General features: G+C 42.6%; 1 long non-coding RNA gene across 3 annotated transcripts; it reads right to left on the bottom strand.

Annotated features, from left to right (window-relative positions):
- Positions 1-31,149: 31,149 nt before the first annotated feature.
- LOC110341686 lies at positions 31,150-69,145 on the bottom strand. 3 transcript variants are annotated; one of them, XR_002383665.2, is made up of 4 exons: positions 69,060-69,145; positions 49,737-50,661; positions 46,015-46,110; positions 31,150-33,470 (listed from the first exon to the last, which is right to left on the bottom strand). It is a non-coding gene; the product is annotated as an uncharacterized LOC110341686 (long non-coding RNA). The 3 variants fall into 3 exon arrangements; XR_002383663.1 differs by lacking the exon at positions 31,150-33,470 and adding an exon at positions 40,933-41,166; XR_002383664.1 differs by lacking the exon at positions 31,150-33,470 and adding an exon at positions 44,908-45,066.
- Positions 69,146-72,089: the final 2,944 nt, after the last annotated feature.

Raw genomic sequence — 72,089 nt, 5'->3', positions numbered from 1 at the left:
TTGTCCACACTGGTCTATTCTTACTCTGGAAACTGCACCGCAAGGACCAGCATTCATTTCCAACACCCTTGGCTCCCGTGTGCCAATTCGTTTCATGATCATCCATGGGCTTTGGCCTGCCTATCTCCCTTGTCCATCTGTTTGGCCAGCAACGTGCCTGTTTGCGGGTGGTTAGATTCTTGGCACAGGAGAGAATTTCCAAACAATGCAAGAGGTTTCAGTGGACACCGCATCTGTGCTGTGGTGAGGCCTTCCCTATGAAAGCCAGGCAACATGTGCCCTTGTGCACCCCCCGTGGAATCATAGACACGGATGCCCAAATCAATAGAAGGTCAAAGAAAAATAAAAAATAGTCCTTGACAGACATGCTGGGTTGGGTAGAGGTAAGTTCCAGGGGAACATGACCTATGACACCACAGAAGAACATGGGACTTAGAGGAAGCTATGGGAATATGGGGGTGGATGAACATGCCTAATCAGCCTGAGTCTCACTGGGAAATTGAATGTATATACCTAGAAAACAAGTTTTCTGCACACTTTTATTTCAGACAACAGAAGGGACAATGAACCACAATGGAGAGAATGCAGCTAAGCCCAGAACGCAAGAGACAGGCATGCCAATCAATGGCAAGCAGGCAAATGGGCAGGATGTGGTAAGGGCCATGCCAAGGAAATGCAGCCTCTTTCATCTAAGATAAATGTAAACATTTTCTTTCCACTTATTTAGGAAAAAAGAAATGCTGGTAATGTGGGCACTGGAAAGGGGAACTGTGTCCTGGGGGGCACAGCTCCTTCCAAGAATAGTGCCAATACCTACACACACCACATTCTCACATGAGTGTGTGCACACACAACACACTGAAGGCTACATTGTTTGTAGTGGACAATGCACATACAATTCTAAGGAGGGAATGAGCCAAAAAATTGGTATTTCAATAGTTTTTTGCTGTGGTTTTTTGTTTGTTTGTTTGCTTTTTGAATAAGCCAGGGAACTTTCCTGTGAAATCCAGTCCTCTGTCTGAAAACACACTGTCCTTTAGGATGTCTCACAAATCCTCGAATTAATTCAGCCTTCCCAAGTAAGTATTGTGGGAGTCAGAAGAAGATGGGTGGAAAAGACGGTAAGTGAAAATCATAGAATTCTTTTAAAATAAAGACAGGAAAATGGAAACAGGAATAAAATAACCAGCACTCAGATGTTGTGACATGTGTCATCTCCCATTCAGGAGGCAGAAGCAGGAGCAATAGAAATTGGGGGTCCAGCTGAGTGACATGGCTCAGCGGGGAAAGACACTTGTTGCCAAGCCTGACAGGCGACCTGAGCTCAAACCTTGGGACCCATGTGGTAGAAATGATCAACTCTCATGAGTGGGCCATCTGATCTCTCCTGGTGTGCATCACACACGCGCATGGGTGCACACACACACGCACACACACACACACACACAGAGAAAGAGCGAGAGAGACGGGGGAACTCTCATGAGTGGGCCATCTGATCTCTACTGGTGTGCCATCACACACACATGCACAGAGAGGGGGGAGAGGGAGGGGAGAGGGAGAGGGAGAGAGAATAAATAAATAAACTGTTTTTTAAAAATGAAACTTAAGGTAGCTCTCAGCTATATAGCAAGTTTGAGACTAGCCTGAGCTGCATGAGAACCTGTCTCAAAGAAAGAAAGGGGCAGGGAAGAGAGAGAGAGGGAGAGGGGGAGAGGGAGAGGGAGGAGGAAGAGGAGAGAGGGGAGGGGAGGGGAAGGGTAGGGAGTGCAGGGGAAGGGAAGGGAGAGTTGATATTTTCACAGTGCTTTATTCTTTAAAGGGACACAGGCCAATAATTATACTAAGTAAGTTCACAAATGAATTGTATAATTTTAAGAAGTGGAAAGTCAGGACACAGGAGGCCATCTTAAGCAGCCTGCCAATGGAAGACAGGTGGAAAGTCTTTCAGGGAAGAGCTGGCAGTGTGGCCGGGGAGCTCAGTGGGCAGCCCAGGAGCGGATGCAGCAAGCTGTAGGGATCAGGACAGCGCTCAGTCGGCCACAGTGGCAGGCTTGGACTTTCATTACCAGCTTGCATAGGAAGCCACTGGAGGGTGTTCTCGAAGTGCACAGCTTTGAAAGATGATGCTATCTGTTCTGTAAAAAATAAATTGTGGGTGGGCAAAAGTGGATACAAAGAGACTTGTTAGAAATTATTGCCACAGCCCAGGGAAAGTCGGTCATGCACAGACAGAAATAGTCACTTAGAATATATTTTTAAAGAAATATGCTTTGTATCCTTAACCATCATGCCAAATTTTTCACCTATCACACATTATTTTATACTCTTCTTCATGCTTTTCTTTTTGCCTTCCTATCTGAGATCATGATCACCATAACTTATTTATAGAATTCCATATGGAATTCTTAACTCCTTGGTTGACATTTATGTCTCTGTTATTTCTGGGTGCTACAGGTTGTTCTTAGGCAGACAAGAACTACTAAGTGCTTTTATTCTCAGAATGTAGCCACGGGAGACGACAATCTTGCCAAGTAGCTCATGAGGACATTATTTCTTCCTTTAAAATGTGAGCAAAGAGAGGCTGGGTGGGTTAAGTGGCTTGCCCAAGGTCATTGTCAAAGAACAAGGCTGGAGCACAGACACGGTGTCCTAAATTAATCTGCCCTTATCCCCTAAATCCATGTGCAGTGTGTCCTGGACAGCAGGTGCTCCTGTGAAATGGGTGACCAACACTTCCTGGAGCTAACTGTCTCCCACATTGAATATACTGAGTCAGCTATCTGCACAGTTAATGTGCTTTTTGCCAAGCCAAAATGAACTTTAGGTTTATTATCCTATGTAAATTTCACCAAGAAACAAGGATTAGTTAAAAAAAAAGGAAGGTTTAGTTTTTTTGTTTGTTTGTTTTATTTATTTGTTTTGTTTTGTTTTTTTGCATTTGGATGAGTTGATCATGATTCAATTTAGGAAATACTTTAGGAGCTAGAGAAACGGCTCATTGGTTAAGAGTGACTACTGCTCTTGCAGGGGACCTCAAGTCAGTTCCCAACACCCACTTTAAACAGCTCAAAACTACCTGTAACTCCAGCTCCAGAGGTACCCAGTGCTCTCCTCTGGCCTCTGCAGGCACTTGCATTCATTCATGTGCACATACCCATACCCATGCATGTATAATTAAAACACACAAGCAAATAAAAACTTTAGGGCCTGGAGAGATGGTTTAGTGTTTAAAAAACACTGGATGATCTTCCGCAGGACCCAGGTTCAATTCTCAGCACCGAAACTGTGGCTCACAACCATCTGTAACCTTAGTCCCAGAGGATCCAACATGGCCTCTTCTGACTTCTTTGGGCATTGGCTGCACATCACAATGAAGCTGCAGAGATGAGACAAACAAAACAAAAGTATAAGAGCATAAAACGCGTGTTCCATTGGAGTGGTCAGGAGGACACTAGGCATTCTCAACTTTAAAGTTCTGGGATTGAGGAGGTAAGCAAGGTGAACTGTCTGTGTTCTCACATGGCTTCTACCTAGCCTTCTATCAAAACTGCCTTTATATAACAGCTGGATGCTTCCTGTACTTCTCAGTGATTAGTGATACATTCTCATACCTCCTGGACACTGAGCATGCGTGCAGGAATATATTGCTGTCTGTTCTTGCCTGGGCATGCCGTGTGACCACATCCCCCAACTCCTGGGATTTACCTACCAAAATGGACTGTAATCTGAAATTGTGGGCCAAACAAACAAGAACAACAAAATAAAAACCCCACTCGTTGGATATTTACTGTGGTAGTTTGAATAAGAATGACCCCTGCCCTCATAGGCTCATTTATTTAAATGCTTGGCCACTAGGGAGTGGTACTACTTGGCAGGGATTAGGAGGTGTGGCCTTGTTGGAGACAGTGTCACTAGGGGTGGGTTTGGGGGTATCAAACGTTCAAGCAGGGACCAGTCTCTCCTCTTTCTACTGCCTGAGGGTCCAGATGTAGAACCCTTGGCTACCATGCCTGCTTGCCTGCAGGCCACCATGCTCCCGCCATGATGACAATGAACTAAACCTCTGAAACTATAAGGCAGCCCCAATTAAATGTTTTCCTTTATTAGAGTTGCTGTGGTCATGGTGTCTTTTCACAGAAATAACACACTGGCTGAGACACTAAGATTAGCATATTTTATCCTCTCAATAACCCTGTGGAAAAGGTGGCATTTCTATCAGCTCCATTTTCCAAATAAGAAACCATAGGTATAAGAAGAATCCTCTGTGGCTGAGTGGCTGTTAGTTTGGGGCCTGCAGTCTGGCCACTGAGATCACATGCTCAGTCATTATGCAAGGGATAGGCCCAGGTTTTTCTTTTCTTTTATTTATTATGAATACATCCTGTCTCCATGTATGTCTGCATGCCAGAAGAGGGCACCGGATCTCATTATGGATGGTTGTGAGCCACCATGTGGTTGCTGGGAATTGAACTCAGGACCTCTGGAAGAGCAGTCAGTACTCTTAACCTTTGAGCCATCTCTCCAGCCCAGGCCCAGGTTTTTCAAATGAGGTTGTTACAATTCTAGGAATTTGTCTGGGAGCAGGGGAGACTAGAACATTACAGGTACAAAGGCAGACCTGAAGCTCGAAGACCTGAGTTTTATCAGCATCACAGTAGATCTGCTTTTGGCTTCAAGGTAATCCCACACGTATTCAGTACTGCAAATGTGAGCCTGTCTGTGTAAACAAAGACTGTCCCCACTGAAAGACAGGAAGGAAGCTGAGGGCAAGGAAGAGGAAAAGAACCACTCCCATCTCTCACTGTGGAACTGTGGGTGGATTTTCTGCTGTTCCATGTCAAGTCAGTGAGTGATCGTAGGCTCTTCCTGTGGTAACCTGCATGGTATGCAAGTGTGTGTGTGTGTGTGTGTGTGTGTGTGTGTGTGTGTGTGTGTGTGGTGTGTATGCGCATTCATGTGTGACTCTTAGGGACAGGCATCCAGCACTATATAAATGCAAAAGGATATTAATAAGACATTAACAAGCAGGGACCAGAGAGGGTAAAGGCACTTGCTGTCAAGCCTGACGGCATGAGTTTGATCCACAGGACCTAAATGCTGGAAAAAGCAAACAGTCTTGCTCAACTTGTCTTCTGGCCTCCACACGTTCACAGCTGCCCACAAGCACACTCATTCACAGGTGCGGGTGCACGCACGCATGTGTGCTCGCACACACATTTGCCTGCACACACACATGAACACACACACACTTCTGAATGGCTGGCATTGCTGTAAGTGAGCATCATCCCTATTTCACAGATAAGAAACAGAGTTACTAAAGCTTGGATCTGAATTCACATGTGTTTATTATTTTCCCAGAGCTAGGAACTAAACATCAAACTCTGCCTGTGTTTCGCTTGTGGCAGGCAATGCTCTACTAAGCTTCATCCAACCCTCTGCCATCCTTTTTTTAAACTATTTTATTTTGAGACAAGGTCTCACTAGGTTGTTTGGTAGCCTAGGCAGGCCTTGTACTTGTGGGTCCTAGGGCAACTTGGTACACAGCATGGCTGTGCTTCATTCATTCGATGCATTGGACACACGGAGAGTCTAAACTTAAACTTGAATAAAGGCTCTTTGCTTTTACATATGGGATTCGGTCTCATTGTTGTTCTTTGGGGGACTCTGTGATCTGAGCATAGCAGTACTTACTGTCCATCTGCCTCAGCTTCCCCAGTTGCTGGAACTACAAGTCTGGGTCAGTGAGCCTGGCTCAGATGTACTCATTTATGGCTGGTACAGAATTCATTTTGTAGACCTGGCTGGCCTCAGATGCGGAGATCTGCCCGCCTCTGCTTCCACAGTGCTCGGATCAGCAGTGTACGCTTCCATGCCTGGCCTCATCTCACCAGCCATACTCTTAACTGCTCTACTATTCAGCTGCTTTTGGAAGGCTAAAGTTGGAAATAAGAACTGAGAGGAGAGACGAAGTGTCCAAGTGCCTCCAAGTGCCATTTCTTCCATTCCACCTGGGTTCCTTAGCATACAGCTTCCCACAGTTTTCCAACTCACCCCTCTGGCAGGAATGAGTCACCCATCTCTTTGTTTAGATCATGGGTTTCTTGACAAGAGCCTTAAAAATATTTGAGGACTCAATAACTGATAAGTAAATGTAAATACACATAGGATCTGGTCAAGTGGTCTGTTGACTCTATGGCAAGCAATTCATCCACTGTAGGTTTGAGATACAACTTAATCACGAAAATGGGATTTCAAAAGTGGAGGGAGAAAGAGGAGGACATGTCAAGTAAGGGTGATTGAGAATAATCGTGGCGTAATTGTATTTGATTCCTGTTGCCACAGACATGATTTAAGACAACACAAATTTGTTCTGTCCAATCTGTGCTATCAAGATGCCAGCAAGGCCATGTTCATCCCAAAGGGTTCCAGACAGGATCTGTTCTTTTGTCTTTCGAAGCTTTTCAGGCTGTCTGCATTCTTTGGCTTGGGGCTCCTTCTTGTTTTCGCTGTTTTATCTCCTTCTCTAACACTCCAGACCCTCTATCACTGTTGTTATTATCATCACTCTTATTACTTTACTGAACACACCCAAAGACTCTGTGATGGTTTTCCCACCTCAGTATCTTTAACTGTACCTGCAAAGTGTCTTTTTTATGTAAGATATCACATTCATAGACTCCCCAGGTTCCGAGGGACACCACGTCTTTGGAAAGCCCCTCTCCCACCTACACCAAGGGGAATTAGGAAAGAGACAGTCAAGACTATGGAGCTTCTGGCCCATGAGGGTGAAGGTTGAGTGGACAGAGGGTACAGGGCTCTTCCCAGGCCAAGGTATCTGGGCTTGTTTAGTAGACAAAAGGACAATTGTACAGTGTGGAGAGTGGAAAGGCCATTAAGAAAAGCTTGTATCTGATGACTGCCATTTAGTTCAGTGGAGGACAACCTTTTTCAACTGGACAACAGCAGCTTGACGGTGTGTAGAGCTTTGTTTTCATATGCTGTCAGCCTCCCACACATGAACACATGTATCACTAACTGGGGTAGAGCAGAAGCCCAGTCACCAGCAGGGGCAGTACAGCACAGTGGTCGAGCATCGGAGACCTTGGACAGTGATTGAGGTCACAATTCCATTCGGCTGTTTACTACATGACTCTGACCACTACCCCTACCCTCTAAATTTCATTTCCCTTTTCTCTAAAATGATGCTGGTAATGTTTGTACCTCAAAGACTTTGGTGAGTGTTAAAAGAAAGTTCTTGTCCAGCAATCACCCGAAAAGAATTATTTTCCTTAGAAAGCCCTTTTGGGTGACATGGACACCATACTTGAAACCATCTTACAAAAGGACTGACACACCATCTGAGGCTAAAAGATTAGTCTAGAACATGCACTTTATCCCTGCTTCCCAACCAGAAAACAGTAAATGTCTGTGTTAAAGCTATGCTGGCAAATCCCAACTCTCTGTTGTCCTTCATGTAATTTCCTATCAACCTTCGTTATCCCCCAAAGTCTGATTTTGTTCGATGGTTTGTATTGTACACGAAAACCAAACGCAATCAATGTGCTCTTTCGGTCAGTCTGCGTGGACAGGTTGGTGGACTTCCGTGACTAAGGGAGCCCTGGCCAAGAGGTCTGAATTAACCTTCACTTTGTGCCCATTTCCAGGAAGAGTGAGCAAACGGCAGCGGCCGGATGACCCCAGAGCCCGGCTGCCCAGTGTCTGGCATCCAGAGACTTCCCGGCTCGACCTTGTGGAGAGAAGGCCAACATTGAGAAAGCCGCAGCCAAAGGAACACACAGAACCTGGCTCCACCGCGGCAGCCATTGGCGACGATCGGTGCGTGCAGGTCCAGCAGCCCTGTGCTCCGTCACGCACACGACAATGAAATTCAAGGAGAAGGCTGTGAAGCAATCCTTCCCGCTCCTGAAAATCACCGTGCGCCGCTGGAAGCGATGCTAAGCCCTTTCTTTGCAGCACACCCGGGCGCATTCATCAGACAGGCAGCTGAGCCAATTGAGGCCGTATTCACAGGTGACTGTGCTGTCCGCCTGCCTTCCCAGAGATGCACAAAACCAAACCGAACTGGCAGCGAGCTGGCGTCGCAGGTCCACGCGGGACAGCGCCAGGCCAGGCGTTCTGTGACAGAGCAGGTTGGCCGCCCAGCCTCCCAATTCACCGGCTCCTCTGGCGGCGCAAAGCACTGTTAGGAGGGATAAAAGGAGACCTCAAGCAGAAAAGGAGATTACAAATCGGGATGATTCAACAACAATAACCGAAAAAATAAACCCTGGCAGGCAGGGCGCTAGGGCCTGGTGAATGCCAGGCTCGCCCCATTCTGCTCCTGCTCCCACCAGCAGCAAAGCGAATTACCTAGTTCCCGAAATTCTATGGACTCTGACCGCAGCAGACTCAGGATAGCAAGTTGCATTTCAATGTGAAAAGCTGTTGCTGGCTGAGCCAGACTGGCAGGCCTGAAAACACCCTTTACTTACAAAAAAAAAAAAAAAAAAAAAAAAAAGCACGTTTGGAAAATGCAGCTGTTTCACTGTTAGGTTATACCACATTGTAATGGGCAGGAAGGGAAAAAAAACCAATAAATTTGATCCATCTACCCCATTCAACATGTCCATCTGTCTCTTCATAATCTTTCAGCTCTTTTTAAATATCAGAAAGATTAAAGGAAAAAATTTATCTGTTACTCTTCTATTAACCTTAAAGGTAGCTTTAAAAATAATAATACTAAAAAATATTTTTAAAAGTCAAAATCAGAACTAATGGATGGGCTCAGATCGTATGTCGAGTAACGTGAGTTATTTCCCATCTCTAGACAGTTACCTTTTTCCCCCCATTTAGCCTGTTTTTTACAGTTCAATAAATATTTTTCCAAGCCCCACTTGCCAAACAAAAGAGTTTAGCTTCAGTGTTTCTCCTCTGACAAATACCCTTATGGTCTCAGCACATGTGAGAGCCATTGATAAACAAATTAAAATTCTGTCCCAGCACAGAGCTCAGCTGGCCCATTTTATCTTGCAGTATGGGTTTGTAAAGGTCTGGGTGTCTGTCATCCTCCCCTAACCTTGTCTTTGTCAAAGGGGTACAAAAGCCTGCCCGCTCGGGGCCCTTACGATACTGATTAGCGTGAGTGACAAAGTGAGGCTGCGAGTCCACTCGGCCTTTCATAATAAATCTATCAAAGAGTAATAGAATTCCATCAATCCTGCATCATCCCCGAGGGTCGCCGGGCTGGGATGGAAAGTGTGTTCCGTTGGGATTGTACAACTGTTATTATTCAATTACGCTCTTTTCTTCCTAGTTAAAGACCATGATATCATTATCACTTAATGAATACATATAATTGGATCTGGACTCTGTTTGGCTGATGAATACCACTCACTATTCATTCAGTCTCAGCTCATCTTCTGACCATTTATTATAGACTTTTGGCTGAAAACCATGATGACAAAGGGAATTTGAAATTAGCTGCGATTTTATTCAATGCTCAGTTAGGCACAAAGACAAAATAAAATCTTGATGCTTAAATGAGTTGCGAATGGATTAAGAAGTTTTGCCTAACTCAGCAGTATCTGATTTACACATACTGAGTACACACACACCCTATACACAGCACACACACACACACACACACACACACACACACACACACACAGAGTCACAAAACTATCCTAACAATCAAACAACTCCTAGAAGTAGGCTTTATTTTCAACAACCCTGTGGTGCCTTTAAGGGGAGACTTACTATTTTAGCCTCATTAAAGAGACATATTATCTGTGAAGGTGTCCCTCACCCCCTGCACACACTCACACACACGCTAAAATCTTCACTTTCAACCTTATCCACCAAACACAATTTTACGATTAAATAACATTTAAATTTGACAAAGCAAAAGTGCTTCCACCATAGTCTATTTATTATACCCAATATAGAGTCCATCATTAAGTTTCATCATACAATGTGCCCCCAAAGGAAACTAGCCCTCCTATTCATATTGTTGGGAGTAAATGTAGCATACCTCCTTTGGATCACTGGTGAACAGGCTACCTCATTAATCCTAGTTAGTACATGCTGCCGGGCATGTGGAGCCGCCAAATCCAGATGCTCCCCACAGAGGCTCTCCAGGCAGTTAGGGAATCGCGGAGTACCACCTCAAGCCTTCCATACATCACTTCAAATTAAATTTACATTAAGTGCTACTCCATCAGAGCTGAGAGAAGCTGACATCTTTGGAAAATGCAGATGATAATCCATTAAATCCTATTATATACATGTCTTCTAATTTTACTTAAGTCCATGCATACCAAAGTATGAGTTTGTGTTAAAAATTAAAGACCCTTTTACTAGAACCAAAGACTTTATGAACTGTTGACTTTGGGAGGTTTTATTACAGGGGCAGGCTAGTCTATCAAGGCAAGTAGGCTCTTTCTGTACAAATTCTACTTAAATATTTCTTGTAAGGACTTGTATTGGGGCTTGTTTTTAAGCCATCACTTTCCCCCTGCCCCACATCCCTAGGGCTCTCCAAATAACGTGATCTTTTTCATCCTCTACGCATGGCCTTAGGAACGTCTGCATTAAATGTTATGAATGAGATGGTGGAACGTGCATTGTCTCTTTTTGCAATTAAGAAAATATTTGCTGGCAGCTTCCAAACTGGCAGCCAGAAGAAGAGGCTGTAAAATCACCACGGTGAAAAGCTAAGGTTTAATTAGCCCATTATCGCATATGTTAATCCCTTTATATTTTCATAGTCCTTAGTCACAGCTACTGTTACTTTGATGAGTCTCTGCTAATTTCAAAGCAGTGTTCTTACTGGGTTTGATCCTAAGCACGGCAGTTTTTATATAAAGTGGCAGCATCCAGTGCTGACGTTTCTGTGTGATTTGCTTTTGTGCTGCTAAAACTGGAAACAATTTGAAATTGGAAAATAATTCAGAAGAACATGAAAATAGATGACTGTTTGAATGGATCTATCACAAAGCCAGAAAACTTTTACCCAGAAATAACACATAGCACACACATATACACCATACAACAACATATGCATTACACACGTACACACGAAAAATACACATATGTATACATACATAATTAATTTTAATACTACTTATCAGGCCCTTTAAATTTTCATCAAAGTTGGGTTTTGCTATACTGAGTTCTTATACATTAAAGCAATGTCTGGACTGTGCCATTGTCTGTGTCTGTATTTCAGGAAAAGCGTTCTCTCTGAATAACAATCAGACCCTTTCACTCCAGCCCGAATCTTTTTACCTGTCACTTTCCTCAGATAATATTCATTTCTTTGTTGGCTTCTCCTTGTGACATTAAATCATTCTACACTTACTGGCTTAACAAAAATTTATTTGTTGCATAAACTCTTCAACATATATATTATTTTAATACTTATTTTATCATAACAAATGAAGTCCCCAAAAGATTAAGCACCATGGAATAAGAAGTGCTTACATCAGATTTTTTTTGACCACAGGAAGCCCTCTGTAAGTGGTTGCATTTGCTTGTGTGTTTTACAAAGAACTTTCCTGAAAGAGGTCAGATTAATTTAGTGATATTTTTACTTTAAAATCTTTAGACATTTGCTCGCAATTTTTACCACCATGTTTGTTAACTACCACAACCTTTACCCTTTGAACTTAGGGTACCAGCTAACCGAACTTGTGTTTAGGCCAACAGAATGATGCCCCAGATGCCCATATGAAAACCTAAATGCCAGTGGTGTCATTACTATCAGTCACTGGTCAGTAAACCAAGCCCATTTGAAAACCAGTATGGAAAGTCTCACAGAGCATTATTCCAACTCCACCACAATCTACTGCCCTTGCCTCAACCATTCCCTTTTACAGTTTCCAAATCCCTGTTATGAATGGTTGAATGGCAGATCACTGGTAACATGCACACATCTGCATTTGGAGGACAGTTTTCAGGAATCAGTTCTTCCCTTATGCCATGTGGGTCCTGGGATTGAACCCAACTGGTCAGGCTTGGCAACAAGTGTTGCAACCCACAGAGCCATCTCCCCAGCCTCCTGACTTCCTTTCCTTCCCATTAACTCCATCATGAAATCCTATGGGCTATACTCCCAACTATATGCCAGATACATCTTCTTTTTTTTTCATAATCTAATTTAAGCCCTCACTATCTGTCACCTGTGTTGCTATGCTATCCAAACCTTCCATCTTAATGCTCCCCTCTTTCTTCAAAAGCAGACCTTTAAAAGAAACTCACATATATAGAAAAGTAAAAGACAGCTGGGTATGGTGACACATGCTTATAGTCCAGATAATTGGGAGTCTGTGGCAGGAGGATTGTGAGTTGGAGTCTCTCCTGGGCTATATGGTGAGTTCCAAGCCAGTAGAGGCTACACAACACTGAAAGCCAACCATGAACAACAACAAAGACAATGCCCACCATCTAGCTTTTAGAAATACCAAAGCATTGTATTTGCTTCAGCCTTTTCTGTCTTTTGGGTACTAGGCTCAAACTCAGGACCTCACATTTGCTGTATACATAGTTACCCTTGAGCTCTCCCCCCATGGCGATGTGGGAAGTCCTGTTATTTGTCAATAAAGCACTGTTGAGCCAATAGAAATTTAGATAGGTGGGACTAGGAGTCCAGGAGGACTCTGGGAAGGAGAAACACGAGAGAGTCAACATGTAACGCCATGGGGTAGGAAGCCCTGAACTATTCTCCGGTAAGAAACATACTTAGATTAACAATTATGGGGTAATTACTTAAGTCAGAGCTAGCCAGTAAGAAACAAGCAAGGCCAACAGCTTCATAATGAATATAGCCTTCTGTGAGCTTATTTGGGACTGATGCGGCTCTGGAACCAAGCTGGCGGGAAGGCTTCTCTCAAAGAAAAAGCTCCTCTTTACACCATGGAAAAAAAAAAAGACAGTGGAAAGCACCATGGCACATAACTATAATATCAATGCTCGGGAGGCTAAAACAGAAAGATCTCAAACTAAGGCCATCCTGGGCTATATAGCAAGACCTTGTCTGGGAAAAAAATAAATAACATTTAAAAATGCAGATATTTATTTGGCTCACAGTTTTGGAGGACAAAACTTTAAGATTGGGCTATTCCAGCTCATGGTCTTCTTAGAAGACCCCCATCCTAGTGAGAATGTACATCAAAGAAGAAAGCACATGAGGCAAGAAGCCAGAGAGAAAGGCAGCCTTACCCTCTAACAACCCTTTCCTGAGATTTACACTGGATGACTAGCATTGATGCTTAAGGGCATTATCCTCCTCAGCTAAGAGCCCTGAATGGAGTTGAGCATCTTAAAGTTTCCACCACCCTTTTCACAAGCAGTGCTGGGTGAATAAAGAAAGCAAAGGAAAACTGAGCATGGTGACACATGACTAAAACCTAAAACTTCAGTATGGGAAGACTGAAGCAGGAAGATCTCCAGCTGAAGGACAGCCTGGGCTACACAGTATCAATAAAAGGGGGAGGGGGAGAGGGAGAGAGATATCAAAACAGAAGGATGCTTGGCTCTAGACAATTTGGTGTAGAACTACCAAAAGTCTTGGTGAGGAAAAAAAAAAAAGCAAACTGATATCCATCATGCTTCATGCCTCTGTTGTCACTTAGTGTCTCTCACATTCAGTCACAATCAGCTTCAGTTCAGCTGTTACTTCTTCACCACACCTTCCCCAACTAGCCTGCTAAAGAGGCTCTACCCACACAGATTTAATTGGTTCTCTAGCATGCCAATCTATTTTGTTAATTGCATGAAATTATCATCTAGGTTTATTCTGTCTGCCACTGAAAAACAAACATCATGGAGGCAGAGATGTGTCGACCTATTCAATTTCTACATCTTCAGGGCCTACAACCTACCTGTTATGTATTAGTACACAGTAATCATTGGTTGGCTGAATGAGTGTATCAACAGAAGGGGGAAACTACTAATTAATTTCCATCATTTTTAAGCTGTTGGTAGACAAGGACAATCTGTCTGTTGTCATATCACCAACATCTAAGCAAACTGGCCAGTGTATTGTGTGTGTGTGTGTGTGTGTGTGTGTGTGTGTGTGTGTGTGTGTGTGTATAGGCAAGTGTGTATATGTGTGTGAGTATGTGTATGCGTGTATGCATGTGTACATGTATGTGAGTGTGCCTGTGATGGTCAGAGGAAAATTCAGAACTTGGCCTTCACCTTCTATCTTGTTTGAGAGAGTATCTCTGCTTGTTCTCCCCCAAGTATGCCAGGCTATCTAGCCCAAGAGCTTCTCTTGCCCCAGCTTCCCATCTCACCATAAGAGCAATGGGACAATTGCAGAAATTATAGACACATGCACTGAGTCTAACTTTATATGGGTTCTAGGGATCTGAACGCAGGTCCTCAGACTTTCATGGTAAGTACTTTACTTGAGCCATCTCTTCGGTTGGAGTAAGAGGTCATTGATGGTGTAGTGTTGGAATAGAGGTCATTGATGGTGTAGTGTTGGAGTAGAGGTCATTGATGGTGTAGTGTTGGAGTAGAGGTCATTGATGGTATAGTGGTTGGCATTGCTGCCTTCCAAATGAGTAAGAGAGAACACATTCTCAAAGACTTTTTTTTTGTTTTGTTTTTGTTTTTTTTCGAGACAGGGTTTCTCTGTGGCTTTGGAGGCTGTCCTGGAACTAGCTCTTGTAGACCAGGCTGGTCTCAAACTCACAGAGATCCTCCTGCCTCTGCCTCCCGAGTGCTGGGATTAAAGGCATGCACCACCAACGCCCGGCTCAAAGACTCTTTTGAAGTAAAAGTCAATGATAAAAGTTCATAACAGATATAGTAGCAAACCCAACATGCAAGAGACTGAGGCAGGAGTTTGGGACCAGCTTGAGCTACATATTGAGACACTTCTAAAAAAACACCTCCCCAGAAGTTCAATAATGTATAATTTCATTTAAAAATATATTTTAAAGTTTAGGGATTGGACACTTCTAAAAAAAAAACCTCCCCAGAAGTTCAATAATGTTTAATTTCATTTAAAAATATATTTTAAAGTTTAGGGATTGGAAATATAGTTGAGTTGGCAGAGTACTTATCTAACAGGTAGGAAGCTTTGGGTTCTATCAGCAAGAACCAGATGTGGTAGACAGACCTGTGACCACAGCATTCAGGAAGATCAGAGTCATCCTCAGCTACACAAATTCAAGACCAACATAGGATACAAGCAACAGTGTTTTAAAAAGCAAACAAACACACTAAACGATTTCAAAGTCTAGAATCCTGGGAAAATAATTTGTATATTAGAGAAAAAAAAGCAAAAGCAAAAACTCAGCAATACTTTTAAAGATACTAGATGTAAAATGATGAAAGGAAGAACTTTAATTTTTATTTGTTTTTGTTTTAGGGGTTTTTAATTTGGGGTGTTATTTGGTGTTGAGGTTAGTTGTTTATTTGTTTAAAGATTTATTATGTATGTATTTATTATGTACGTTGGGTTTTTGTCTACACGTATGTCTGTGTGAGGATGCCAGATCCCCTGGAACTGGAGTTACAGACAGTTATGAACTACCATGTGGGTGTTGGAAATTGAACCCAGGTCCTTTGGAAGAGTGCTCTTAACCACCATCGCTCCAGCCTCTGGTTTTTGTTTTTGATGTTTGCTTTCACTTTTTCTCAGGGAATTCTTTACATGTACATGTGTGCGGGTGTATATGGAGGCCCGTTTTCCGAGGCAGGGTCTCTTTCTGGCTGGAACCTCAGAGGTCCTCCTGTCTGCCTGTGTGCTGCTGGGGTTGCAAGCACATACTACCATGCCAAGAGAGCATCATATCCCTTGAGGTTAGAGTCACAAGCAATTGTAATTGACCGCAAAGTGCCCTTAACTCTTCAGCCCCTTGTCCCAGGTTTCTGAGCCACAAAAAAGCTCAGTCAGGCAGAGAACTATGCCCTGATAGGGGATTCACTGATTGGGGGAGGGGCTGTATGAACTAAGTGGGACTGAGACTGCATTTTCCTCTGAAACATTGGACCATTTATAAATGACTGATAGCACAGTGCTGGCAACTAACATTTGCTTCACTTGTCCAGCTAACAGATGAGGTTTCAGCATTCCCCATATGCTAAGCCAGGTAAGGACATGAGAGGACTGCTCAGGCATAGTCTGTGATCTCCAAAGACGTCCATTGCAGCTGAAGAAACATGACATAGAAACAGAAGAGGTCAAATAGCCTTGCAAACTGGGCTGGCCACAGAGTCTGAGAGGGAAAACCAAAGTGCCGAGACAGAGAGCAGCTTAGAGGTCAGAGAAGAGAAGAGCCTATGGTCAGAGGACAGTCTATGGAGAGGCTGATGCAATCTTGGTACGCAGGGCCTCAGAAAAAGGGAAGGAGTCCTATAGATACAAAAAAGAAGAATGTGCCTTTACCTGGTTTAAATTTCTGGGAGGCAAAGGCAGAGAGAGCTCTGAGTTCAAAACCAGCCTGGTCTGCACAGCAGAGCTCCTGGCCAGCCAGGGCTATACAGTGAGAGCTGTCTCAAACAGAACAAACAAATAAAACAGAGGAGACTGTCCTGAAGAGAGCTTGTGACCCGTCCAACCACACATCCTGCAGAAAAAGCTTGTGTTTACAGTTTTCAAGTGTAAATACTTTGCACTCCCTCATCTTCGGTGGATGCACATAAATGACAAATTTAGGCACTCTCCAAACGAGACTTGCAGTAGACACCCACAGTAAAGGAGGAACACGGCAGGTTTATGCCCCTGGAGAAAAGGCACTTTGACCAGTTTTGAGCAGGTAGCACTCCAAATGCCTCTGCAGTGAAAGAAGAGCCCTAAAATCAGGCAGGTACCTAAGAAACACAAGCTGCCTCTAGGACAGAAGGAGAGCGAGTGAGCTCTCTGAATAGACTCCCTCCGCTAGCAGCAAGTCTTCCAGCACAGGACTGATTTACACTTCAGTGTCACTTTAGGGCATCCACATAAATACGTCTTGTGACAAACACATACTGCTGTATAATGTAACTGACAACATCATACGCATTCCTAAGTAGGCTGAGAAGGCTAATATTTGCATATGAAAATAAAGGAGATTGAAGTATCACACTCTATTTAAAAGTGAATTGCCATTTCTCAGTGGGGTCCCTAAAACAAGCTCCCAAACCATGACATTGTTCCTTTTGAACAGAATATTGCTAGATTAAATCTATGCCCAGAAGTTATTTTTCATCTCACCTGCCTACAAAAGGAGTTGAATAAATAGCACATGTGTTCTGAAATTATGATGTTGAGTCACACCACTGTGGTACATACCTACCTAAAGATCAGCAGAACCAAGAGGCAATTACTAAATTTCCTTCAGAATATCTAGAAAGTAGAGTGACTGTTTTTAGTTTTTTTGTTTTTGATGGAAGAGGACCCAAATTAGCATGTGGTAAGGAACCAGGCCATTTCTTAATAAATTTGGGGGATGAAAAACTATTGCCTTCATATTTATTATTTCATAGAGCAGTGGGGATCTTGCATGTCAGTGTGGTTCACAAAAACCAAACACGCTTCCTTCCATCCTACATCTCATGGAATTTATCCATGAGTTTGTGTCCTTTAAAAAAAATCAAGATATATACTTATTTTTATTCTATGTGTACAGTGTTTTGCCTGCATGTATGTCCATGTAACACACAGATGCTCTGGGCTTGAAGTTACAGATGGTTGTCAGCTACTATGTGGGTGTTAGGTACAGAACCTGGGTCCTCTACAAGAACAGTAAGTGCTCTTAATTTCTGAGCTATCTCTTTCATCCAATTTTTTAAAATTTTTATGTGTATTAGTATTTTGCTTACATGCACATAAGTGTACCATGTGCGTGCCTAATACACTCACTGAAGTTATATATGGTTGTGAGATGCCATTTGAGAGTTGGGAACTGAACTTGGGTCATTGACAAGATCAGGAAGTGGTCTTAACCACTTAGCTGTTTTTCCATTTGAGTCCTCTGTGAACACATTATAACCATTTTTTTAAATTCTCTGTCTTAAAACTTATTTAAGCCTTTCTTACTAAGAGTCATTCCTGTAGTACTGGTAATGTTTGGAGGATACATGTTGCCTTGGTTTGTCATGTATCTTTTGTTCTTACACTGGGATATGAGTATGTAGACTTAGATCATTCTAAAGGATTTTTTCTTCTGTCCCCCTGTTTCTAATGTTCAGGAGGACTAGGTTGCAGTAGGCATTGAGGTGTCTTCTTCCTTTGTTAGGTTTGTGTTTAGGGTACCAGACTCTGTCCCCAGTCTTCCCCTGAGAGTAGAATACTTTTTTTCATTTTCCAGGTGTAGACCCACTATAAAAATACAGTAACAATTAATTATAAAACAATCACTTCTTAAGTACTCATTTTAGGGAGTAAGGGGACACCGACAGTACTGTGTATACTAAAATATCAGTAGTCCTGGGCATGAATAGGAATACAAAGAAGAAAAAGATAGTAAGACTGTGATTAGTATTAGGTTGATAATAAGAAAGTAAAAGACACACATAGTAGAAGGAAGTGTAGGGTGTGTGAGTAGAGGGAGCTTGATAGGCTGGAGAGGAGCTGTGATGTCAGATAACGTACAGAAACCCTCAAGAGGCTGAGGCAGAGAAACCCTGCACACCAGGGCCGTCTAAATGCTTTGTGTGGGAGGTAAGGAGAGAGAGGCAATACGGGGCAAAGATGGACAGAGAGGACAATGATGACCTGAAAGATTGACATTGGGTAGTAAAGAAGGGACTGATGTAGCAGGTTAGGAGATCTGGGAAGTACTAACAAATGAAAACTGACTACTCTGTCTGCTGAGTTTCATCTGGAGTCCATCTATGTTCCTTTCTCTGCTGCCCCACAACTTACCCCACCCCAGCCCAGCCCATCCAAACTGTACTTTTTAGAGTGTGGATGCTTTAGTTTGCTTTCTGTTACTGTGATCAAACACTCTGACCAAATGAAACTTGAGGGGGAAAGAGTTACTTCCATCTTACAAGTTAGAGTCCATTATTGAGGGGAGTCAGTCTAGGAACATAAACAGAGCAGGAGGTTGGAAGCGAGACTGGTTGGTTCCCATCAGCTACCTTCTCACATAGTCCAATGGTACCGCCCACAGTGGGCTGGGCCCTCTCCACCAATCGACAGTCAGGAAAATGCTCTACTGACATGCCCACAGGCCTGTGGATGGAGAAAATTCCTCAACTGAAGCTCCCTCTTCTCAGGTGTGTCAAGTAGACAGCCAAGATTAGACATTACAGTGTAGTGTGTTGAATATTAATTATATCACATTATTTCATTAAGGCTTCTAGAAAAAAAAATCCTCAAAAATTCTTTTAGGAAACAGGGTTTCAATGTAGTCCAGGCTGACAGTCTTTACGGCTAAGGATGATGTGAGATTATCAGTGTCTACCACTATGCCACACCACTTACTTTTGGGATTTATTTATTTATTTTTGTTTTGTTTTTGAGTCAGGGTTTTTCTGTGTAGCTCTGTAGACCAGGCTGACCTCAAACTCACAGAGATCCACCTGCCTCTGTTGGGAATAAAGGCGTGCACCACCGCCCAGCTCTGTTTTTGTTTTTGATTGGTTGGTTTGTTGGTTTAGTCTGAGACAGCATCTCACACACCCAAGGCTGCTCACAAATTAGGATTACCTCAAATATTTGCTCTTCCTGCTCCATCTCCCAAGTACTGAGATTACAGGCATACATCCCCAGGCCTACTTTATGTAGTTGTAAGGACTGATCCTAGAATTCCATACTTGCCAGCAAGCATTATAGTGTATCTGAACAAATTCCCAGCCCCTAAATCCTTGCCTTGACTAAGAGGCTATTCCCAATATGGCCTCCTCTCCTGTTCTCTCTATGCCTGCCTAGTAGCTTCTTACCACTCTCAGAACCCCTATGCTTTTCTCTTTTGTCTGGAGTCTCCCCCACACACACACACACTACAGCTCTGTGCTGTAGAATTCTTCCACAGAAGCCCTTCTGATCCGTTCAATAAACTCATTTGCTCGGGTTCATTGTCTCAAGACTACTTTTCATTGCTTGATTTCTTATTTTTTTTAATCTGCTTATAATCTATCTCATAATGGGAACTCCACTTGGACAGAAGTTGTTTATCTGGGCCAGCAAAGCAGCTCAGGAGGTAAAGCACTTTCCATCAAGCCTGACAACCAGCGCTCAGTCCCAGGAACCCAGGTAATGGAAAGCAAGAACCAGTTCCTGAAAGTTGTCATTTGACCCCAACATCCTCCAACCCAAAATAAGTAAATGTAATTTTTTTTAGAGAGAGAGAGGGTTTCTCTGTGTAACAAGCTCTGGCTGTCCTGGGACTCGCTTTGTAGATCAGGCTGGCCTTGAACTCACACAGATCCATCTGCCTCTGCTCCCAGGTGCTGGTATTAAAGACGTGGGCTACCACCACCTAGCTAAATGTAATTTTTTAAAGCAAGTTTTTCCAGCTTATTGGCATTGATTGCTATCTCTGGCACCTTCAGTTGTATCTAGTTTGTGCTCAAGTTTACACAGACCAAGAATGTTTCATATGAAATTCAGTCTCTCAGGGAAAGACTGCTAAGAACATTCTACTGATATGAAGCCTCTCCCACTCCCTCCAGGTAATCTGACTCTCCCTGTGTATCCAGAACTCTGTATCCTTATCTTTTATACCCTTATGTTATAAAGCCTGTTTGGTTTTTGGCATTGTCTTCCCAATCAAGCGTTGTCCCTTAATATGCCTGGAAGAACAACACTAGTCTCAGTTTAGTAAATGTTATTTCAGTGCATAAATTGAAGCACATTTGGTGATGATTAATAGCTTTAATATATTTTATAATGTTCTTAAAATAGTTTTTAATAATAGAGCAATTAGTTCTAATAAAGTGTTTGGAAAAAAGTCTCATGAAATAATCATATAAATATTCTATGCATATTCTGAAAACCATGTTTAGAAAACAGGCATAAGAAAATGATTTTGTGCTGTTCTTAAGACTCATCCATGATTGATGCTCAAAAAATCTGCCAAAGGAATTCTGAAGATAAAACAAAAGCTAGGCATGGTGGTGCACACCTTTAATACCAGCACTTAAGAGGCAGAGAGTTCAAGGCCAGCCTGGTCTACAGAGTGAGTTCCAGGATAGCCAGGGCTACACAAAGAAATTCTGTCTCAAAAAGAAAAAACAAAACAAAACAAAAAAGTTCTGAAGATCTCCTAGTAAGAAGTTAGAAAGGAGCCTAGCTCACTCCCCTAGGAGACTAAAGGGTACAAGCCCCAAAATAAATGTATAGTGGATTGTTTAGTGCATTGTATATTCAGCTTCTATTAATGCCAATAAGGACTGAACACAGACAAGTGAAGATGAGAACATGTCCATAAATGTGGAAGCCAGGAGTACCCACAGATAGAATAATTCTAAAGTCAGAGAAACAAGTGGATTTTTGTAGCAGCAAGTTGAGTTGCTAACAGACTAACTGGCCCAGTTCATCACAGTATGTCTGCAGCTTTCCAATCACCAAAGCACGTCTGTGACTTTCCAACCACACAGTATGTCTACAGCTTTCCAACCACCACAGTATGTCTACAGCTTTCCAACCACCACAGTATGTCTACAGCTTTCCAACCACACAGTATGTCTCCTTCAGTTCTGGGAGGCAGCAGATGCTGGTGAACCACAGTCACCCTTGTCAAGCACAGGAAGCCACAGAGAGGTCAAGAGGCGGGGAGGAGCCCTTTCTGGTGACACTGAAAACTTGTGGAGGACCCCCTTGTCTCCTGTTCCTCTGCCTTGGTCCTTTCAATTGGTAGTTTCTTCTGCTTGGGATAGGACTTCTGAATCTAAGAATTTTGAATGAAAGTGAAATCATTTGTTCTTCAAGAACCTGCCTGGAAAGCCAGTTGACTGACAACATGAAACAAATGAAAATAACCAGCCTGGGAGAATCATCTAGTATTTCTGAAAACCCAAATCCCCCCTGCAGGGAATATAATGTATAATTTCAAGAATATGGGGCCATAATCACTGCCTTTTCATTTGTTTTTAAACTTAGACAGTTGCAGACACATTGAGGTAGATGAGTGGCACATGTGTTGGCATGTGACTGTAGAGGACAAAGGCGTCTTCTTTAATTGTTCTCCACCATTCTTTGTTTATGTGTGCTTAAATTTCACTGAAGTACGTGTGTGAACAGCGTCCTTGGAGTAGCCATTTATGACAGCTCTCCTAGGCAGGTCTACCTCTTTTAAAAATAGTTTTACTATAGTTATATATGTATATAATGCATTTTTATCATACTCATCCCCAATGGGTGAATACGCTATCATTTCCCCCCTTCTATTTCCCCTCTGAACTCTGGCTTCTTCCTAGAACATCCCCCTCTTGCTTTCATGTCTTTCTTTGAAATGACCCACTGAATTTAATTAGGCTCACCTGCCTAGGTGTGGGGTTACTTATTGAACCATGGACAACTTACCAGTGACTACACTAATGGAAAAAAAAAATACCCTTTCCTTAGCAAACACTACCTGGAAATAGTTCTTCAACTGTGGTGAGGCCTCATGAGATGCTCCTGCATTCATAATGGAGTATTGACTGGTTCAATCTTGTGCAGGTCATGTGCACGTGACCACAGCTGCTGTACGCTCCTCAGTGCAACGTCCACGCCACGGCTCTCCTCCCCATTCTCTGGCCCTCGTGCTTTTCTCCAGTCTCTCTTCTGAAATGTTCCCTGAGCCTTGGAGGGGTTGAAGTAGGTGTCCCACTTACGGCTGGGTTTTCAGTGGTCACTTATTCTCAGGACTCAACCAATTATGAGTGTGTGCATTAACAACCATTCATTGAGAAGGGAAGCTTCCTTGACCAAGGCAGAGAGCAGTAATAATCTACGGTCAAAAACATAAATATCTAGAAGACATTTGACAGCATGTTCATTTAGCAAAACAGCAGTAAGAGGTTTCTCACCAGGACCTGTGACCTCCCCAGCCATGGATTTTTGATTGGGTTTACAGTGTGAATTTCCTTCTGTGGAAAGGACCTCAAATGCAGTCAGGTTAGCCCCGTAACAGTAATGCTACAATTGCACACTGAGCACCTCTAACGTAGCAGATGTGTATTCCAGCAGGCAGTGTCCACCCCTGGGAAAGACTGAAGACGACTTTGCTTCCCCAGCAGCCTGCATAGCACCTTCTGGCACTACGGGAGCTAGCCCCTGGGAAGAATGTTTCCAGGGAAAAGACAGCTTGATTCACATCTGCAAGCAAGTTCCACTTTATTTTTGAAACAGGGTCTCTCATTAAACCTGAAGCTCAACAATTTGGCTGTTCAGTAATCCTCCTGCCTCTGTCTTCCCAGTGCTAAATTTGCATGTATACACAGCACTCCAATGTCTTTTCATGGGTACTGGGATCCAAACATTATTGTTATTATTATTATTATTATTATTATCATTATTATTTGCAGAAATCTCTTTAATGAGTGAGCCATCTCCTTAGACCCCATCATCACCAATTCTCTTTAGACCCATACCGATTTTAACAAGGTAGTCTTAATATTCCTGCAGTAAGTTTGCCTCACGTTTAATCCCAGGAAAAACAGTACTGTTCTGTACTTAATATAACCTACAGAAAGTTACCAAGGCTAGAATTCAACAATGTGGAGTCAGGTTTCACATGGCCACAATTTTCTCTACTGGAAAATGAGAAGTGATAATCTTTGCCTTACTTATCTCTGAGAATCACTAAGACACTCAAGTTGGAAGTTAAATGAAACAATTTGAAGCTGGGCATGGTGGCTCGTGCCTGTACAACCAGCACTCGGAAAGCTGGGAGGCTTAGGAAGAAAAATCACTATGAGTTTCAGGCCAGTCTCTGTTAAAGAGTGAAAAAACTCTTTCTCAGATGAACAAAACCATTTGAAACACAAACTTCAGTTCCTGTGCTCAATAACTAAGTACTTTTGTTTGTTTGTTTGTTGTTTTTTGAGACAGGGCTTCTCTGTGTAGCCTTAGCTCTCCTGGAACTGGTTTTGTAGACCAAACTGGCCTCAAACTCACAGAGATTTGTCTACCTCTGTCCCCACCCCCACCCTGGGATTAAAGGCATGTGCTGGCTATTGTAATGATTACTTTTTAGAATTACATATGTGTTATCCCCTAAAATCTTCAAAATAGACTCTTTTATTAAAACAAAACAAAAAACCAACTTAATCTCCAAGGTCACGTTCATAATTCACTTTCCTTTGACCAGTGAAGTAGCTCAGTAGGTACTTGTCACCAAACCTGAGGGCCTGAGTTCTATCCCAAGATTCCACATGATGGAGAAGAGTTGTCCTCTGACCTCTGTACTAGTTAGTGGCACACACAATAGCACACAAACAAATAGGAAGCATTCTCTTTCCTTTTTCCACCAACCCCCGGCTCATTCATATACTAACATTAGGAGTCATACGATCTCATTTTCATCTCGTTCTGACTCTGTTAACTGCTGCGTGCCAGCGGCACTGGGAGCTGGAGACTGAACCAGGCCCCTGGCACATCCTCACTGTAACAACCCAGGCAAAGGCCCAGAGCGCTGTCATTCCTGACTTCAATCAACACGTGTCTGCTGTCATTCCTAACTTCACTCCACGCACTGCCTCTGTCTCCACTGCTCCTCCCCTGGTCCAAGGTGGCAGCAGCAGCAGCAGCACCGCTTGTGTAGATTTACTACTGCCTGCTAATTGGATTTCTCTCATTCCCCTCCAGGCCCTTGAAGTAATCTTCCCAAAGCCCGCATCTCCTCTTGCCACCCGTGATGCTGAAAATCCATTAGTGACTTCCAGCTGTTCTAAAGACAAAGGCCCTGCTCTTCAATGCGGCCTGCAGGAGCCTGCGCTTCAGGACCCTGTCTCAAGCTTCCTAGGTCCCTTTTTTCTCTGTGCCACATCCCCTCCGTGAAGTTCTTTGTAAGTAGCATGTCCTCCCTGCCACAGGATCTTTGAACATGCTTCTCCTCGCCTCTTCACCTAATTACCTCCTACTCGTTTTAGGACAAATATCACCTCTCTGGCTTCCTTACTTGGTATTTCAAAAATTCCTTCTGAGGGGAGACATAATAAACAGCAAACCAAGGCACAAACCCACCAAACTTTGTTCCGGGGAACCAGTGACTTTAGTTTAGCTGGCTTACTTACAGAGCACAGGTAAGGGGTTACTTACTGGAGAGTGGGTACTCCCCCCAAGAAGGCCTCACTAGAAAGTCTGTACCCAACAGGGATATGGCTTTTCCACAGCCTCATAGATGGAGCCCCCAGCATCCCATGGTCCAGTCTTCCTTTCCCTAGATACTTTAGCTCCGCCCCCAGGCTACATACAATTAGGACAGGGTTTACAACAGGTGGTATGATGCTAGACACTCAGGTGAGGGTCTCATTACCCTCCCTGCCCCACAAAAGGATGGAAGCAGTCAACAAGCCAGGGATGTTGGCTCTGATCATTTGCAAGTGAGAACAGCTGAACTCCTAAAATTAGCAATTATTTGGCTTGAAGGAGAGTCCTGTAGAACACTTGGTCAGATGGCCTTTGAAATGGCCATGAATATCTCATAATGCCCATCATTTGACTGTCATCTGTTTCTCACAATGAACCATAAATAGGTTTTTGCCTGGTTTTGCTGTTCACTATTCTCAGCACCTAACCAACCTAATACCAAGCACATAGTAGCTGCTCAATTAATATTATTGACCAAGTTACTTCATAAATTAAATCATCCTAATAACAGGAAAGCAAGTCAGTAGGCAAACTCATCTCAATAAACAATAATGTCAAGTCTGAGAGACTTTTTCCTTCCTTATTCACAGATGTGCTTGCCATGCCAATAATAGGGCTTGGTACATAATAATCACCCAAGAAACATTTCTTAGATCAATGAATAAATGAAGAGATAAAATATGAATACATGAAGAAATAATGATAAGACATAGCAAAGCTCAATATACTTTTTTAATTTAGTTTGTGCTTTTGTTGCCTGTTTTATTAACAAAATCTGGCATCAGTGACACAGCTACCTTCTCACTTAGTTGAGTACTCTTGGGAACTTAGATAAACTCTGAAATTCTGTTTTCTCTTCCTCAAAGTGAAAATGATCCCAGATCCCACTGGTTCCAGCACCCTCACAGGGCTGGCATAAAAATCAAAGGAGATCGCGTAAGCCTCAAACAGCTCTGGCATCTTCACAAGGCTAGTATAAGAACCAAGGAAAGCCACGTAAACTGCAGATGGCCATACAGATGGGGAGCCTGGAGAGAGCATTTCTGTTATATTGGTGGGTTTGTTTCTGTTTTGGGTCTTTTTTGTTATTTTGTCTTTTTTTCAGAGCTGAGGACCAAACCCAGGGCCCTATGCTTCCTAGGTAAGAGCTCTACCACTGAGCTAATTTCCCAACCCCAGGAGAGAACATTTCTGAATGTCTGCCATCCCACACGAGATTCAGTATGGTACTCAATAAGTGATCGAATGGCTTGTCACCACAGAAAACCCCACTCCTCTTTGTTCCGTTCCACAACTCTATGTTTGTAAAATGTGACAGTTACCATATTTTCAGTAACACTGACAGACGAGGTACATTGAGGAGCACCCAATGCTGCATGAAATAGGACTTAGGCCCTGAGCAAGAGATCTGGCAGACATCCAGAGTGTGGAGGAAGGATTGCAGTTTAATATCTGAGACCACACCAAACAGAAGATGTGCTTGCAAAAAGGGTTGGGAGGAGTGCCTATGGTATCTGGGGATCAGACATAGGCATCACTGTTTTGGAAATCTCTTTGCTGGATGCAGTTGCCTAGGAGATGTTATGTGGTGGGCGTAAAGAGCACAGGACAGGGTGGTAGCATGGAATGCTACAACTGCCTTCTCTGTTGTGTGTAGGGGTGGGGTGGGAGGGCGTGTGTGCTTCTGAGCACACACGTGTATGTAGAAACCAGAGATCACATGGTCACATCAAGTGGCTTCCTCCCCCCACCTCTCTCTCTCTCTCTCTCTCTCTCTCTCTCTCTCTCTCTCTCTCTCTCTCTCTCTCTCTCTCTCTCTCTCTCTCTCTCTCTCTCTCTCTCTCTCTCTCTCTCTCTCTCTCTCTCTCTCTCTCTCTCTCTCTCTCTCTCTCTCTCTCTCTCTCTCTCTCTCTCTCTCTCTCTCTCGGAACCTAGGACTCACCGATTTGCCCAGGCTGACTGGCCAGCAAGTCTGGAATTCCTCCCATCTCCACTTCCCCAGTACTGGGATCTTAAGCGCATCCCACCACCTTGGTTTATATGACTAAAAACGGTCTGTAACTCCAGTTCCAGAAGATCCAATGCTGTCTTCTGGTCTCTGCAGTCAAGGTACTCATATGGTACACAGGCATATGTGCAGAAAAAAAACCACCCATACAACAATAAATCTTTTTTAAAAGATTTTTTTTAATATTTAAGGATGTGAACTTTTTTATTTCTACACAAATCCCTTTGGGATTTTGCTAACAGTTGCTATGAGTCATAGATCCGGTTGTGTTAAACTCCCAATCCATGAACATGGAACATCTTCTTATCCACTTGTTGTTTTGGGATATGGGGGTGATGCTTGGTGATTTTCAGTCTTTTAACTTAATGTCCTTTTGGATTGTTCATATTAGTGTACGCAAGTGTAATTGACTTTCACATATTGATTTTGTGTTTGCAAATTGACTGGATTTGCCTTCTAGTTCTCTTTTTCAGAGCTTTACAGTTTTTTTGTTTGTTTGTTTCTCAAGGCAGGGTTTCTCTGTATTGTTTTGGAGGCTGTCCTGGAACTCGCTTGAGAGGCCAGGCTGGCCTTGAACTCACAAAGATCCGCCTGCCTCTGCCTCCCGAGTGCACCACCGAAGCCCTGCAGCTTTACAGATTTTGCCATAAGGATTTAGGACCTGTTTTGTGATTCCCCTCATCCCACTCAGCTGCTTCCCTTTCCCCTTCTGTGTTCACGTTGCTCATCTTTCATTTCTTTTTTCTCTTCCTTAAGATTGCCTTCTTCCTTTTCATGATCAGAATGGGAGTTTTTCTAGTTTGATTATTGTGTATTTTTCCCTCACAAGATCTGCTTATGTAGCCTAGGTTGACCTTGAAACAGAGTCCATCTTTCTGCTGTAGTCTCCCGGGCACTAGGATCACAAGCTTGCAACACCATACTCGCTTTTCTGTGACTTTTAAGTTTTAGACTGTAATCTGGGTTGGGGGTTGGGTACTGTTCCAGATTCTTTACCTCGAACAGACTTATTAGCCAAATCCTTTTTTTTTATTTCTTATGAAGGAAGGAAGAACCCTTCCTGGAAGCCTCTCCAAGTCAGCTTTGTCCACACAAGAAAGAGGCCCAGCCACACAACCAGCTCCCAGACACTGAAAACTCCCCAAGTCTTTGCATCTGATTTAAAAGCTTTGGAGCATCCACTCAACCCAAGGTGTCTTCTCCCAGCCAAGAATAGGAAATAAACAATTTTCTATGACCTATAACCCCCATTTGTTTTAATTTTTGTTGTTTTGAAACAGGGATATCATGTAGCCCAAGATGACCTCAAACTGGCTATGTACCTGGAGACGGCCTTGAACTTCTGGTCTTCCTGTTTCCACTTCCCAAGTCCTGGAATCACATGTGTTCAGTGGGCCAGGTTTATGAGTGATGGGGATTGAACCTAAGGCTTCATGAACGCTAGGCAAAACACTCCACCAAGTGAGCTCCACCCCCAACCCCATCTTCTCTTTCATAGTGTCTTAGTTAGGGTTACTATTGCTTCCTATAATGAAACACCACGACCAAAAGCAAATAGGGGAAGAAAGGCGTTATTTGGCTTATACTTCCATGTTGTAGACCATCACTGAAGGAAGGAACTCAAACAGATCAGGAACTGAAGATAGGAGCTGATGCAGAGGACCTGGAGGGATGCTGCTTACTGGTTTCTCTGCCTGCTTTCCTACAAGAGCCAGGACCACCATCCCATGGATGACCTCTCCCTACCCCACCCCCACACACACAGTGGCTGGACTCTCCCACATCAATCACTATCAATCACTAATTAAGAAAATGCTCTACAGGCTTGCCACAGTCCAATCTTATGGAGGCATTTTCTCAGCTAGGGTTCCCAACTAGCCAGCACACACATACAATATTCTAAACAGATTTAGATTGGCAACAGAATCTCTGGAATTTGCCTTTAGAATGAGGTTGGCACTCATCTACTCAAATACATTGTCCCATCAGGACTTGTCTGTTTGAGGAAACCAGTGAATTCCCTTATCAGTAGAAATGATATTAGGGGACCTGAGCAAGAAGGAAAGGAACCTAACAAGACACATTCACAGTTATTCCTAACAGTCACAGAATCCCATTTCGTGCCATTACAGCATCTTTATCACCTTATGTTTTGGTTATGGAAACCTCTTTCTGGGATAACTCGTGGATATGGTTTGGACCAGGGTGACTCAAGGGAAGACTCCCGTTCCACTGGTCTCCATCCTCATCTAGGATTTGCCTTCTCTGCTGAAGCTAACAAGAAAGATGGACTCCTCCATGTTGCTAAGTTGGGGTGCTTTTAGTTGGTGCTGCCAGCAGATATTTTTTGCTTTCATATGGAGAGCATCTGGTGAAGAGTGACACAGGCAAACCAAGAGACAGATAGTCCTGGGACAGCAGGAGCACACCGTGTCTCATCCTCTGGGCATGATCCAAGCTTGGGATTCTCAGGGAGCTGTAGCTATCCGACTGCATTCGAGCCAGCAGCAGTCATGCACTCCCTGGTTCTCCATCATCTCCCCCTTCCCTTCTCCCCTTGGAGAGGGTCCAACAGAAGCCTCTGGGGCCCTGACAGACAACACAGGCTTGCAGCCTAAAATCACAGCACGGAAGGCCACCCACTGAAGACGCTCACTGAGAAGAACTGCACTGCTGTCACGGTGTGTGCTGAGGTCTGGGAGTTTGAAACAGCACTTAGCCTACCTGAGCAACAGAGAAGTGCCTTCTTCCAGACTGCAAAGCCATCTGACTCTAGGGCTATGACTTCCTGAGGAAACCCTTTCGCTGAAGCTGGTTTGGATGGGTTTTTGTTTCTTCCAACAAGGAATATCCTCATTAACACAATAGGAAGTATGAAAACAGCAAAAATGATCAGTATTGCCTTCAGGGAAACTGTCTTAGTTAGGGTTTCTATTGTTGTGAAAAGATACCATGACCATGGCAACTTTTCTTTTTTTTTTTTTGTTTTTTGTTTTTTGTTTTTATTTTTTGAGACAGGGTTTCTCTGTATTGTTTTGGAGCCTGGCCTCAAACTCACAGAGATCTGCCTGCCTTTGCCTCCCGAGTGTTGGGATTAAAGGCGTGTGCCACCAACGCCCGGCTTGACCATGGCAACTCTTAAGAAGGAAAACATTTCACTGGAGCTGGTTTGACAGTTCAGAGGTTTAGTCATTACCATCATGGCAGGGAGCATGGCGGCATGCAGGCAGACATGGTGCTGGAGAAGGAGCTGAGAGTTCTACATCTGGATCTGCAGGCAGCAAGAGACTGTGAGCAACACTGGTCATAGCTTAAATTTATGAGACCTCAAAGCTTGCCTCCATAATTACACACTTCCTCCAACAAGGCCACACCTCACCAACAAGGCCACACCTCCTAGTAGTGCCACTCCCTGTGACCAAGCATTCAGACACATGAGTCTATGGGGTCCACTCCTATTCAAATGACAGAAACTGAGGTACAAATTCATTTTCCTTTCCATGAGAAGCCAGGATTGAGTACTTGAGATCAGTAAACCAGATAACCATTTTCCCTACAACTCAGATAATCATTTTAAATCACAATTATACTGATAACTGTTGAAATAATGTTGTTTCTCTCCTCTACCATTAATAGTTAATATTCATTTCATAATTTATCAGTAAGAAAGGAAAGGTGATTTGTTGTAATATGGAAGACAAACCTCAGTGCTGTGGGTTTTTCCACTTCAGATCAGAGAGTTAGAGCCAAAAAGGCACATAGAGGCAGGCCGTGTAGATCAGCCCTTCATTCCCCAGATGGGAAGTAGTAGCACAGAAGGGAGAAATCCCTTGGCTAAGTTTGCACAGTAAGAAGAGGCAAAACCGGAAATAGAACTTGTGTTATTTATTTATCGGTTTGCAGTGCTGGGGATCAAACCCAGGGCCCCATGCATGCTAGGCAAGTTCTCTCTCAATGAGCTACGTGGACACTCCAAACTCAAACATCCTAAGACAGGAAGAGGACAAAATCACAAGAAAGTCTCTTGAAAATGACTATCACTTGTGATGGCTGAGGTTGTCAACTTGATACACCTAGGAAGAGGGCCCCTTTAAGAGAGGAACTGCTGCCATCAGACTGGCTTGTGGGCATGTCTGTGAGGTGTTTTCTTGATTGCTAACTGGTGCGGAAGGGCCTAGCCCACTATGAAAGATACTGGTCCTGTATTAGGCTGTATAAGTCAGCTGAACGAAAGCCTGGGAGCAAGGCAGGAAACAGCAGTCCTCCGTGGTTTGCTTCAAGCTCCTGCCTCGAGTCCCTGCACTGGCTTTCCTCCACAATGGCCTGTAACTTTTAACATGAAATATACCCTCTCTTTTCCAAGTTGTTTTTGGTCATAGACAACAGCAACCAAATCCAAAGTAGCACAGGTCTAAAACAGCAGCTACATTTCCCACCAAAATCGTGGTTGGTTGATACATTAAACTGTCTCCATGACCTCCATGGATGTGGGAACTGCATAAATACGGTAAGCATCTCAAGGAAGCTAGGGAAGGAGGGCTACATACAAGACAGCTCTCAAAGGAGCCAGCAATGCGGCTGCCATTCAGTGACAACTTCACAGTTCAGTCAAGAGTCCTTCCAGTGAGAACTAGACCAGAAATTAAAACTAAACCAAGAAACCTTTAAAACAATGCAGACTAACAGACCGAACCCGGCACCTGAGAATGTGATGTGGACAGGTCTTTGCCCCCATTCACACAGGGGTAAGAGAAACCTGTTCAGTGTGAAGGTGTGCTGGCTGCAGTAGCCACCACCCCTTAATGCCAGGCTGGCTTTGTCTGTTCTGGCTGGCTAGGCTCTTCCAGGGTCACTTCCGGTCACTTCCCGTGTACCTCTGCTGTATGCCGACAGAGAAGGCAGCCTTCCCTGATGGCTGAGCTGTTCTCTGATGAAGAGCGCTCTTCTTACGGGGCGGGAGGGATAAGCCCAATAGAATCAGGGACCTCTTAGATTAACATCAGTTCCAGCACACTTGTGACCCTGGGAAATTGCGCCACCGCCAACAGCAACCAAAGTGGATGAGAGGTCACATGAAAAGAGATTCTGTCTCGGGGACTACAAGTTTAAGAAGGGGAATACAAGGATTTTCTTCTAAGATAGAGAGTCCAAAACTTATGGGAATGTGATGTAAGCTGCTGGGAGGAAGCTGCGGGATGTATGAAGTCTGGGTCTTCCTGTGTCTGCTTGCTGGGAGACCACCAGGTTCCATGGGCTACTTTAGAGTCAGCACTGCCTTCTTCCTCTTGGTTTCCTGACTTCAGTTATCATCAACACACCAATATCTAGAACTCATTCTCTGTTCCTAACTCTCACACCTTTAACACTCTTCTACTTTAGGATCCCATAGACTAAAGTGACATTTATTTGTCACCTACTATGTGCCAAATAGTTCCTGGGTCTGCACTTACTATCTTCTCTCTCCAATGGACGGGGATGGTGAGATGGCTAAGCAGGTAAAGGAGCTTGCTGCCAAGCCTGGATGCCTGAGTTCAATTCCCTGGCCCCACGAGGTAAAAAGAAAGAACCGGTTGGAAAGTTGGCTTCTGACCATGCGCCATGGTACTTGACAGCACACATGCACAGCCTTGAGGCCTGTACCAGGGTTTCAGGTACAGCTGAAAAGTACCAAAGGCACTTCCAGGCACCTCCCCTTTGGGGTCTTACTTAACCTTTGTCCTAATCTGACAATAGAAGAATCGTTGCTGGCCACTCAGTTGGCAAGAAAGCAGGTTTGTGTGAGTAATGGGTGCAACCAAGACTTTTAGGTTTCACGAACATTTCAGGAGATTGCAAGGGGGAGAGGCCACCCTGGAATGCTTGCTATTCGTTTTGGCAAATAGAAGCACTGGGAATATCATTTATTATCATTCATAAGAGTGGCTATATCAGAAAGAAAAATGAAAATCAGAAAGAAGCCGTATTCTCTCAATTCAGTCAACGTAGCTTTATGGAAAGTTTCTGTTGTCCTTACTCTTCCTCATTCGGCTGTCAAACAGTTGATGGCTCTGTCACTGGACCGCCGTTCGGCGAGCAGTTGTTTGATTCCCAGATTGGCACGGGGAGCAGTTGTTTGAGTTGCTTGCTCAGGATTCCCAGATTGGCTGGTCAGTAGCTGCAGAGGCCTCTGCTATTTGGATAGAGAGCCAGGCCTTGTCCCTCTTCAGCCATGTTAGCGGGCACCTAGCAGGCAAATTAAATAATGTGAAACACAACAGCTGGGCCTTCACCGTCGCTGGTTAGCTCATTCAGTGCAGTTGCTTTATACTTAAAAACTGAAAGAAGGATACTCTTTAGCCTTTCCAGGGAAAACAAAACAAGACAAAAGTCACAGTATTGCATCTTCTTTGGAGATGAAATAGTAAATCTCCGCAGCTGGCGAGTTGGCCCAGTGATAAAGGCATCTGCTGCCAAGGGTGACAACCTGAGTTTGGGGCCTGGGATTCATGTGATAGGAGAGACCAGCTCCCCCAAGGTGTCCTTTGACCTCTACATACGTGCTGTGGCTCATCCCCACCCCAACAATAAATAAGTAAATACAATGCAAATATGTAATAATAATAACAAATTTCTGGAGAAATGTAATTTTGTTTTAACTCTGGTTTTAAAGATTATTCAACGATTCCAAGGCATTATTAGCAGAATAAATCAGAATGAGTGTAATAAGGCTTGAAGTTTTAGTTTGCAGAGTAAACACAGCAATAATTTTCAAATTGCAGTCTAATGAACTCTTCCAAGTTGTGAGCAACAATAAAAACTAGTCATATTAGTACTTTCTAACACCGAAAGAAACTGATATTGTTTTAAACTACAGCTAAATTTGAAAATGAAACACCATCCACTGTCCCCTGAGGTCCTTAAAGAAGTCAAATAGCATGGCTGGGTAGAACTGGCCTGTGAACTACTCGATGACACTGAAAGGACTGTAATTTAGTATTTGGAGTGACAGGTATATTATGCAATTAATTTTTTGGTAATAAAATACCACTCAGTGGAGAAAGCAAGGCCCAACAGCAACCAAGGTGAAACAGATAAGAAGGGAGAGATAAATCTAGAAAATGGCGATATTACCGAAAATATTTAAAGCTTGTGGTAATTTGAGGTAACTTTATCACCTTTTTTGGTCAAGAAAAAAACAGCAGATTAGGCCATCTGAAAAGTTTTTTTTTTTTTTTTTGGTATTTCAAATAGTTCAAAAAAAAACCCCGCTGATCCTTATCACAATTTAGTCGGGTTTTCTCAGGAACCATAGTGCCCTTTTTTTTATTTCTTTATTTATTACATATATACTTTTCTGCCTACATTCCAGAAGAGGGCACCAGATTGAATTTAGATGGTTGTGAGCCACCATGTGATTGCTGGGAATTGAACTCAGGACCCCTGGAAGAGCAGTCAGTGCTCTTAACCTCTGAGCTATCTCTCCAGCCCCTTAGTGCCCATTTTTAAACAGGAAGTTCAACAGACCCAGTGACTTGGCCTTGTGCCAAGTTACCATGAGTGCATCAAGACAGATAGAAATGTAAGCTCATAACCGTGTAGGGTTGTTGACCATGTTAATTCGTTATATCAAGTGCCAGACAAAGCCATGGGGAGGTAGACGGGCAGGACACAGGGCTGCATTCTTTACAAGGGTAAGACACAGTTTGCTGAAGGAGTTTAGCTTTAGAGTACCAAGAGAGAAGAAATAAGCCTCCTTTTTGTGACTGACTTTATTTTTGGTGCCAAAATGTTTTCTGCTATTTTTTAGTTTACGTATTTACATTTGATTTCTGTTAACAAAGAGAAGCAAGTTTACTCATGTTGTGCATATGAATTCCCCAGCTTGGCCAGAATTAACCAGTGGTCTTGTATGCTGCTAGCAGTCCAAGCACTTTGTAAGGATTTAGGCTGAGTTAACGGTTTCATGACGTGACCCTGTATCAAAATACTAGCTTTAATAATGATTGTGCTAATTTTTCTCCTTGCCTGTCTTGTTTTGCATTCCTACATTCCTGCCCTTAGCCTGTTGGTACTGCTGTAACAAAACACCCAAGGCCAAGTAATTTACAAGTAACAGAGTCCCTTAAGGTTCAGGCTGGAAAAATCTGGAATCCAGGCACCAACAGATTCAACGTGTGGTGAAGGAGAGCTGGCCCTCTGCTTCATGAAGGGCACCTGAATGCTTTGTCCTCTTCCTGCACGAAGATTAAAGCAAAAGGTCTAGTACCAAGTCCTCAGGGTGGCAGGAAGGATGTGTTTCTTAAGTTCCCCTGCCCTTTTAAATCACTTCATTGTCAAAGTTTACAAAGAAAAACATCATGCAGCCAGATTAACAGAACCATGAAAACAAGGGCTCACTCAGACCCAAAGTCTATAGTTCTTAGTGGAATTTCTAAAAGGTGGGATAGCTATTCCCAAGCCATGGGGCTTCGTTGTGGATTTCACACTTAACTATCAATTACATTTTTATGTACTGAAGGAGAACTGGAAAGGGGATTTTAGGCAAGGAGGAGGAAGGACAGAATTCAGGTTAGGAAAGAGGTTAAAAGATCAAATGGTTTTCTGGTTGTAATCTACCATGGAGTTTTCACTGTTCTTGTTTGGGTTTTGTCTGCTTTTGTGGGAATGGAGAAAAGCCCTTCATAAAAGGATGTTAATCCCATTCATGGCTGAGGAATCCTCATGGCTTATTTCCCCTCACCTGGCATGGGAGTGTGGCCTATAACCAGCAGTTGGAAGGATCAGAAGTTCAAAGTCATCTTTACCTCTGAGTTCAAGGCCAGCCTGGTTACATAAGACAAGACCAGAGATAAGGCTCAGCAGATAAGTGCACTGCAAACCAGCCCTGACTACCTAACTTTGATCCCCAGAGCCCCTTTGTAAGAGAGAACTGACTCCTAAAGGTTGTCCTCGACTTCCACATGTATACTGTGACACACACACACACACACACACACACACACACACACACGCAAGTTAAGTTTTTAAATGTTAACTCATTTTACTAGGGGCTGGAGAGATGGCTCAGTGGTTAAGAGTGCTTACAGAGGACCAAGTTCTATTCCATCACCCACGTGGCAGTACTCAGTCATCCCAGTTCCAGAGGATATAACACCTCTGGCCTCCATGGGCACCAGGCACACAGGAGGTGCACATTAATAGATGCAGGCAAACACATGCATAAAATAAAAATCTTTATAAAATCTTTTCTGTGGATAAACTAAATTGAAAACACCAACTAAATACAAAATTTTTAACAATGGTAGTCATTGTAAATTCACTTAATTCTGACATCTCCCTTCATACTTGAACAATTACCTCAGTCAAACATTTTAGTGAAAATCAGTCTATGAATTATGAAATATAAGCAAGTTATATTAAACAAATAGGATTTTGTTGAAATATTCTAATATGTTACAACTTAGCTGTATATCTTTTATGCTATAAATGCAATAAAACTGCATGTATATAAAACCCCCATGTTTCTCTTAATTTCCTATGATACTGGGCAGTATAGGTACTTCATAAAGTTGATATATAAACTAATGAGTTATCAAAAATATAAAAGTTAAATATAAAAAGTATCACCTTGTTGAATTATAATAAGTACATCAGTCTCTAAACAGACTGATTTAAAACAGTATCCATTTAGATTTTAGGCAAAAGGGAAAGTCTAACTTTGACAGTAACCAAACAACAGAAAATAAAAATAATGTCAAGATAACAGCTTTAACTGTCCAATTCCATAGACCAGATAATAATTTTAAATAACAGTTACATTGTTAATTGTTAAAATAATATGTAATAGTCTTTTTTCTCCTCAATCATTAAAATCTTATATAATATTCCAATAATAATTTATCACCAAGACAGGGATTTTTCTAGGTAATGTATCACCAAATCACATTTTGTTTCTAGTGTCATATGCTGGCATCAATCCACATTATAAAATGATACATTGACTAAAAACTTGATAAACTTTGGAATGAAGTTCACTGACATGCTACTAAAAATAGGCCCATTTTAATTTTTTCAACAAATTTCATATGAACATGATGATAGAAGCACATTAGGATAATAGAAATTCACCCTACATTAGTTTTTAATGAATCTTAGGTTTCACAATTCTTTCATATTCCAAAATTTAATTAGTCTCAGAAAATAACTATCATTTCTTGAGCTCTTAACACCAGGAAGACATTCTGCTAAGCATTTGGCATGCTTTTCTTCATGGGACCCTCATAGCCCGCTTCACCCAGTTCATAATGCAATCATCAACAGCCCCATTGTATAGAAATACAAACTGAGGTTCCGAAACTTAAGAAGTGTGTTAGTAAGTGTGGAAGTTAGCAAGAATCAGTCTTGGCCAGGTGATGGTGGTGCAAGCCTTTTAATCCCAGCACTTGGGAAGCAGAGGCAGGCAGATCTCTGTGAGTTGGAGCACAACCTGGTCTACAAAGTGAGTTCCAGAACTGTTACACAGAAGAAACTCAAAGAAGAAGGATGAGGAGGAGGAAGAAGAGGAAGAGGAGGAGGAGGAAGAGGAAGAAGAGGAAGAAGAGGAGGAGGAAGAGGAAGAAGAGGAATCAGTCTTTGAATACTTCAGATCTAATGCCAAAGCCTTCCTGAAACAGCACATGTTCCAGCCATCTAATTTCAGAGAAATGGAGTCCTAAGCACACAGAAGGGGAATACCAACCTTGGGAAAATACCAGGCTGGGTTAGCCATGGTGAGAAAAAGGCACTGCTAATCACTAAAGAGAGAAGGAAATATAAGTCATGCAAAGATTCTCACAGCAATAGTCGCCAAACAGTAAGAATCGTTGTCTTCTTGGAACATCAATGTGTTTGGTAATATTTTAAGGGGATTATACAGAATCATGTTTTCCGAGTTTCCTTAAGAAGATTTTTTCAATTCTAGATTAAAAATTCAAAATTTAAGGATCGGTGTTTGCACTCCTATCCCAATCAGCGGTTTTGCTAGACTCAGTGTGCACTTCTTTTAATCTGATGCTGAAAATCAAGTATTTGCCAGGAAATGAACTGTACTTATTTAAGCATCGCTTGGTCATTTCTCCTGCATGGGAAATTAAGTTATTTTCACCAACCAAGAGAATCTATGACACACGATTATAACAAACAAGAACCACACTTTATAAAACAGCAATAGTATTCATGTGCGGCTGGTACAGCGGAAAGACAGGACATTTCAGTTGCTAGTAGCACTGAATTCCTTCTAGTGGGTTTCCTTGAGCTCATTAGATATTCCCTGGCTGATTCTCCTAAGTAATTAGATTTTAACAGGATTTTCAACAGATCAGAGCAATCTCTGTGGGTGCCAATAGAAGAGTCCCCCTCTGGCCTTGCCAGCAGGGCACAGCAGATAACATGCAGGCTGGGAGTTAATAGGACAATTACTGGCCTCTTTTAAATGAGTTACATTAATGCACTTAAGCTAAATGGCTCTGCATATGATTAAATATTAACATCTGCAAAATACAAAATCATGCTATGCAATCAAAACCCGTTGTTTTAATTTCCCCAAAGAAAGATTTCAATTGTTTACACAAATGCCTTTAAATATTGTAGACTACATATTTCTAGGGTGTAGGAATAGAAAGTTGGAAGCCATTCCTCTCACTTGAGAGTCCTAACATGTCCTTACTCTAAGGAGATCCCCATTGGCCAAGACAGAGAAGCTTTAAAATCTAGACAAATATGTAACAATAACAGTAACAATGTTCTGGTATTACGCATGCAATAAGAAGAATAGAACATGGGCCACTGAGAAGTGGGACAGTAAATGCAGGAGACTCCTGAGCAACCCATGCTGGCTCAAATTCATATGACAGAGTCCCCGAGGAGAGAATGCCAGCGCAGCAAAGGAGAAAAGGGCTGTGGTCTGTGGCTCATTCTCTACCTAAATTTATACACTAGCATTACACCTAAATCATCTAATCATATTTAGGTACAAGTCTGGTGTACACCTGGCATATTTTCTCCTGGTCTGCTAGCACTTGATTAATTGGAGTAATACTTAAACATTTCAGATTGAGTCACAAACTTCTCTGATTTTCTTTTTACGGGGGAGGGGGAGGAGAGCATGTGGAGACAGTGTTTCCCTGTGTAGCCCTGGCTGTCCTGGAACTTGCTCTGTAAACCAGGCTGGCCTCAAACTCACAGAGATCCACCTGTCTCTGCCTCCTGGTTGCTGTGATTAAAGGTGTGTGCCACCACCACCCCACATAATATTCAAAATGTCTAAAAATAGGAGCAGGTAAGATGGCTCGACAGGTAAGGGCATTTGCTGCCAGCCTGACAGCATAGGTTTGGTTCCTGTAGCCCACATGGTAGAAGGAAGACAACTCCCACAGGCTTTACACACACACACACACACACACACACACACACACACACACACATACACACACTAAATAGAACTTTTTAAAAAGAGAGGCCTAACATTTGCCTTTGTCTCCACATTCAGATGATCTTGTTCTGTGACCCTAGTATTTTGGCTGTTATTCATGAAACCTCCTTCCCTCAGCCCCATGGGATGACTATGCTTACTCCATTTCTCCTGTATAGGAAACGTTGGACTGATGGGAGGTTAGTCCGGGTCCATAACTGGTTTCCTAGGTGACTTCAAACAAGTCCATTAATGTCTCTTGGTTTTGTTATCCTTTAGTGTGTCATTCTGATTGTGAGGACACATCTCAGGAATTCCTGACACTTTAGGTACAGGCTTGTATCTGTAATCTCAACACTATGGAGGGAGAGGCTTAAGATCAGGAGTTTAAGGTCGTGCTTGGTTTCATCAAGTTTAAAACCATTCTGGGGTACATGAAACTCTGCCTCAAAAAAGAGGAAAGGGAGGAAAAGAAGAAGAGGAGGGGAGGATGAGAGGATGGATAGAAGGCAACTTTTTTTTTTTTTGGTTTTTTGAGACAGGGTTTCTCTGTATTGTTTTGGAGGCTGTCCTGGAACTCACTCTGTAGACCACCTGCCTCTACCTCCCGAGTGCTGGGATTAAAGGCGTGCGCCACCAACACCCAGCAGAAGGCAACTCTTAACTGTACAAACTGCCTCTCCTAGTTTCAGCTGTCAGCTCTATGTCAGTCAACACTGTGCTAGAACGAGCAGCCAACATTCTATGCTTATGGCATTCATAAAATGTAGAATCTACATGATAATTTCACGTTGCTCTTGCAGAAAACCCTGTTTGCCCTGTTCTCTCAGGGCAGGCAGTCCAACAGATGTGGCCTCCTCCAGTCATCAGTGACATTCATAGATACTTCATGTTTTTGATAAGATTCATATCGTTCCTACTCCTGAGCAGATCGTAATGGCACAAAAAAAAAAAAAAGAAGATGAGGAGAAGGAAAGAGAAGCAAAAGAAATTAAAGAAGGGGGGAATTGTAGGGCTAGAGAGAGAGTCAGCTCAGCAGTTAAGAGCATGTGCTGCTCTTGTCGAGGACCTCAGTTAGTTCCCAGCATTCACATGGTGGCTCCTAACCATTCATAATCCCAGCTCCAGGGGGATCCAGTGCCATCTTCTGGCATCTGAAGACAACTGCATTCGCATGTACACATGAATAAAAATAAAATTTCAAGAAATCCTTTAAAAACTATTTTTAAAATCAAAGCAAATATATAAGCTCCAAGGTCAGATTTTTTAAAAATTTTATTTGCCATTACAGTATCTTCGATTTCTAAATGTGTGTGTGTGTGTGTGTGTGCGCGCAGGCACACATGTGCCATGACATACGTGTGGATGTTGGAATTGGTTCTCTTCTTCCAGAGTAGCTTCTGGGGACTAAACTCAGGCTCACACAGAAAGCACCTTTACCAGCTGATTCACAATATTTAAAAACACTAGTTGTAGCATTTATTCCTGCCTCTGAAAAAAATAGAGAGAGACTATTACCAGGAGACACATTAAATGAATCACCAGTGAAAATGCCAAATACAGCTCAGGAAAAAAAAGACAGAAAGTCATTCTTTCCTTACAGCAACTCATCAAAATTAACCAGCCATTTGCATACACCTAATTCTAAGTTGCTACATTCAGAGGCAATCTCATTAGACTGAGGACATTCTCCCACTGGCTTCATTTTCTCTGCCCGTTGCCTATATTATGATTTCCTCTTATAGTTCAGTTAGAGATGTAACCTTTCTAGATTTCATCTCTTAACCTTTCATGCATTTGATAAAAAAATTAAAATAAACTGTACTTCAAAAGCATCATAAGTGTTCCTTGTAGTGATAGGTAAACGGGCCTGAGTAATCTCAGTAGTCACTCAAGGTTGAAGCAGGGGATTCTCAAATTCCAGACAGGCAAGCAAAACAAAATAAAACAAAAATCAGCCAGGGCGTTGGTGGCGCACGCCTTTAATCCCAGCACTCGGGAGGCAGAGGTAGGTGGATCTCTGTGAGTTCGAGGCCAGCCTGGTCTACAGAGCGAGTGCCAGGACAGCCTCCAAAATAATACAGAGAAACCCTATCTTGAAAAACCAAAAAAAATTAAAAAATAAAACAAAAATCATCAAAATAAATCAAATTCCAATTTCTTGCTAGAAGATAGACTTATTTTGAACTGTAGTTGCCAAATACTTTAAGTCATTATGAAAAGAAAAATCAACATCCTCCCCCTTGGTGGGGGGCAAACATTACCCCCTGCCCCATGTGTGTATGTGTGTTGGAAGAGGGGTATTTTAGAGGCCAAAGGGTAACTTTCAGAATTTTGTTTTCTCCTACTGTGAGTTCTAAGGATAGGACTCAGGTTAGCTGGCTTGCAGGGCACGTGCATTTACCTCCTGAGCCATCTCCATATTGTACTTTAAACATTTTAGTACAGAGCTAGGGAACTGGCTCAGTGGTTAAGAGCACTTGCTGTTCTCCCAGAGGACCTGGGTGTCAACTCTTAGCACCCCGTGGAGTCCCATAACTGTCTGTAACTCTAGTCCCAGAGGATCTGACGTTGTCTCCTATCACCTTTGGGCACCTGAAGTTACATGCACGTACCCACACAGAGAAGCATACATATATACATACTTAATAAAATCTTTAAAAATACTTTTTTAATCTAAAAGAAAAAGAAAGAATAACCATTTTGCTGAGCCAACATTCACGGTTTCACTTGGTAAGCTGCCACATTAGTCAGGGACAGAACAGAACTGACAGAATGAGTCCTAAAGAGCTGCAGGTCCTCGGTCTATGTTGGAAGCCCAAAGAGACTGGTCCTAATGTCACTGAAGGGATGCTGCAGCAGCAGGATAGATGGACTTGCCAGTGGGAGTGAGGGCAAGTGGGCAAACACATGGTTTCCTTTTGCCGTGTCCCTTTATCTGGGCTGCCACCAGAAGGTGCTGCCCACCGTTAGGGTGGGTCTCACCAATTCAAATAATCTGGTCAAGACAAACCCTCACAGGAGGAGTACCCAGGCAACTTGGGTTTTGGTTGATTCCAGATACTGTAGAGTTGACAGCCAAAAATCAACCATTACAACTTCAGACCTCACTGGGCAACATGAAGTGTGAACTTCCACTTAGAGAGGAGAAATGAAGTTAAACTATTTGACTTGCCATTCACTGAGGTTCCCGAGGACTGGATTTTCTTCCCCTATGCCACCAAATCCACATGTTGAAGCTGTGACCCCCCCCCACACACACTCTAACTGTGTTTAAAGAGACAGCTAATGAGGTAATCCAGGTTGAATAAAGTCATAATGGTGGGGCCCTCCTGTGAATGTTTCTTTACCTTCCAACAGCAAGTAGAATTACAATATTGTGAAGCTGAGCCTCTGAGTAGAAAAATAGAAGCATCATCCCCCATGGTTGAAGAATTTGGTGGATTTCTCTCTAACTTTTTCAACTGGGTGTGTGTGTGTTTGTGTGTGTGTGGAGAGAGAGAGAGAGAGAGAGAGAGAGAGAGAGAGAGAGAGAGAGAGAGAGAGAGAGAGAGAGAGAGAGAGAGAGAGAGAGAGAGAGAGAGAGAGAGAGAGAGAACAACTCTCAGGAACTAGTCCTCTCCTTCCACTACATGGCTCCCTGCTCATCATCAGGCTTAGTGGCAAATGTCCTTTCTTACCCGTGCTTACCTCTCTGGCCCACTAGCAATAAATGTTTAAACTGATTTGACACTTAGGTCAGCAAGAAGGTTCAATGGGTGAGGCTTTGTCTCTCAGCCTTAGGAGCTGAGTTCTGTCTCTGGGATTCACAGAATAGAGAGACAAGAGAACCCATTGCTGTGGCACAGATAACCCCTCTGTACACTGTGAATATATGTTTCTCTCATTGATTGATAACAAAAGTTGCTCTGGCCTATAGCAAGGAAGAATATAGCTGGGTGGGAAAGCCAAACTGGATATAGGAGAAAAGAAGGGCGGAGTCTGGGAGATGCCGGACAGCCACTATAGGAGCAAGATGTGTTAGGGCACAGGTAAAACATAGATGAATAGGAGTGGGTCAGTTTAAATGTAAGAGCTAGTTAGGAATAAACCTGAACTATAGGCCAAGCAGTTTGTAGTTAATATTAAGCCTCTGAGTGATTATGTAGAATTGGCTGCAAGACAGGGCAGGACAGAGAAACCTCTATTTATAATTCATCCCCACAAACTGTCATCTGTCCTACCCCTCCACATACATGTGCCACACACAAGCACATCGCACACAATAAAATAATAAATAAAATATTTTTAGTTGTATTGTTACTGGAGAATTTTTTATTTGTGTCTAATGCTTCCCTCCTACAAGGAGAATTCAACCATCTCTCCCTTTATTCATGCAAACCTAACTGGTAATTTTGTAAAGAAAAGCTGGGCCTGTTCTACCTGACTCAAGAAAAGTCAACAGATGAAAGCACAAACTCTTCCATCTTATAAATCCTACATGTGGCCTAATCTACATAGAGAATCCAGGATAGCCAGGGTTACATAGAGACTCAATCTCCAGAAACCAAAAATAAAAATAATAGCAGTAGCAACAAAAATAAATCTTCCACGTAAGGAACCTGGGCCCTGATGCTGAGCTCTGCTAGGAAGCCCATTTGCTCCTAAATGTAGCTGTGTCCAGAATAAAGCAGTATTTTAGCCTGGATATTCTACTTTTTATTTCTTGAGTGGATAAGAAAGAAGTAAAGTGGTGTGCTTTTTAACTCAGGTCCTTTCAGAAAGGCTACCAGTGTCCCTGCAGGACAAACCTCCGTGTTCTATTACTGGAGCACTGAGAAGCCAGAAGCAGACATGAACCTCAGCAGAGGTGGAATTATCCTTGCAATGACTGCAGTAAATGTTTGTTGAAGGGGAAAAATGGAAAGAGAAGATCTACCATATATACCCAGCTATAATGGAAAGCCTATTTCTGCCATATACATTAGAGAAATTGTTTGAGAAGAGTTCATCCATGTGAAAATATTAGCACTGTAATTCTGCCAAGGTCAGCAAGACCTAGTGATTCGCTGAGATATCACCTTCATTTCACCAGGTAAATAAAGGCTCCTTCCTTGCTGCGTCCTAGCAAGAAGCACTGTAGAACAACGGTTAAATTATGAGTACAGCACATATGTTCCGTACCATATCGTTTACAGCACAATTTAGCATAGACATAATGCTTTGTAACAAACTACAGTACCATTCACAAAATGCATTTAAATAGCATAATTTAGTTCATTAAATCCCGTCATTTACAGTAAATCAAAATCATCACAGGAATTGAGGAGAGTACACAGTTGTTTGTTTGAATAGTTAAGCTAGGCAAGTCAATTTCTTTCTGAAGGTCAAGGACAGAGTTGTTTCCATTTTCTGTGATAAAAAAGATACAGCTGGTGTCAAAAGATAATTTAATGTCACCTCAAAATGATCAACCCGTTTTTTTCTCCCTCCTCCTTCCTCCCTGTCTCCTGGCTCCATCACGTATCACGGCCATCCCTGAGACCGATTTCACTCCCCTAACAGGTCTGTGGGCTAGTTAACTAGGATGGATGTGCAGATTTTTACAAAATCTCAAACATACTATCTCTTCAAATTTTTAGCCAAGATGTATATCATTAATCCTGAGAAAGCTCCAAATGCTTCAAATTGTAGTGCATGTAATAATTTACTTATTTATTTATAATGGCTTGACAGAAGTTTCTCGTAGGTGGGAGCCTGCTCAGTTGACTGTATTCTGAGCCTACAATCCAGTAGTGCTTGTTGATTGCAAACTTCTAGAAAACAAAGAGTGGTCTAATTATTCACTTATTTGTATTCCTCATGGCCCCAGTCACAGTACCTCCTATATACCCAGGAAATATTTGTTGTTAAAATCCTGGACCAAAGGGATGACTTGGTGGAGCATGGAGCCTGATAAACTGCCCAGCATGGAGCCTGATAAACTGAGCTCATTGTCAGTTCCTCCAAGTGATTCACATGTACACCATGCCACACACATGCCTACACACATACTACATATGAAATAAACTAAAAGAAATATATCTTAATTTAAAATCTTGTTAGAGCATGTCTTAGTAAGGTTTCTATTGATCTGAATGAAGACCAGGACCAAAATCAACTCCAGATCATCATGAAGGGAAGTCAGGACAGGAACTCAAGGTGGGATCCTGAAACTGAAGCAAAGGCCAGCGAGTAATACTGTTTACTACGGTGCTCCTCATGGCTTACTCAGGACCCCCTGTGCAGGAGTGTCACTGCCCATAGGGGCTGGGCCCTCCCACATCAATCATCAATCAAGAAAGTAGCCCACATACTTACCTACGGGCCGAGCTGATGGAAGAATTTTTCTTATTTGAGCTTTTCCTCTTGCCTGATGACTCTTGCTTGTGTCAAGTTGACAATAAAGGGGGCATGCTATGGAGTATAGTTCATAAATAGAAATCAGCCTGTACTTAAAAAATATTTTATATTATTTGTAAAGTGTGTGTGTGTGTGCGTATGTGCGTGTGTGTGTTGGTGTAAGGAAGTACATGACATTGTTCCCATGTAGAAGTTGGAAGGGTTTCTATCCTTCTACCTTGTGGATACTGGGAATCAAACAGGCTTGGCAGCAAACACCTTCACGTGATGAGCCACATCACTGGCCCAAATCTACTTTTCAAATGGTTTTAATATGCATGTACCTACAATAAAAGACACAGAAAGAAGAAGGCAGAATTTAATGGAGCATCCAACCCCATATCACTGTCTACTGTGTGTTGCGTGGGGAGCAGAACCTCACATTATGTGCATAAAATCATGTTTTACCTTCCTGTCTATCAGCCTGGACCTGACAAACTCAGCAGTGGCTAAGGGTATGGAGACTTGAAAACTAGCCAGCTGCTTGAAGCCACCCCCAAGTTAGCCAGCATACCACACTTAGTGAGCATCTCTCCCTGTGTGTGCTTTGCATGGGTACCAGGTGAACCATGGAAGTGACAACCTCTGGTTAGATCCAAACTCATCCCTGAAGCTTCCCAGAGGTTAGTGAGGTACTCCAAAAGAGAAAAAAGTGTCTTGATTAATAAAGGTGGCAGAAAATGTTCTCTTTGAAGGCCCAGAGCTTACTAGGGACCACTAGAAATGTGAATGAACTCCATGGGAACAAGTGTGAAGGAGAGCTCTGTCAAGAGAGACAACTTCTCCAGCTTCCTCTCGTTTTTTTATCACATATCTCTTTCCTAAAAGAAGGACAGCTGATAGAACTATTAAAATTAGGGGATATCGTTCTTTTTCAAACTAGAAACTAGGGCCAGTGAGATGACTCACCTGGTAAAGGTAATTGTTGCTGAACCTGACTACTCAAGTCTACCCCCAGGCCTTGAGTGTTAGAAGGATAGAACAGACTCCTCAAGTTATCCTCTGACCTACACATCCCTGTAGCGCGCACGCACACACACGCACACACACGCGCACACACACACACACACACACGCACGCACGCATGCATGCACACATCAATAAATAAATGTAATTCAAAAAAGAAAATAATTATCTTGTCTTGTGTTGCTTTGTTTGGGCATCTTCTGTCTTACAAGTCTTTCGCTTGTTTATTTTGATTTCTAGAATTTTTTTATTAGTTTGTTTGTCTAAAGAGAGAGAGAGAAGAAAAACCATGAAGGAGAGTGAGTAGGGAGATGGAAAGAATGTGGAAGGAACTAGGAGAAGGAAAAAAATCTATGATCAAAATATATCACATTAAAAAAAATAAATAAAATATACATATAACCCCCAGAAAAGGGGGAAGGGACAAGACCTCCTGAGCTAATTGGGAGCATGGGGAGAGGGGAGAGGGAGTTAGGAAAAAGAGAAGGGGAGAAGAGGAGGGAAGAGGAGGACATGAAAGAGCAAGAAGATTGAGTCAGGGGAAGAATAGAGGAGAGCAAGAAAAGAGATACCATAATAGAAGGAACTATTACAGGTTTAAAGAGAAATCTGGCACTAGGGAAATGTCCAGAGATCTACAAGGATGAACCCAACTAACAATCTAAGAAATAGTGGAAAGGCTACCTTAAATACCCTTCTCCGATAATGACATTGATGAATACCTTATATGCCATCCTAGAGCCTTCATCCAGTAACTGATGGAAGCAGAAGCAGACACCCACAGCTAAATACTGAGCTGAACTCCTGGAATCCAGTTACAGAGAGGGAGGAGTGATGAGAAAAGGGGTCAAGAACAGGCTGGAAAAAAAACATAGAAACAGCTGACCTAAACAAGGGGGAGCTCTTGGACCCCAAACTGATAGCTGGGAAACTAGCATAGGACTGATTCAGACTCTCTGAACATGGGTGTCAGTTTTGGAGGTCTGGAAAACCTATGGGGCCTCTGGCAGTGGATCAGTATTTATTTCTAGCTCACAAATGGACTTTGGGGGCCCACTCCACATAGAGGGATGCTCTCTCAACCTAGACACATGGGGGAGGGCTTCTTAGGTCCTGATCCAAATGATATGACAGACTTTGAAGATCCCCTATGGAAGACCTTACCCTCCCTGGGGAACAGAAAGAGGATGGGATAAGGGGTCTGTAGGGAGCAGGTGAAGAGGGGAGGGAGAGGGAACTGGGATTGACATGTAAAACAAGCTTGTTTCTAATTTAAAAAATAAAATATAAAAAATATATACATATAAAGAAAATTTAAAAATAAAATATCAAAAGAAAGTTTGCTTTGTTAAATAAAAAGCAAACTTGAAAGTGTTCTTGTACATAACTGGATTTTGTGGGTGAATATCACCAGCTAGAAGAACCAAATAGGAGTCTGTTCCCATGAATGACTGATATTAAATGACTACACTCATTGAGGGCTGCAGAGACAACCCAGCCATTGAGAGCCCTTGCTGCTCTTCCAGAAGGCCTGAGTGCAGGTGTCAGCACCCCTGTCAGGTGGCTCACAAACCCTGGAAACTACAGCTCCAGGTGACCTGGTGCCCTCTCCTGGCCTGTGTGGGAACCAGCACATACATAGACAGACATACACACACAAATACATTCTTTAAAACAACTATCATTGGATTTCCCATAGTATTAAATGCAATAAATACTATTTAAATTGTTTAAAAACAAAAATCCCAGGTAGATGTGGTGGTGTGGGCCAGTAATTCTACTACTAAGGAAATTGGGGCAGTAAGATTGCCCCAAATCAGAGGCCAGTCTGAGTTACAAGACTGCAATAGCAAGACCTGCTCATTAAAATCGTGTGTGTGAACTGAATTCCTGGGACCCAGTGACAGAGAGGGAGGAGTGATGAACAAAAGGGTCAAGATTGGAGTGGTGAAACGCAGAGAAACAGCTGACCTGAACAAGGGGGAGATCTTGGATGCCAGACTGATGGCTGAGAGGCCAGCATGGGACTGATCCAGACCCCCTCCCTGAAAGTGGGTATTAATGAGGAGGACTGGGTAACCTAGGTGACTTTGGGTATAGACCAGTATTTATACCTGGCACACAAATGGACTTTGTATGCCCATCCCACAATGAGGGATGCTCTCTCAGCCTGGACACTTGGGGGAGGGCCTAGGCCCTGCCCTGGATGAAATGACAGACTCTGGAGATCTCCCATGGAAAGCCTCACCCTCCTTGGGGAATAGAGTGGGGATTGGGGGAGGGAGAGGGAGCTGGGATTGACATGTGAAGCAAGCTTGTTTCTAATTTAAATAAAAAACATAAAAATAAATAAAAATAAAATAAAAGCGTGTGTGACCCAAGCAGTGGTCATGACTTTAATCCCACCACCTGAAGGCAGAGGTAGGAGGATCTCTGTGAGTTCAAGGTCAGCCTGGTCTAGAGAGTGAGTTCCAGAACAGACAGGACTGTTACACAAAGAAACCCTATCTCAGAAAAAAAACGAACAAACAAAAAAAGTGTGTGTGAGTGTGTGTATATATGTGTGTATGTGGTGTGTGTGTGTGTGTATGTGTGTATGTGTGTGTGTAAGAAGTGCCAAGACTTTCAGGAACAATACAGGAAAATATGACATTGAAACAATAACAAAAACTCACCAAGGACTTGGATTTGTAGATGAAGAAACTCCTCAACTCATTCTGCACAGGTTCAAGCAGTGTCTGGAAGTGATCTATCAAGACAAGTATAAACCCAGTCTGATGCAGGTTCAGCAACATCTGCTTGCAAATCTCCAGGAAGACACAGGGGCTTCTCACTGCTTATTTAAAGGAACTCTATGGGTGCTAGGTCTCCCTAGGCAGGAAAGAATATATCCAGATCACTCTATTTAAGAACCTCTCCTCGTAAATTCCATTTTGGATTAGGCAGGGATGGCAGAGGCTTACTTTGCTGGTTACAGTAATTCAGAGGGGGGGGGGATCTTCTGGTTATATTATCATTCCAAAAATCTGAAGGTGGGGCTCCTTTAGAATCCTTTATTCTTGCTTTCATCTCCCAAAGAGGAGCGTTAAAGATCACAGTTCAGGACCCACACTGCTAGGTAAGCCCCTCCCACCGGAGCCATTCTGGGGTGACCTTTCAGCGGGTCTCTGGCATGGGCAGTGCAGTCTCCCGGAGCAAAGCCAGAATGTAAGATGAAAAGTCACATGCGGAGGATGACGCAAGGGAAACAATCATGACTCATGCTGAGAGCCAGAAAGAAATTCCAGGTCTTAGGCACACTAGCTCCTCAGCCTGCTGACGTGCTCGGCATAAAAACCCCTTTCACATGTCATGCTTTGAGATTCCTAGGCACAGAAGGGTGCTGTCCCAGAAATGAGACTTTGGCAGGCAGGGGTCGGGGGTGTCTCCTTGCTACTCAGCTGGCCCAGAGTGCATTGCCCTTGATTCCTCTGGGAACTTCAAGGGACACCTTCCCAGTGCTCCGAAGATTTTGGTGTGCTGCAGAGGAAGGAGGGTCTCTCATATTCTTTCAGCGGGAGCCTGCTGAGGTGGCACCGACCTTGACTTCCACGTGGACCGCTAGGAAAGAAAAAGTGACAGCATCTGCATCATAAATCTCGAGGGAGGAACTTCTATTCCACTCATCCACTATTGTTATTAGATTCCCAAGGAAGAGATGGGGGTGGAGGGCTGTGGAGGAAGGGAGAGAGAAAAAGAATGCAAACCCAGCTGAGGCCAGTGTCCTGTCTTCTAGAACCATTGACCCACAGGGCATGTTGGTACCACTGGTGCCCCCTTGTTGTTTCTGGTGGTGGGTTGAACCCAGATCGTTGAGCATGCTAAAAAACACAATATCATTGAGCTATATTTTTAGCCCTGTCCTTTTAAAAAAAATAAAAAATAAACAGGTCCAGGTAGCCTTCTGAGAGCGATGTCTTCTAATGATGACTGACCCTAGGACAAACTAGCAGCCACTCAACAGGCATTTGATACCACCTGCCTGTCATTGCTCAAGTAACACAAAGACCCATCTGTGGCAGTGGATACTGACATTCAACACACAAAAGAGGGTATTCACCCTGTGAACCTGGTGTGGAAATCCTACAAGTGTGTGGTGCATCTCCCAAGAGCACCATGGTAGGCCACACCCAGTCTCTACTTCTGCAGACTGGAAAGGAAGAGCAGAATGAGAACAAGGAGGACAGTACGACATCTCCTTGGGTCCTTGTCTGACTCTCGCACTAGTTGAGGTAATTGATGCTGACAGTGACAATAACCAAAGCTACCAAATTCCTGCTAGCTTTCATCCCTAGTGCCATGGGTTATGCTGTAATGCAAATACTAACATTATCATTTGACCAATGGAAAGCATCTCAGGGAAACTGAGTCAGGCACAGTCACACAACTGACAAGAGCCATTTCTGTCCAAAGTCTCCTCATTGACCATTGTGCCTCAGAAGACAACGACTTTCAAAATCAAAGTCAACTCCAGATTTCTAACCAAGTCTAACCTTTCTTGGGAGACAGGCGAGTCTTCTTACTCAGCTGTGTCTCTGAGAAGGAAGGACGTAGGAGGAAAACCTGAAAATATGCCCTAGAAAAGAGAGTGCTCAAAAAATATAAATGCCTTAACACTGCTGACAGTAGTGTGTACAGTTCTATTTACATACATGTGTTGGGATTTTGTCTTGTTTTGTTTTGAGACAGGGTCTCATTGTGCAGCTCTGACTGTCCTGGAACCCACTATGTAGAACGGGGCTGCCCTCAAATTCATAGAGATCCACCTGCCTTGGCCTCCCAAGTACTGGGATTAAGGTGTGCACTGCTACATCTGGCTACTAAATTTATTTATCATGTATTCATTTGAAGTGTCAGGGACCATGCGTGCTCCCCGTAAGTGCTCTGCCAATGACCATGTCCTCAGCCTTACCATGTGACTTTAAGAGATTGTTTCACCTTCTCTGGAGCTCACAGCTGTTCCCCATTTCTATATCTGTCGCCATGAATCACTCTGTGTGTGAAGATAAAGGTGCTATGAACACAGCCACCATTTTGAGAACCTTCAAAATGCCAGTACCTGGAGCTGTGATGAAGTTGAGACATTTGGCACCAAGACAAGCTACTTGTTAACAGAGTCTCTTTTAACAGGGGAGGAAGCAGAGTCATGGAGCCAAGCTAGAACCTGCCCCGGTCACATGAGGAGAAGCCAGGCACCTCAGTGTACTGAGATGTTCTGGGGAAACCCATAACAGCAAGAGGTAAATTTACCAAGACCAGGTAATTCTGGAAGCTAGAGTTCAAGCTAAAGCTAAGAAAAAAATTGATGAAGTGGGGGTGGAAAAGCAGGGAAGGTGTCTAACTTGGAGCACTGGGGGCTGTGCATTCCACTAGCTGACAGCAAGCAGCAGGCTACAGCTTAGGCCTTGCGGTGCTGCAGCAAGAGGCCAGGCTTGAGCCAAAAGACAGGGCCACTAGGAGCTAACTTGGAGTGATGGTCTCACATGATCCAAGGCCTGCTTCTGTCCCCAAGTGTGGTGAGTCGTGCCTGTAATCCCAGCACCAGTAAGAGATAGAAGAACCAGGCTCAGCAGACAGCACTTGCCACACAAGCCTGAGGACCTGAGGTTGAGCTCTGGAACCCATGGTGAAAGAGAACCACCCCCCAAAAGTTATCCTCTGGTAGCCATACACATGCTATGGTATATATGCATGTCCACACTCACACATCACACACACTAAAAATTTATTAATTAAAAGAACCCAAATGGAACGGGGGGGGGCAGAGAAAAATATTAACAGACAGTAAGTATATGCCATTAGAAGGTGTTCGTGGTGAGGGAGAGGGAGCATGCTACATGAAAAAAAAATGTTGCTTTCATCATGGTCTGGTTAAACTATGAACAAGGAACAATGCTACCTTTAAAATTTTTAGTTAATAGAAGTAATAATAGAAGACTCGGAAAAACATCAAAAAATTGTTCAATAGACCTAGATAGATAGAAAGACAAAGCAGAGAAGATTAAAAGCCCATGAATACCAGCTTGAGACATCAAGAGAGCCAAAGGCGTCGTGTATGGCTCACAGTGGGGTCGCAGAGAGGGAAGCTAGTGACCTTGGACTAGTGGAGCCTCACACAGGGAAAATGCAGTCCTGTGAATGCATGAGACACTGGGTTTAATCCCCAGCACCGTAACTAATAATAATGATAATATCAATAACATAGCAACAACAATAATTGATGATAATACAATAATAAACGAAGTCCTGGAAGATACTGGCAACTTTTTTGTTAAACAGGAGTTTGTCCAAAAAGAAAGCCATGCGAGCGAGTTCCAGGACAGCCTCCAAAGCCACAGAGAAACCCTGTCTCGAAAAACCAAAAAAAAAAAAAAAAAAAAAGAAGAAAGCCATGCAATGGAAGGGAGTGTGTACAAATGAACTAGGCAAGTTTTAAGTGTATATTGGGCTGCAAAACATTCTTTAAAACTTAACTCTGACAGTAACACCTGAAGAAAGGGCAAAACAAATGTGAACTTGGGCAAATCTAGCCTAGGGTACTGCTAGCGTGCCTTCCTAGCCAAGACCTCTATGACTGTGAGGAAGAGAATTTTCAATGCCAACAGACGTCCTGGAGCTGAGACACAGTGGCCAACAGGGACAGTTCAGAAAATGCTGTAAGCACCTCTGCCGACATCATGGAGCAATTTCAACAGGAACTTTTGTTGAACAAAAATTAAGTAGAAGAACTCTTTACTATCTTTCAAATGTGCCTATACTTTTGCCTTAAATGTCTTCTTTCCTTCCTTCCTTCCTTCCTTCCTTCCTTCCTTCCTTCCTTCCTTCTTCCCTTCCTCCCTCCCTCCCTTCCTCCCTCCCTCCTTTTTTCCTTCCTTCATTTCTTTGATAGGAGGCCCAGGTCAGTCTCCACTATAAAACAAGACCCAGTTTCTCCACCCCCCCCCACACACAAATGAAAGAAAATGCCAGGTGCAATGGCATACATTCAGCATGTGGGAGACTAAATCAAGTAATTCTGAGGCCATCCTGGGCTCCCTAATGGGACTCTATCAGAGAACAAGAGGGCCTAGAGACGAAGCTCTGTTGGTAAGGTGCCTAGCTAGCACGCATGAGGCCCTGGGGTCAACGCTCAGCACCACATAAAACTGGATGCAGTGGAACATGCCTGTAAAGTAAGTAATCGCAGTACTCTGGAGGTGTAGGCAAGTGAATGTGAAATGCAAGATCATCCTACACAGGAAGTTTGAGGCTCAGGCCGGGAGGAGGCAGAGGCAGGCGGATCTCTGTGAGTTCGAGACCAGCCTGGTCTACAAGAGTGACTTCCAGGGCAGCCTCCAAAGCCACAGAGAAACCCTGTCTCAAAAAACCACAAAAAAAAAACCCAGAAAGTTTGAGGTTCCCCTGAGTTAGATGAGACCTTGTTTCAAAAATAAATAAATATGCAAAGAAATAAAATATTATACTAAAGAAAGAAGCATCTGTTCACTTGACATCCTACTATAATTGGTTCTCAAAAGACAAAAGTATTTCGTTTCTATGTGCTGCAGAAACTTATTAAATTGCTAAGACAAAACCCACAAAAATGGAATTTCACTGAGAAATTCTACATAGTTCCACAAAGTATGTAAACCTCTTTCTTGCTAAGAAGCAATATAACATTCTTATGGTAGTCTAGCAAATTATGTGAGCTACTAAATCAACTTGGTTCATTTATTTACTTTGTTTATCGGTCAGACCAGCCCATTACAGGATTTTACCACTATAAATGGGCCCCTGGACTAAGTCGTGCAGGCAGACAACAACTCCATCAAACCCAATAATTAACTGGGCAGTCCTCCTCCATATGTCATGGCGACCACTCATTAAAAGAGTGCATATGGCTCGTACCTGCATGTGCTAGCCTTTTGCTTTTGTTCATGGTTCAACAAATTTATGAACTATAGATCTAGTGGAATGATGAAAAATTAGTTCAGAGGATATTATTATAATAAGGCTGAGAGTTTAAAATTAGACGGGAAAAAATCGAAGCAAGAAAAAATAGGTCACGTTGACAACAGAATTCATGACAAGCTCATAATAAGTATCTGTGGATTCGCTTCCATGTCCAACACATGGCTAGAGCTGAGGAAAAGAAGAGATTTGTTGTCCATGCCCAAAGTCTTGTTTTTATTTCAGGAGATAGCATCTGTGTTGAAAAGACTAGGAAATAGCATAAAGTTGTCGCTGGTGAATGCCACTGTATTTGTTCACTTTGTCATCACTTTGACAAAATATCAGACAGAAAGACCTTAAAGTCTTTTGTTCCATTTTGATTCACAGTTTCAAAAGGTCTAGTACATGATGGCTTGGCCCTGTGCGTGAACAGAAAGAGCATCATGGTAATGTGGGCCTGTGGTTAGAAGTTGTTCTCCACTTAGGAGTAAACAAGAAATAGAGCCACAAGAATTAGGACCAAGTGACCTACCCTTCCAGGTAGATGCCACTCCCTAAACTTTCTGTAACTTCACAAAAGACTTCAAGAAGCTGGGTACTGAACATTTATACATGTCCCTGTGAAGGACCTTTCATATTCAAACAACAGCCTCATAGTTCTGATCAGCACAGTTCTCATTTAAGATAGGCATCTTTTTGTTTTGTTTTGTTGGTTTTTTTTTTTGTTTTGTTTTGTTTTGTGTTTCAAGACAGGGTTTCTCTGTATTGTTTTGGAGTCTGTCCTGGAACTCGCTCTGTAGACCAGGCTGGCCTTGAACTCACAGAGATCCGCCTGCCTCTACCTCCCAAGTGCTGTGATTAAAGGTGTGCGTCACCACCGCCCCGCCTGAGCCTCAAACTTCCTGTGTAGGATGATCTTGCGTTTCAGATTCACTTAAGAGATATGAATGAGTGAAGTATGTCACTTTTGTCATGGCATGGATTCCAGGCAGAGATTAACTATGCAACCTAGTAAAATAAAGAAGATGACCAAAGCAGGTGTGGTGATTCATGCCTCTAATCTCAACACTTGGGAGGTGGAGGCAGGACGATCATGAGCTAAAGGCCAGTCTGGGGACCAGCGAGATGGTTCAGTGGGTAAAATCACTTGCCGTGAAGGCCAGACAACCTGAGTTCAACCCATGGAACCAAAGGTATACAGGGAGAGAAACAGCTCTCAAAGGTAGTCCTTTGACCTCCGTGTGCCTGATGCTGCACACACCCACATTTACAAACCCACACCATACACACACATTATTTAAAAAATAAATGTTTTAAAAGTTGAGTGTGGACCACATGAGAGCCTGGGGAGAGAGAGACAGAGACAGAGAGAAACAGAGAGATAGAGACAAAGAGACAGACAGAGACAGAGAGAATGTGTTAGCCAGCAAGATGTACTTAGTAAGTAAAGGCACTGGTACTGTGGAATAAACCTCTTGTACACTGTAAAGATTTGTCATTCCTAATTGGTTTTTTAAAATGCTGACTGGCAAAAAAAGGGGGGGGGGGGGCAGAGAGATGGCTCAGGGATTAAGAGCACTGACTGTTCTTCCAGAGGTCCTGAGTTCAATTCCCGGCAACCACATGGTGGCTCACAACCACCTTGAATGAGATCTGGAACCCTCTGCTGGCCTGTATACATAATAAATAAATAAAATATTTTTTTTAAAATGCTGATTGGTCAGTAGCCAGGCAGGCCAAACTTAAGAATAGTGGGAAGAGGAAGGGCAAAGTCAGGGAGTCACTGGCAAAGGCAGAGAAGCAAGGTGAGAATGCCGTACTGAGAAAAGGTACCAAGCTGTGTGGCTTAACATAGCTAAGAATTGTGGGTTAATTTAAGTGAAAGAGTCGGCTAGTAACAAGCCTGAGCTATCGACCATTTATAAATAATATTAAGCCTCCCTGGTAATTATTTGAGAGCAGGCAGTTGGGACAGAAACTTCTGCCTATACACTGGCTGCCAAGCCTGCCAGCCTGAGTCTGATGTTCAGGACCCACAGGTAGAAGAAGAGCACCAGTTTCCACAGTCATTCTCTGACATACACATGTGCTGCACTGTGATACTTGTGCATGCACACACGCTAACACACACACACACACACACATGAGATAAAGAAATAATTTAATAATAAAAGTAATTTAAAAATACCTCTCTTATTTTATTGCAGAATGTAACTCTAGCACTCAGGAGACTTAAGCAGGACCCTGACTTTGAGACCAGCCTGGACTACGTAGTGAACTCTTCCTGAAGAGAAAAAGACAGGAAAGCTCTCCTATGAATTGACTGTGAATAATATCTGGACTCGGATTTCCACTTGGGCTGGCAGCCTCTGACCACGTGACTTTCTCCTCGTCCTTAGTACAGAGTGATGCTGTCCTCCTGCTTTAGGCTCAAGCTTGGAGCAGAGAGCATACAAACCCGAGCATACAGGAGGCAGGAAAGAGCAGGGGCTGGTGCAGGATCGCCCTTGACACTGTTTGGTGGATACAGCCTCAGGCAGGCCATTTGGGTCCCCTTGGAAATGAACCTTAACATACCCATGGAAAGAAAGAGTTGCAGAGCAGAACAACGGCTCAGAAGTTGAGAATTCTCGTTGCGCGTGTAGAGGCCTCAGGTTTAGTTCCCAGCACCCACAACCATCCATGCTCTACTAAAGAACACCTTCTCTATGGGCACTAGGCATGTACATGCCATACATCCATACGTGTAGGCAAAACATTAATGCACATAAAACAGAGCAAAATAATCTTTAAAAGCATGTGTGTGTGTGTGTGTGTGTGTGTGTGTGTGTGTGTTGGAGTGGATGAGTGACTTTCAAGTTGTGCTAAGAGAGATGGAAAAGGGAGAGACGCATGAACAGGTGGAGAGCAGCCGCCATGAAATCTGTTCTACATATTAAGTTTCAGAAACAGCGCTGGCATGAAGCAATCCAAGGCTTTACAACATCTGAACATTGCTGCAGGTTTGGCCAGACACTAAGCACTGTTGCACTCAAGCCCTCTTCTCTACCCAGATGCACTCCAATGCATCAGACCATCTTATCTGCTCAGGCCTGATTCAGCTGCATTTTAACTGAATCCCAGCGTTCTTTCTGTCACTGCAATTCTGAATCTGTCCGTTCAAAAAAAAATTGATTATTTTTCCTCCACTCACATTTATCAGTCCATTTTTGGAAGCACTCTTTGCCACCTTCTTAAATAAGTAAATAGGATAACTGTGGTAATCGCCTGACCTGAAAAGTGTATAGAGCTTCAAGGTTAATGGTCCTGGCACAAGATTTTCGCTACAAACAGCAGAATCCTCTAGTCCTTTGCTGAGGCATCGGTTCAATAGCAAGAGAAGACCAAGCCATGAATGGAGGAGTTACTCAGGAGAATTATCTAAGTCGCCGGATGATCCAATGCACCTGACCTGTGTTCCAGAAAGAACTCCAAACAGCTCCAGTAAGAGAGGCATTTCCTGGACACAGGGCAGGGAAGTCAAATATTTAACAAAACACAACATAAAAGCCAAGACCTGGTGCAATCCTGTTTCCAACACCCTGAAAATCCATTGGTTCACTTTACAACACTGAAATTCCTTCCACACGAAGGAAAAAGACATGCTACTGTTAAGCCGCTCCATATCTGAAATTCCTCTAATCAGTTTAAATTAAAGACTGTCAAACACATACATCATTAGGGGGCTTTTAAATCTGAATTGTATTGGAGATACATTGCATATGCTTAAACATTCCAGTTTAGCAATGCCCATCAGCAATAAGTATCACTTAAGGAGGGGGCATTAATTGAATTTTGAGCAGACACAGTGATCCAAATAGCAAAGCGAAATCCAGGCAATGGAGCTCAGATTTTCCACCTTTCTCTTCCAGTGTGGTGCTCTTCTCTCTCTCTCTCTCTCTCTCTCTCTCTCTCTCTCTCTCTCTCTCTCTCTCTCTCTCTCTCTCTCTCTACACACACACACACACACACACACACACACACAGAGACAAGCTAGGTAACCAACAGACCTTTCACCATCCTTAGAGACCCTACAGTCTGCAGTAAATGATCAAAAAAGCCCCCATCAGGTATTCTGTTATATTTTAAGCAGAGAAAAAGATGCACAAAATCAACTTGCCCTACAAAAGGTTTATTTAATTGGGGGAAGCAGGATTGAACAAATGTCACTCTGCTGCCCAGGCTGTCCTGGAACCCACTATGTAGCCCAGACTATCCTCAAACTTATGGTAATCCTCCTGCTTCGCCATTCCTAATGCCAAGATGACAATTATGAACAACAGAGAAAAAAGAAAGAAAGAAAGGCTAAAGAGAAAAACCATTTTCAGGAGTAAAAGGTAAGTCCCCAAGCTAAGTCAAGCTAGAAACATCGGCCCTCTACCTCAACTTTACCCAAGTTGTTTCTAGTCTGTATTTATAAACCTGCCTTTACTGTTATGAAGTTTTAAAGTATTTCTATTCTAGACTTAGGGTAAACATACATCTCAGCTCCACAGAAACCAAAAGACTGAAAGCAAGCCCCTGATCTGGTTCTCATGATGTCCTGATGTTGTACTTATGACAAAGAATGACACTCCAGGGGCTGGAAAGATGCTTCAGTGCTTAAGAGCACTGGCTGCTTTTCCAAAGGACCTGGGTTCAATTCCTAGCATCCACATAGCTGCTCATAACTGTCTAGGATTCCAGTTCCAGCAGATCTATCACCCGCCCACACACACATACATGCAGACAAAGCATTAATACACATAAAATAAAAATAGATAAATCTTAAAAAAAAAAAGACACTCCAACCTTGGTTCCCCTGTTGTTCTTATTTGTTGGGGAAGTCCTGTGTATGTGTCAATAAATTACTACTGGCCAATAGGAATCTAGATAGGTGGGGCTAGGAATCCAGGAGGATTCTGGGAAGGAGAAACACAGGAGAGTCAACATGTAACGCCATGGGGGTAGGAAGCCTGGAACTATTCTCCGGTAAGAAACATACTTAGATTAACAATTATGGGGTAATTACTTAAGTCAGAGCTAGCCAGTTAGAAACAAGCAAGGCCAACAGCTTCATAATTAATATGGCCTCCTGTGTGTTTATTTGGGACTGATGCCGCTCTGGAACCAGGCGGGCAGGAAAGCTCCTCTCAAGGAAAGCTTCTCTTAACACTTATTGGCACTAATCTATTTTAATAGGGATGAGGGGGCTTCAACAAAGCACCTACAAAGAGCCATGTGGAACAAACTCTGTGATTTCTCTTCATACTCTCACTCAGCTCAGTGATGACACAGTACATGTGTGTGTGTATGTTTATATTTACATGTATGTATATGTGTATGTCTTTGTGTCTATATTTGTATGAATATATATGCTTGTGTGTATGTATGTGTATATATGCATGTGCATATATTTTGTATATATATATACATATATATATATACATACATATTCTGTGTATGTGTGTGTATATTGCCCATCAGAAATGACCTAACAGAAACCAAGTCTGCATTTCTGAGACACCATCTACCATAAACCTTCTCACAATCCACCCTCATGTTTCAGTGAGGAATCAGTTAATAAAGTCAGAGAACAAAGAGGGGGACCATGATCAACTCCATGACATCATTAGATCTTTCTGAAAAACTTATGGTATATTTATGTTCTTAAATAGCTTCAAAACCTTCTATGAATTTCAAAATCCTTACCTTTAAAAGGAGCAAACTATTTCATTTGCTTATTATTGTTAGGTTGTAAGAAAAAAACCACTTGATCGCATACTCAATAAATAACAGTTTGGGGTTTTTTTTTTATTTACTCTTCCCTCAAGTAAATATCACTCAGAGAATTAATTATCTGCCTGAAGAGCATTGGGTGTATGAGCTTTACTGAGTGCATACATAGGGCTGTAGATATAGAAAAATATAACTTATCCAGTTCTCCCTCTATCTAGGAGGTCACCACCCTTCCTGAGAAAAAACAGATTCTGGGACTGCCTTCTACTGTGAAGTTAGAAAGGAGGAGGTAACTGTTGACTTGTCAACTATTTCTTAGGTGAAAACAGCCTTCCTGTGGAGATTTTGTTCTCTGCGGCTGAGATAACTTCCGTACAGCTGACAAGGTGGGTCAGTGGTGAGTAAAGGTCCTTGTCCTGAAGTCTTGACACCTGGTCCCCACATGGTAGAAGGAGGGAATCAACTTCTGTAAACTATCTTCTGACGCCCCCATGATTCACACACACATACACACACACACACACACATACACGCACGCACACACGCACAAGGGAGAGGGAGGCAAAAACCACATCAATGTCCTCAGTCTCCCATGAGGAAGTCCTTTAGAATGGGGTTTTCCTCCTCTGAGAAAAGAATTCCTTGCTTCTATGTAGAACCATCTGTTGACCTCAGATACCTTCCCCTGCACTAAGTAGATAACCTCTCCTGGTTATAACCTTCCAAGGGAAACCCTAACACTATCCTCTTTGTTTGGACTCAAATATGCTCTTTCAGTGCTAGAACAAGATGCTAACCAGGCTGGTGTTTAATTACCAGGGTACAAGGAATAAAGTTAAATTACAATTAGCTATGAATTAGGAGAAAATCAAGGCCCAGCTATATCTGTCATAGTCCATATCAGGATTATGTTGGCAGTCTCATAGTAGTTTAAACATTAGTGAGGCTCACGGATAATATTCCCACAGCTGAACAGTGGTGGCACATGCCTTTAATCCCAGCACTTGAGAAGTATAGGCAGGTGGATCTCTGTGAGTTAGAGGCCAGCCTGGTCTACAGAGTGAGTTCCAGGACAGTCAGGGCTACACAGTGAAACCCTGTCTCAAACCTCTAAACCCCCCACCAAAAAAAAGAAGAAAAAAAGAAATTTCTAAATTAGAATTGTAGACAATTCTGTAATTTCTGTATTGATAAGCAGCTTTTCCTTTCAGTGGTGAATGAGTTTACCAAGCAAAGGAAAATGTTAGCACTTCCCTTAGAAGGTTTGGGAAAGGAATAGCATAATGCTAGACTCATGTTTAACATACAGAAGGTCCTTGTCATTTAATTATTGACCACTCAAACATCAGTGATTTCTAAAATAATTTTGCAATTCAAACTACGAGTAAGTAAGAATATACAGACTCTAAACACCTCCCAGTACCTGTGAGGTAGAGATGAAGGCAGGAGAATTGCAAGTGTGAAGCCAACCTGGGCTTCATAGCAAGGCTGAGGTTAGCCTAGGATATGCAAGAAACTTCTATCTCAAAAAACAAACAAAAACTAGACATGAAATCAAGCATGTTTCTCAACCTGCAATCTCAGCTCTCAGAAGTAGAGCCAGATCAGTTCAAGGTCATCCTCAGAGACTTAGTGAGTTTGAGGCCAGCCTAAGTTATATGAGACCAAGAATATACACATATATAATCATCATGTATATATCACATATATGCCAAAATCACCCAAAATCTGTGTCTGTGATGCTCAAGCATTTTGATTTTGAGGAAGATGCCATGTTTGACTTTGTTTATTCACGCTGACTATAGTACACTTATAGTCTGGACTTTAATGTTTCATTGTCATAGCTTTTCCTGTGATGATCTGGGTAGGTTAAAAGTTTTCTACAAAATAAATGCCTAATAAGGAATAAACCTGTTGGAAGGATAAATTAGCAGACAGGTCATGCTCATCGAATGTCCCCACCACAGAGAAGACATTGTACCCACTCTACCCTCTGATTGGGTTTATATTGCAATGTGACTCAAAGACTCACTCTACTGAATAAAAATTTAGGCAATTAATGGTCTTATTTCTTAGGAAGAACTGCTTTCTATCGTATATTAACACAGATCTCACTCAATTAAAATTGCTCATAGTCAGCAAAAATAATTTCTGCATTGTAATGAAATAATGAAATAATTATATGCAAGGGAGGACTTGTGATCTTTTTAATTATTCTATTCTTCATTTTTAAAAGGGCTATTTGAAAACGTACTCTTATAATTGATTGCTATAAATCAGTCAAACTCATTCTAAGGATCATAAATATTCTAACTTTTAAAAGACAAAGAAATGCTAAATATTCAATAGAATACTTCAGTATTCAGAAAATTTAATCTGGGGGGGAAAGGAGAGACCTGCTCTCTGGAAAATAAAAAAGTAAATTTGTTGTCCCGTGAAAAATGAAATATCTTGAATGTCAGTGACAGAAATGGAATTAGCAAGAGATCTTTTTATTGTTTTTTAAGGTCATTAGGCTGTGAATTCTGTAATTATGGAAATCGTCAGTCCAGCTCTCGGAGAATGTTTGCTCCCATCCATAAGGCAGTGGGGATGTTCAATCAGACTCTCTCGTGGGAAAGTTAGGTCATAACTGTAAGTGTACCAGCAAAATTGAATTAAGCAAAGAGATTTCATTAGTATTTATAGCCAGAAGGCATCTGTAAAAGTACAGGGCAAAGAAGTTATGTGGAAGTCAAGGGGGGGGGGGGTTCTAGTGACAAAGGCGGCGAATCTGAAAGAGATCTAAGTGAGTAATGAATGCGGACTATTGAACGCGGCTGCAAAGAGGGAGCTGCAAAGATGTCAAATATTGATTTTTCTGGGTATGCCTTTGGACTACATATGTAATTGTTTGGATTTGCTGTCTTCATGGTACAACAATATTTGTTGTCGAAGGTTAAAAAGCATGATGCGAAATCAACTAAAAACTGAGACACATGTTGGAGAATTATAATAATCCTCCACTCAGAATCTCATTAAAGAAGTTTCTGTGTTTGCTTGCAAAAGGACGTCTTTAACTGAAAAAAAAAAACCACATATTTCCCAAAAGAACACAGATGTTACTGAAAATATTTTTCTTTTAGCATTATTTTTAACTATGCTCGCTTTCTTATTTTATTGCATGTTTGTTCTTCTAATTTTGAAAGTTAGGCCAGACTTAATTTTTTTCAGTGTTATTACAGTGAATGCATTTAATGCTAAACTGAGGGGCAGCATCAGATTTTTTATTATCAGTTTAGCATGAAATGCTAAAACTCCAGATAGAAAATATGGCTATTTTAAAGTCTGTATAAGCATGCATAGGTAATAAAAAGTCACAAATTCAAGTGATCAGATTAATAATCAAGCTAGTACATTCACTGAATAAAAGGCTTCTTTAAATATTTTATGCAATATCTTTTCACCGTTCAGGTCTCAACAAAGAACACCAGTGATCGTGGCTTTTAAATAACAGGTGTGTTCCACTGGTTTTGTTAAAAACCTTATTATAGTTATAATATTACCTTGTTCTCTTTCCTACCTCTAGTACTAATAACAAGACTCTTTCCAAATGGGCTTTATGGTACTTAACACCATAAGTACAGCACGCTAAAAAATAATGACACTTAACAAAAGAAAGAAAACAGTGATGACACATTTCAGGCAAAGCAGGCACACACAGGTAAGGGGGGAGTCTATCATTTTAATAGTGTAGCGATATCTAGATAGAAAAGACTGCAAAAAAGACAATGTCTTAGCAGAACAAGTGTCACGTTTTATGTTCAGTGCTCACTGTTCTTGCTCCTAAGTGCTTTAACAGAAAGGTAAAACAATGGTGCCGCTGCAACCCAAGGCAGCCTTCCCCCAGAGTTTGCAGAGCCCAAGGCTGCCAAGGCTTCAACCCAGTGGGAGCCGCAGCTCCTCTGCCAGCTGAACAAGGGGCAGGAACAAACAATTCAGCCGAGTGTTTCTGAAAAGGTTACTGGGGAATATCCATCATAAAGTCATTTCTACTTCTCAAGAGCTATTAGTGCCCGACTCCGTGGCTTCATTAACACTCTCAGGTTCCAAGTTTTCCTTTATTTCCGCCTTCATCCCACATCTTAGATACCTGCGATTTGCAAATTCCTTGCTCCAGAGGAAGGCTGCTTCCACGCAGCCCCACCCCCCTCCCCAGTGACTGACTCGCAAGGGCAACTTTGGGGCGGCAGGAGGCCGGATTAGTTGGCAGTAAGTGGGAAACATGTTTTTAAACGCCATTGGGTTTCTTGGGAATTGAGCCGAGGCCTTAAGACGGTGCTCTGTCGTTCAGCCCACTCTAGCTAGCGTCACTATACCATGCACTGGCAGGTCACTGGCCTCCCGGCTTGGCCTCACCCACGGTTCCCATGCAGGTCCAGAAGCTACAAGTTTTCAGTCCCTTTCTCCAGACCCCAATGTTGCCTAAGCAAGCATTAAGAGATTATGGTTGTAATAGGTGTGCTTACACCAAATAAAAGGTTTCATTAATCAAGCCACATTGAGATAAACCTGTCACTGGACAGAGAAGACAAGAAATCAAATGCTCTGAAACTTCTGACAGATTGTTAAATAGATACCCTTTAAAACAGAATTTAATTTACTATGATATTACAGCTATTTATGCATCAATAGACAAGTGCAGATTGAGTTCAGAGGTCAGCTCTAGAATTTGAAAAATAAAAGCACAGGATGAAACAAAAGGTGACAGTTACCTTTGTCTGATTACCCTACCTGGGAAGGCTTAACTAGTTCCCGTGCAGAACTGAAGCAAGACATGTGTGGGGGGGGGTGCGTAGCCCCCAGGTCCATTCAAGGGGTCCTCATCCTGTTGAAGACTCGACTACAACTAAAGAAACACCCAAGAGCAGTTGCATGGCCCAGGAGTTGGCCCTAGCCACAAGCAGATGAAACCTCTCCTTTGCCTGTGCTCACTCAGACCGGGGTTCAAACCTTAGCTTCACCACTGACTACTGCCCAGTGACTCTCTTCAGTTTCTGGGTCCCCTCAGTAAAACGGAGGTACTGCCAGCACTGTCTCAGAGGGCTGCTGCAAAGACTGAAGCCGCATTGGAGGGCACCTGGCAGAGGGACTCAAAATGACAGTTCTCGGCCCTCCTTAGTGCTCATTTCTTCCGTTTTTCTTCCTCCACTGCCTATTCCCCAGCACCAGCCACGGTCCCCTATCACACGGCAAGGCTCTTCCAGTCTCTTTGGTTTGACAGGCTGACCTTCAGGTGATGACGGGGTTCAAAACAAAGTTATAAAAGCCCTGTTTGGGGGGTCAGTCACATGTCTCATGGAACAAAAGTGTATCCAGACAAGAATGACAGCCGAGAATGATCCCCAGGACACACATAGTGGGAGACTCCCACGAGTTGCCCTCTTATCTACACACACACATACACACACCACACACCACACACCACACACCACACACCACACACCACACATCACACACCACACACCACACACCACACACCACACACCACACACCACACACCACACACACACCACAGAGAGAGAGAGAGAGAGAGAGAGAGAGAGAGAGAGAGAGAGAGAGAGAGAGAGAGAGAGAGACATATGCACACATGCTGAATGGAAAGAGCAGTGTCTATTACAGTTAGGAAACAGAAAGAAAAGACCCAACTTTACTATTTCATATAAAGACTCAAATTGAAAATAATATGTATTTTCTCTAACTTTTATTAAGTACATGAAACCTATAACTTCCAACCAGCATTTAATCAGGTATTCCTTCATTTAAATTATATTTCTCAGTTGGGTGTGATGATGCATGTCTTAGTCCCAGCATTGGAGAAGTAGAAGAAGATGGATCTCTGGGAGTTCAAGGCTAGCCCTGTCTACAATCCAAGTTTCAGGCCAATCAGGGCCACAAAGTAAGGCCCCATCTCAAAACAAAAACAAAATGTTTCTCAACCATACATTGAAATAAGTAAATTTTATTTTATTTTAAGTATGAGTGCCTACCTGTATATAATTGCACCATGTGTTTGCCTGGTGGGCAAGGAGGCCATGAGGGGATGCTAGGTCCCCTGGACCTATTATAGTACGTTATCAACTGACATATGGGCACTGGGAACCAAACCCAGGTTCTCTGCAAGAGCAGGAAGAGTCCTTATCTGGGCAGTATCTCTGGAGAACCAAAGCAAGTAAATAATTTAGAATCAAGACTGAAGCATTAATTTTTCTTAAGATTAATTTCTCTGGGTATGGTAGCCCATGCTTTTAATCCCAGCACTTGGGAGGCAGAGGCAGGCAGATCTCTGAGTTCTGAGTTTGAGGCCAGCCTGGTCTACAGAGCAAGTTCCAGGACAGCCAGGGATACTCAGAGAAATCCTGTCTTAAAAAAAGATTAATTTCAAATTGTTGTTTTATTTGTTTATCTTGTTAGATTTGTTTTATTCTATTTATTTATTTATTATAGATAGAGTTTCTCCTCTGTATAGCCCTAGCTGGCCTGGAACTCACTATGTAGACCAGGCTGGCCTGGAACTCACAGAGATCCCCCTGACTCTGCTCCTGAGTGCTGGCATTAAAGGCATGTGCCACTGCTGCCCAGTGTTAAATTTGTTTTGTTCTGGAGACAAAAAAAAATCTCAATATATAGCTTTGGTTAGCTCTTGCTTCATCCTGCCTAGTACTGAAATTAAAGTGTAATACCACTTCCAGTATTCAAATTACTTTTTTGTTTGCTTGCTGTTTGTTGTTTCTCATTATTGCTGCTGTTGTTGCTTTTAGATAAAGTTCTCCCATGTAAGTCCAGGCTGGCCTTGAACTTGTAGCCATCTTCCTGCTACAGCCTCCCAAGTGGTGAGGTTACTGGCACCAACTATCACGTCCACCTCAAATGACTAATCTTGACATTGTCTTAAAATCTGATTACTTTAACCAGGCCTCATGCCTGAATTCTAGCACTTGGGAGACAATGGTAGGAGAATCCTGACTTCTAAAACAGTCTGGAAGCTGAGCATGATGGCACATACCTTGGATCTCTGTGAGTTTGAGACCACCTTGTCTACATAGTGAGTTCCAGGCAATCCAAGGTTACATAACAAGACCCTGTCTCAAATAAACACAAAAATGCTGAAAGGAATAACGTGTGCCTCATACTACATATGAAGTGGCATAGCATTATTTGAGTGTACAATATGGATAAAAAAGTCTAAACGGTAAATTCTAAAGTAAACACTACAAGAACTATGACAATAAAGTTGTAACAAGCTAGGCCAACAAACAAAAGGCCTAAACTGTAATGCTAACACACACTCATTCTGGAGCCAGGGTTAGCAACAAGGCGTGAGGGTCGGAGATGACGGTCACAAGTTAGACACCAGCCTGGATGGCATAGTGAGACACTGCTTTTAAAAAAAGGGCTCACGTCAATTGAATACGAGAGACATAAGGATCTTCGGTTCAAGACTAGCCTGAGCCACACAGTAAGTTCAAAGCCAGCCTCAAAATATGCTCAGTGAATCTAAGAAAGTATATGCAAGACCCTGGACTCCATCTCCAACAACAAAGAAAATAAATAAATAAATAAAATGTTTTAGTGCTTGGGGTCAGCAAGATGCCTTATTGGGTAAGACGTTGGTTATGACCCGGCTTGAGGCAATGAGTTCAGTTCTGGGAACCACATGGCAAAAGGAGAGCACTGACTCCTGAAAGTTGTCCTCAAGCCTTCACATGCATGCTAACACATGTGCCCCACACAATACACAGGTAAACAAATGTTAAACTATTTTTTTGAAAGAGCATTCAAGGAAGCAGAGATAAAATGAGTAGCATAATGGCCAATTTAACGTACCACAGTAAAAAAAAAATCACAATAAATATAGTGTATGAACACCAGTAATTGAAAGTCAGGAACTATCAAACTGAAGCAAGAAAAACAGAGGGGCTGGAGAGACAGCTCAGCAGGTGAGGGTGCTTGCCTCCAACACAGAAGACCCGAGTTCAATCCCTGGAACCCACCTGGTAGGAGAGGACAACTCCTACAAGTTGTTAGCTGATTACTTATGCATGGTGACATGTGAGCACACACATATACATGCACACACAACTAATAACAATAACAGTAATCAAAGAAGGACAGAAAAGAGATGAGAACAACAGGTAAATAAAGTCTTAGTTTGGTTTCCATTGTCGTGATAAAACTCCAGGAAGAAAAGCATCTTGGGGAGGAAAGGGCTTCCTTGGTTTACAGCTTACCGGTCACTAAAGGAAGCCACAGCAGGAGCCAAAGCAGAGACCTCCAAGAAGCTCTGTTTCCTGGTTTGCTCCTCATGGCTTGTTCAGCTGCTTTCTTATGAAACCCAGGACCACCTGCCTAGCTTGGTACCACCCACATCAATCATTAATCAAGAAAATGCACTACAGACTTGTCTACAGGCAATCTGATGGGGGCATTTTCTCAATTGAGGTTCCGTTTCCTAGATAACTCTAGCTTGTGTCAAGTTCACACACACACACACACACACACACACACTATTCACATATATATGTATACATGTATTTGAAACTTTTGTGTGTGTGTGTGTGTGTGTGTGTGTGTGTGTGTGTGTGTGTGTGTAAGAAAAAGAAAAGGAAAAACCCCAGTGGAGCCTGTGACTCTTACTTATAATCTCAGCACTAAGAACGTTGAGGCAAGCCGGGCGTTGGTGGCACACGCCTTTAATCGCAGCACTCGGGAGGCAGAGGCAGGCGGATCTCTGTGTGTTCGAGGCCAGCCTGGTCTACAAAGTGAGTTCCAGGACAGCCTCCAAAGCTACAGAGAAACCCTGTCTCGAAAAACCAAAAAAAAAAAAAAAAAAAGAACGTTGAGGCAGGAAGACTGAACTCCAAGCCAACCTGACCTATATTTTGTCACCCTGACTCAGACAAGCAAGGAAGCAACAATGAAATCAAGAGATCCACTATAGACATGACCCTAAAGCTAGAACTCGGGAGACTGGAGAGATGGCTCAGCAGTTGAGAGCATTTGCTGCCCCTGCAGAAGGTCTGGGCTCAGTTGCCAGCACCCACCTGATGGCGCACAGCTATCTGCAATTCCAGTACAGAGGATCCAATGCCTTCTTTTGGCCTCCATGGGCACTGACCATGCATGATATACAGACATACCTGCAGGCAAAACACCCGTACATATAAAATAAAAGCAAATAAATATTGGGGGAGGGGGAGGGGTGCGCTGGAGAGATGACTCAGAGGATAAGAGCACTGGCTGCGCTTCCAGAGGTCCTGAGTTCTATTTCCTAACAACCTCATGGTGGTTCACAACCATCTATAGTAGGATCTGATGCCCTTTTCCGACATAAAGTTGTACATGCAGATAGAGCATGTTTTTTGTTCTTTTGTTTTGTTTTTCGAGACAGGGTTTCTCTGTGGCTTTGGAGACTATCCTGGAACTAGCTCTTGTAGACCAGGCTGGTCCCAAACTCACAGAGATCCTCCTGCCTCTGCCTTCCGAGTGCTGGGATTAAAAGCATGTACCCCCACCGAACGGCAATAGAGCAGTTTTTTAAAAATCTTTTTTTAATGTTAAAAATTGAAAAATAAAAAAGTTATGCCTTGTTAAAACTATCAAAAGGAAATTGAATGTTAAAGTCAAAGAGACTTAATAGCAAAGATTAATACCAAAGGTAATTTTTGTTATATTTATATTATAAAATTTTATTTTACTTTTTTGTTTTTTTGGTTTTTTTTTGTTTTTTTGAGACAGGGTTTCTCTGTGTAACAGCCTTAGCTGTTCTGAAACTAGCTCTGTAAACCAGGCTGGCCTTGAACTCACAGGGATCTGCCTGCCTTTGCCTTCTTAGTGCTGGGATTAAAGTGTGTGGCACCACCAGCTGGCATAAATTTTTATTTTATAAAAATAAAAGGTTCAGGATTGGAGAGACAGCTTCACAATGTAAAGTACTTGTTTGCTATTCCACAGTACTTGAGTTAGGTTTCCAGAATCATGTCAGATGGCCCACAGCTGCCTGCACCTCTAGGTCCAGAGGACCTGGTGCTCTCTTCTGGCCCCTAAGTGTACCCACATTCATGTGCACAGACACCCGCGCAGACACAGAATTTTTTAAATAAATAAAAAAAAATGTAAAGGGACGGGGTCAATTCTGGGACTGGAGAGATGGCTTCAGAATTAAGAGCACTTTCTGCTCTTGGAGAGGAACCAGATTTGGTTCCCAGCACCCTTAGAGTGTCTCACAACCTTTTTTATTCCAGTTCTAGGGAACTGACCCAGGTCCCTCTGGCCTCCACAGGCCAAGCATGCAGACAAACCTGAATATACATAAATAAAAATAAAATCTTAGAGCTGGAGAGATAGCTCAGAGGTTAAGAGCACTGGCTGCTCTTCCAGAGGTGCTGAGTTCAATTCCCAGCAACCACATGGTGGCTCACAACCATCTGTAATGAGATCTGGCGCCCTCTTCTGGCCTGTAAGCATACCTGCAGACAGAATACCGTATACACAATAAATAAATCTTTAAAAAAATATAAAATCTTAAAAAACTTGAAGGTGTCAACTCATCGAAATGGTATAAAAATCCTGAATGGTTATGAACTTAATAATGAAATTTCAATATGGAGATAACTTGACTGAATTCTAGGTAAATAATTTCAAGCACAATTTCAAGCCCATTTCAATGTCCCCTATAAAACTGGTAAAATAGCTTAATGAAAAGTAAGAAAATACACAAAAGACCTGAAAAACACTGTTAACCAACCTGAACTCACTGACATTATAGAACACCTAAAAACAGTAAAAAGATACATTATTTTATATTATAGGTGTTATTAAGATAGACCACACTGGGAGATATTTAAGTCTTACAGAGTGACCATGGATAAATTTAACTTAGAAATCAAGAACAGGCAGGAAGAACTGTGTGCCTGAGGCCCTTGTATCAATGCCTAGGATCAGGGAAGAAATTAAAACCCAAAAGTGCATGTAGGAAATTCCCAGGTATTTGGAAACTGAACTACAAAATGTATGTATGCATGCACACATCCCTCCGCATACACACAAATAATAAAGAAAACAGTGCAGAAGAAACTCCCAGGAATCTGTGAGGTTGGCTCTATTGAAGACTCCTAGTAATGGGGACCACAGAACATGAACAGGACATCTTCTGGAATCAGGCAAAGCTTCCAGTAGGGGATTGGTTCACCAATCCAGCCACAAATCCTACCAGCAAGATGTGCTGGGATAAAGGTAGCATAGAACTTGCAGGACCAACT

Source organism: Mesocricetus auratus, unplaced genomic scaffold (genome assembly GCF_017639785.1).
Source record: "Mesocricetus auratus isolate SY011 unplaced genomic scaffold, BCM_Maur_2.0 Super-Scaffold_100014, whole genome shotgun sequence".
NCBI classification, from domain to species: Eukaryota; Metazoa; Chordata; class Mammalia; order Rodentia; family Cricetidae; genus Mesocricetus; species Mesocricetus auratus.
Note: the sequence above shows the minus strand (reverse complement) of the source record. Positions and strands in the feature narration are given on the sequence as shown.